The 72,089-nt window shown below is 33.2% G+C and overlaps 1 protein-coding gene and 4 non-coding genes across 5 annotated transcripts; all 5 read left to right on the top strand.

The window, feature by feature from the left end:
• Window positions 1-30,168: 30,168 nt before the first annotated feature.
• On the top strand, window positions 30,169-33,220 carry kek3 (leucine-rich repeat, immunoglobulin-like domain-containing kekkon 3 protein). Its single transcript, XM_089635136.1, has 3 exons — window positions 30,169-31,739; window positions 31,987-32,825; window positions 32,901-33,220. The coding sequence occupies exons 1-3, from the start codon at window positions 30,169-30,171 to the stop codon at window positions 33,104-33,106; spliced, it is 2,616 nt and encodes an 871-aa protein (XP_089491262.1). The 3' UTR covers window positions 33,107-33,220.
• Window positions 33,221-36,714: 3,494 nt separating this feature from the next.
• LOC149420876 (5S ribosomal RNA) lies at window positions 36,715-36,833 on the top strand. Its single transcript, XR_016302655.1, has one exon. It is a non-coding gene; the product is annotated as a 5S ribosomal RNA (ribosomal RNA).
• Window positions 36,834-37,156: 323 nt separating this feature from the next.
• Window positions 37,157-37,275, top strand: LOC149420875 (5S ribosomal RNA). The gene has a single exon (XR_016302647.1). It is a non-coding gene; the product is annotated as a 5S ribosomal RNA (ribosomal RNA).
• A 701-nt stretch (window positions 37,276-37,976) lies between these two features.
• Window positions 37,977-38,095, top strand: LOC149420874 (5S ribosomal RNA). Its single transcript, XR_016302654.1, has one exon. It is a non-coding gene; the product is annotated as a 5S ribosomal RNA (ribosomal RNA).
• Window positions 38,096-38,418: 323 nt separating this feature from the next.
• Window positions 38,419-38,537, top strand: LOC149420873 (5S ribosomal RNA). The gene has a single exon (XR_016302646.1). It is a non-coding gene; the product is annotated as a 5S ribosomal RNA (ribosomal RNA).
• The last annotated feature ends 33,552 nt before the right edge of the window (window positions 38,538-72,089 follow it).

Below are 72,089 nucleotides of genomic sequence, written 5' to 3'. Positions count from 1 at the left end.
ACGTTCAATTTTACAGCAAAACTTTCTGTAACATAATCTTATTGTTTTTGTTACCGTTTACTATCTGCAACCAAAAATTGGAAAAAAAACAATTTTGAAAATAAAGTGACTTTTTTATTACAAAATATTTTTATTTATTTATTTTTCGGAATAACTTTATTGAGTAAAACCTCAAATTGTAATATTTAATTATTGAAGACAATATTAGCGATTTCTAAACGAAAATCTGAAACAGAAAAATCAGAAAAGGATACGGTCACATCTAGGACACGAACCCAGGACCCTTGTCTTTCCGGGACACCTAGATGTGACCGTGTCCTTTTCTGATTTTTCTGTTTCAGATTTTCGTTTAGAAATCGCTAATATTGTCTTCAATAACAAAATATTTGTCATTTAATATGTTTGCCACCTTCGATAAAACTAAAAATCTATTTTACACGGATAAACAAATATTTACAACCTTTGCCTTTATTTTACAAATTTATCTTAATCTATTGATGTAGATACTATAGGGGAAAATGTTAGTGTTAAAATTACTTAAATCAAACATTTTGGAAAATAACATTAAAGAAATATGCGAGCGCATTGACCACAGATTTCTTCCCACCACTCCTACCTGTTTCCAACCCAGAATGTCCTTACATTTATTTCCTTAAATAGAACCCCATACGACATCCCACAGGGCATCTTGTGTGGACCTAATGTATGAATAAGTCGCTAACTTTACGGATATGCTCGTATTTGAATTGTCTTTGATTTTCAGCAGAGAAATTACGGTTTTTCGTTATAAATAGTGGTCAGTGTGATGTAGAAGGCAGGTATAGATAACATATAGTTATTTTTGCTTCAGTTTTCTACCAATCATCTCTGGTATCAAAGTTGTTTTCTTGCCAGAGAAGTGAACAAACGGTGTTTTAATAATGCAATTATTCACTAATGACATTTTTTTAGTTTACCCATTATAAAACATAATGTATATCCGTAGATAATAATCAAAGTAAATTTAAAACATACACCAATGCTGATGTAATTAAAATAAAAGGCGCACCCGGTCATAAAATAACCTATACTGTTAATTAAATCTAAGCCAAGCTCGAAGCGCCTCGCACAATGATGATAGCCTAGCGGGTTGGTTGTTTGGCAGTGGGTAGTTGGTGGCTGGTAGCGACGGTAGATGGGAACGGTCTGAATATTGATTTGAAAGTCACATCCATCTTCGTTCCCACTAACAGTATCAATAACTAAGGCGCCAGCGAAATGACTTTCATGAAAGCTAATCGACCGCGCACAGTAAGCACTTCGAGCTGCCTCCCCACCCGTAGTCTGCCCCGGGAGCCTCAATACTCGTAGATATAATTCCCTCACCTAGAAAATACATTACGTTATTCATGGGACTAACTATGTAAGTAAACGATTTAAATAATATCTTCAACTTTACTAAATGCCATTATACTTGTCTTATATATCTACCAACTTGGAAGAAGTTGGTAAGTCGAGTTTTTTTCAAAATCAAATTAAGTTTGAGGGTAGGTAAGTATTTTTCATTTGCATGTTTTGTACTGAAAATCAAGCCGTTTGGTAGGAAACTGGCGTCATTATTGAGATGTGTAATTTAAGCGTCTCTCTGATTAATATGTGCTTAGGTTAGTCAAAAAACTTCCATTCTAAATAAATAATTTGGTGATTTAAGAAATATTATATTAAAATGGCGTCTCTTTGGAAATTGTTGTTTTTGTGATTGATAATTTTTGCTTTTGTTCAAATTTACGTCAAAAGCGTCTTGCAGTGTATTATCAGTCAAATATTAATTTAGGTCAAAAGCGTCTTCCAATTTATATTTAGTCAAATATTAATTTACGTCAAAAGTGTCTTCCGGTGTGTTCTTAATCAAATATTAATTTACGTGAAAGACGTCTTACAGTGTATTCTTAGTCAAATATTAATTTACGTCAAAAGCATCTTATAGTTTATAGTTCGTAGATTGATAACATATTAAATTACGGTCAAATATCAATACTCGTATACCTACTTACTTTAAAAAACTAAACGTTCTTAATAAATTAATAAATGCTTTATCTCTCTTACATCCCATAAAATGTGTTTTACTAAAACCATTAAAAATAATAATAAAAAGGTTATGGAATCTAATAACTAGACTAGAAAAACTAACAACCACAAATAACGAAAAAAAAATAAAAATAGAAGGATATGGATCACCCTATAAAGAAGAACGGAAGTTTTATCGTAACCTGTTTAAACGTTCAACGTTTTTAATGAAATGTCCCTGAATGGAAATTGCACGAATTTGTCATAATTCTTTATCTATCTACGACCAAATACTAATAGTAATTGTTTTTACACAGCGGTTTCATTTACTTTTATGAATACGTGTCTTTATTACGCTTTGTATTTTATGGCCTTCATTTAAAAACATAATATCCTTTTTTAAGATGGGACAGTACCTGAACACATCGCACTCATGTAAAAATGTACCTAAGTATTTGAACCTTTAAACCTAAAAATCTTCTCACCACATCCCCGCCCATTTGGGTACTAGAGAGGGGTTCTCCATGATTAGGATCCTCGTGATTTAGTTTGGAGGGTTGAAGGTCCTGGCCCAGACCAGAAGGGTGTATTCTACAGGGTATAGGGTCTGCAGGCCGCAAGGGTATATGGCCCAGGGCAGTAAGGGCAGAGAGGGCAAGGATCACGCGCATGTCTACTCCCAGAATTTAAATATTCACATCCTGGCCGAGCAGGTAAAACGTTTAATATATAATGCGTATTAATGCTTCCTGTTGTTCGTAATCGCGTTATATTTATTTTTATCATATCTAAATGTGAGAAGAGCGTAGAGGGATGAAAAATAAACAATTGCGAGCTTTTTTAACACTCTATGTACATTATTTTCAAATTCAAACAGAATGCGACATGATTATAACGCGTATTGCAACAGTTCGATGTGTTGAAAAAAGTTGTGTGTTGTGTAAATTTATTGTTGCACACAATATTTTCTTATTTGGGGGGTAGTTTTGTTCACAACAACACTTTCACAACTTCAATCATAAACGTGTCATATTTATTATAATGACTTAGTTGAAAAAAATGAGTACACCTTTTTTAACCAGGCAATGTTAAATATGTGACTGCATGACCATTTCTTAGAAAAATATTTTCATTCAGAATATATCTGAACACGTGGTCACGCAAACGACCTTGTCGGAATAAATATAATGGACGAGATGAGAAAATATTATTACTTGTAAAACCACTTGTTCCGTCTTCCTCATAACATATTTACTGGTAAAGCACGAATTTCAGTATTAGACAAATTTCATAACAAACTTTGATGGTTTGGCGGCTCATGGATTTTGGGTGTACTCGAGTGCTCATATTACAAAAAATGGCATTATTGATGTTTTTGAGGCTGAAAACGATTTTTTTTCGAAAATTTGATTTTTTGTATGAAGATTTTCAGGAAACTGAAAATCCCTAAAAATCTTCATACAAAAAATCTTCGAAAATAAAATCGTTTTCAGCTACGAAAACATCAATAAGTTCATTTTTTGTAATATTAGTACTCTAGTTCACCCAAAAGTCACGAGCCGCCACTGGTAGTAATATGGTAATAGATATAAAGTTACTATTTCTATTGAGTACAAATTTAAAAACAAAGGATAAAATGAATCTAATTAATTGCATAAAAACTGACATGAAAAAAACTTTCTTTCCAAAATGCCCTCAAACTGCTGGTAAATTAGCACAGAGCAAAAAGCACCGGGAGATAAAATTTAAAAAAATAATCAACATTTAAAGCACGGCGGGTCGTGCGAGCAGGTCAGAGTAAGGGTGGGGGGGACAAGGGAGAAGACACAACTTCAGCGAATGTAATGCTCGTACGATTTAGTTGAAAAACCTTCCCTAAAGATACGGCCTCACGTGCGGTGGACGGTGCACTTTAAACGACGCTAAAATATTAAAATTAAAACGTGCTAATTAAAAAGGTTAAATTTCTCGGAAAAGCTTACGAATTTTTCACTTGATATACACCTGAAATTATTAAGGCGATGCTATACGTAGTAATTCAAAATCATGTGTTTTTGGTTTGAAAATTTGGTCGCCTAGAAATGTTTCAGATGCTTTAATTAAATACTGCGAGTAGAATACATCTTGGCCTTTGAAATATTAGAGTATTTTTTAGATAAGTCTTTTTATAAGCCCAAAAAAAAATAATGTAAAGGCCTATGAAAACTGTTTTAAAGTTCAAAATCTCCTACTTACGAACCCATTTTCGGTTATGATTTTATTGTTTAATGTGGAAAATTAAGTTATTTATAAAATGATCGAAAAAAAAAATTAATATTTATGCCTGAACATCCACAAAATAAAATAAAAGGAACTTTTTGGCCACGTTTTTTTCTTGCATAAATCAAAACAGGCGGATGGTGTTAAGCGGGAATTTAAACCTTATCGCCATCTACGTAAGGGTTGTTATTGATATCGGCTCAATTTAAAATACTACACGACGTAGTGCATCGCCTTAATATAATATTTACGTTTCAGTTATGCAATATTTTCGCAAAACCCCTTTGACCGTAAGACTGATAATCGCGGCGGCCGGCCGATAAGCGTGTGACGTCACGTTTCATAAAATAACCAACAGCGATCGGAGCATTGGAATGGCAGTATGCGTTACTGCCATTCAAATAAGGATACTAACTACAACTCAAATACAGTGAAAAATGGTATGGCTATAAAAAAATGGTTTGGGTTAATTTTTGAAGTTATGAATGTTAGAGGACAACTGAGTGCATTTTTCAAGTGGATATAATATTATTGTATTGTAGTAAGTATTTGTTTCACTTGATCGTGCCATGTCTTCCTCGGGGGACCTCAACTTCTTCAACCCCGGTTATCTACGTCACCGACAACATAGACTATTTTATCTCCCGGCCTGCAGAACTAACTTGCCAATGGTCATGCCTGTGGGGAGAGCAATCTTGCTGTTGAACAGAATCAATTCGGATATCGACATGTTTTGCATCAATGAAGCCTCCTTTAAAAGGCAAGCTCTATTATCACTGGTATAGTTGATATACACACTGTTAATATTAATCTAAGAATTCTTATTATAAAAATATTTTAAAAACGCATTGAAATTAACAATTTTGTAATGTTTTTGAAATAAATAAACAAATTGAATTTAATTGAATTGAATTGAATTGAATTGAAACCACCACTCGCTTCCAAGACATAAAAAAAATACCTTACAACCCTTTCTTTGTTCATCACTTACGTCACTTTTTATCGCATTCCCATATAAAGTACATTATTAAATCCACATTGTTACTGTTCAAAACCAGATTATGGCGACTTTAACATTCTGTCAAATTTTCAGCGATATCGAATGAATGGCATAGGAGCCCGTACGGGACAAACAAAGATACATTCATTTTCATATACATAGTAAATAGGCAAGAAGATAATTGTATGTAAGTAGAATTAATAAATCTTTAAATACAAAATAATAAAACACGATGACGTCAAAACGCCCTGTTTGGTTGACACCACTGAATCGGCGGCAACTGACGTCATACTGAGCAGTCGGCGTAATCGCGATTAGTTTATTATGGTTTTGTGTCGAAATAAAATATTAAAATACTCTGTTAGTTTTGGCGAAATTGAAAATTAATTTGGGCTACTTTGCTCTATAATAATAGTTGTTCAACACAATTTAAGAACTTTTTTTTTTGGAACAACATTGAGTAAATCCTCATATTGTAATATTTATTTTCTGAATATAATTATGAATATGTTGTACTTTTTTATGTTGATACTACTATTTCTATTGTTCTCTTTTATGTATTTTATATTTATATATTTTTTTATCTATGTATATTCTGTATTCATATGTAAAACAATTGTTATTCTTTTGTAAAAGCCGCTATTATCGGCGTTAATATATAAATAAATAAATAATATGTTAATATTGAAGACAATATTAGTGATTTCTAAACGAAAATCTGAAACGGAAAAATCAGAAAAGGAAACGGTCACATCTGGGATCGAACCCAGGACCCTTGTCTTTCCGTGACAGTGCTCTACCAACTGAGCTAATGGGACCCTATTCCCCTCGGTCACTTTTAACTGTATCATACTTCGAATAAGAACTACAAACATTGTCTTCATTTTTTCACCGCTCATTTTTATTGGCAACTATCTTTATGTTTCCGTTTCCTTTTCTGATTTTTCTGTTTCAGATTTTCGTTTAGAAATCACTAATATTGTCTTCAATATTTAAATATTACAATTTGAGGTTGTACTCAATAAAGTTATTCCGAAAAATAAATAAATAATATGTATTAGCGATTCTCAAAAAATATTTGAAACAAAAAATAAGTTAAAGATACGGTTGCAAGTGGGACTCGAACCCAGGACCTTTACTAACTGCGCTGCTCTACCAACTGAGCTAACCCAACCCTATTTCCTTCGGTCTCATTTAACGTTGAGAATCGCCAAAATTATCTTCAATAATTTAAAAAAAAAACTATTACTGATGACGGAAGCAAGATATAATCATGGGTATTGGGCAAACTGACAACAAACCACCGAAATCAATTTATGTTGAATATTGTTATCTATTGTTGGAGTTAGTTACTAAAAAAATACACAATTTTATTAAGTTTGGTTATGGTTTACAACGAAAACAATATAAAATGAAGTACGGTAAGGCTCGGTTTTATCTAACATTTAAAATTATAATCTCAAAAACGCGGATCGGGATATTCAGAACACGTAAAAATTGAATCGAATTCGTCAACTGTTAAATTTTCACGCTTCTGTAGACAAAAAAAATAGTGATGAGATACTGACATTTAACAATTTGTTTAATTAAAATCGGTTAAATTTAAGAATAAAAAATGTCTCGAATTTGATATACAAAGTCCAGTACTGAGTATCTATCAAACGAGATCACACCGACACCCCATAGATTTGGTGCGTTTTGGCGAGCCTTTAAAAATTAAGACTTTTAAATTTTGTTTTTCTTGTATTTAAGAAAGATGGATAATGATGATTTTTAAAGAAACATAAAATGGACGGAGTTCTTTCAGACGTTACGGGTTAATTTACCCAAGTTCACTTTGAAATCTCATAAGTTCATTTTTTTTTTAGATATTTTTTTATTTATTTATTACTTGTAAATTATTTAACCTTATAAATTATAACAATATGCAGACTTATATTTATAATTTTTTCGTTTTTTTATTCTACTTCTCCATAAGTTGAGCTCCAGGAGCTCGTGTTTATGGGAGGAGTATTTACATTAGTTCTAATGATTTTTTAAACAATAATCAAAAACTTTTGATATAAATACAAACATAATATTAACATAGGTACATAAATTAGAAAATTGTGTTTTTAAAGATAATTAAAATAATATATCTTCTTACAGATTAAGTAAGCGTGAGGAAATTAAGAGTACAATATATCAGGTAAACAAATTAGAAAAATAGTTTTTTAAAGACAATTAAATTAATATATAAATATTTTTTTACAAATTGAGTAAGTTTAAGAAAATTAGGGGTACAATATATCAATATCCAATTTTAGGGACTTAATTAAATTTTTGAATTGTTCATAATTCACAGTTTCGGTTACACTAATTTTATTTTTGGACAATAATATATTGTACCATCTTACACCTAAATACGAATAGTGGTGCTGAGCCGTGGTCGTTCTAAGCATAGGCATGGCTATTAAGCCATTAGTTTTAAATCTATTGCTTATGCTATCTGAGGGGTGATTTTTATAAATAAAATATTCTTTATAAATTTGATATAAGGCGATTCTCTTATACAATTCTGTGATAGATGGTACATTAAATTCCCGAAATATCTCTAAAGTAGGGGAGTCATATGGTTTCCTAAGGATGATTTTTATAATTATTCTTTGAATTGTAATTATGGGCTGTAAAGAAGCCTTAAAAGCCCCTCCCCACCCAATAATCCCGTACTGCAATATAGACTATCTCATTATATCAACAATCATCAAACTAATGATTGTTGATATAAACTCTTTAAATATAATACATTTGCTTTTTCAAAAAAATTGGAGATAACCTCATTGACAACAGCGAAAAATTGAAGGTTGGCACCAGGGACTTTACTTCTCAACGTGCGATAAAACATTCTAGTAATCTAGGCAAACCGTTTTTATAAACAACACGTCAACCGGTTTTACTACAACCGTGACTTAATCTGTTTACATGAAGGATATCTATACACCGCTTGCCCTGATCCTAGTAGTACCCAAACTTCGGTCGCACTATTCCAGATGGTAATTTTAACAACAATTTTCAAAAAAATAAAATAATTGTCGTATTTATTCTGTTATCAGAAAAGCTCGTCGTCAGTGCACCGTTGTACATGGTGCCCGGTACTCGGTGCGCCAACAGCAAGAGTAAGTGAGAGATACCTACTCGGCTAATGTGATTAAGTGGCTCAGGCCGGGACATCAGTACGCTGCTTGCATGCCGTCGTTTACTTAGTTTTGTATGGACCAGTAATGAATGTGCAAATTTATATGCATACACGACTGCAACTGCATATTAGGTATCAGCGCGGCTCGTCCTAGCCACTGCCACTGCACTGCACTTTTGCCTGTAGGATTGCAGTAAGCTCTGAGTACAGTGTAGTTATCTCATACATTCAGTTTAGTAAGCGCAGGAGTATGCAGTAGGGAGAATTGTAACGAGATGTTTTTGCATTCAGTAACAAACTGCAGTCCTTTTATTTATAGAGTACGTGCGAGTTTTTTGATCATAGCTTTGTAAGAATAGCAACAAAACGCATAACTCGAATGCTGCGGGCGCAAGTGTTTTTATAAAATTATCATAAAATCAGAAACAGACGTGTTAAAGTGAGACTAAATCTGAATGCCAGATATTATATAACTGTTAAATTATATTCGCTTAAGTCCATAATGTAGTATAAATATTCCATGGCTTCAATCGGGTTGACACGTACAGAGTTAAGTCAAGTAAATTTTCTATAAATTGGTTGATCCAATTTGTTTATACAAAATTATGCACGTCCATTTCTATACTATATATTATGTTTAAGTAATTTTGAATTTTTTTTATTTTCATTGTATAAGACGCCATAGCATGTTTCACCTGAACATATAATAAAAAATAATGTCACCTGTTTTAGCCCTCTGACCCAAATGTATCGACTATATCATAAAATGGAGTGTGCTGAAGTAGACATTTTCATTGATAATGTGATTCGGAAAAAAGATTGCGTGAATTATATCACGTCTTAATTGTGTCTGTTTTTCTCTTTCCTCTCTTTGTACTATTTTTCATTTGAGTGAGCTTTTATGCAAATGTCATTTTGTGTTTTTATTTTTTTTTATCTTTTTTAAGATAAATTTAGAATTGTAGTTTTAAAATAAATGTATCTTATGTCTTAGTAGATTTGGATAATTTTATGTCCCATTATATTTTTGTGTTGACTGAGTTTTTATAACTGGATTGTTCTCACGTAAGTGAGATCATCTGTAAAAACCCAGTATAAATAAATAAGAAATTGTTGCGAATTAAACAAACTCATGTCAGTTTTAAGTTCTGCATATATATATATTTTTATTTTTTTATTAATGTAATAGCTGTTTCGGTGTTCAAAGCCACTTTCTGAAAATTGTTTTATAAAAAACATTTAATGGAGTTGACAATAAATGAATTATACAACACTTTACACAATTTGATCTTTGAGAAATTATTCACATTTGCACTTCGTTGAAGTAGAAGATACTTCAAATATTTTCTTCATGAGCAATTGTGCCAGTTGTGCGAAATCATATTTTGACAAAAACTTTCTACAGCTTTAGTAACATCGATAGGTGACTTTAATGACATCAAAGTGTTTAATTTTAACTTACCGGTCACTCACTTTGAAAACAACAATAAAATCATACATTGCCTATTCAATCTATTCACATTTTTTTTCATGAACGGAAAACATTCTCGTGTTACAATTAACCTGACAATATTTGAAAATCTTCTACTACCGCTACTGTGTGAAATGTTGCTTGTGTCATGATGGAGGACTTAACCAGCCAAGGAATTGAACTCACGACCCAGACGCGATGCCAACTCGGTCACTGACCAGTCAACCCTTTAAACCGTTTCAATTGTAATTTATTTCGTTACAATAACACCTTTTTATTTTAAATTTCGATTTTCCCACCCTGCTGCTGAATGGTACGCCGTGGCCGGTGAATCTCCTGATAAGTATGCGCGCCACGTTCCGCGTCCGTGGCAAAGTGGTTTAGGTGTGTCGGTGCGGTATCGCGGATAAATCATGTCCCAGGCACGGGTTCAGTTCCCAGTCCTCCCAGTTCGCAGGAAGCTTGCTGGTTATTTATTACCGAGGCAGGGCGCAAGTTGTTTCAGCTAAGTTTTCAAATCTGTCATGATGGATGGTTGAGGGATTGTTTCCATCGCAACTTAGTGTGAATGCGAGCCGCATCTTAAATTATATCAGAGGCTCCTTTACCTCCTTATAGCAGCTGAACTAAGAATAAATTCTCATTTCAAACGAAAAGTTCACCCAAACAATTTTTTTGTTTACTAGCTGACGTGAACCCGGCTTTGCTGGGTGCATTTTGAAATTGAAAATAATTATATATTTTAGTAGAAAGCAGTCACTTTGTGGTATGACATATTAATTGAAATAAATCAATAACTTTCTTTATAACCACGATTGATTTATTTTCATTTTTTTAATACTGACTGGTTTCGCTTAACACAAGCATCTTCAGGGTATAAAATAAAACTGATCAAAAATTTTCAAATCAAAGACAAAAGTCAGATGAAAACGAAAACGTCAAAGTCAAAAACGAAAGCCGATATTAGGGATATTTCCGATAAATTCGTAAAAACCCTTAATCACCTGTTCGAGTGAAGTTTTGTCGCTGTAGACATAACTTGGTAACTAATTAAATATCACCTCTCTCTTTCTCTTTATCACTATATAAGATGTTAATTTCCTTCTTTCGCTGTTCTTTATAATATGTTTTGTCTCTTTCTGTATGTATATAATCTCACACATTGTAAAATTGTTTGATCAGTTTAATTTTATACCTTGAAGATGCTTGTGTTAAGCAAAACCAGTCGGTTTAAAAAAAATCGTGATTACAAACAAAAATATTTTTTTATTACAAATAATAATATTGTACCTATTATTAAAAGTATTTGTTTCACTTGATTGTTCCATGTCTTTGTCGGGCGTCCTCGATTTCTTCCGACATTCACTTCCAAGTCAAACATTGTTCTCACACCTATTTTTTCGTTGATCACGTACACCCAATTCGACCACAAACAATTATTTGATTCGTGCATTTTCTTTTAATTCATGTGATATCATGAAATTCATATTTTTACTGATTAAAAAAAACATTATTTGGACTCGAATTCCACTACATATCTCTTTATTGTTCAGAAATAAGTCAAAGTTAAGTCTTCCTCGGACGTTCCCGACTTTTTCTACAATTCACTACTGTATACCACATTGTTAATTTTGACAATCTACACTATTCCAACTATTAATTCGACTGCGTATCTCTTTCCAGTGTAGAGATAATATGTTAAGCATTTCTCGAGTACATATTGAATTATTTGGCGTGTTGGAAATAAGCCGACGTAGTTCAGTGGTCCAGAGCACCTTACCGGACATCATAAAGTGTGGCTTCAATTCCCGTCGGCGGCATTTATTTATTATTATTTATTTATTCTCGAGATTCCCCGACTTATTCTACCATTTAAAAACTATTTTAGTACTGTTGGCACTAATAAGAACAAACTTTGAAATTTTCAGCTAAATCGTATGAATGGTGTAGAAACGAAAAGAAAAAAAACAAAGAAACATTCATTATATATAGATACTAATAGTTGCTAACCGGCGTCGTCTGGGATTCAACTTCTTTTTAAAATTATTTAAACTATTTTGCAAAAGTGGATGGTAGAAGTCGCAAACGCCCGAGGAAGACATGACACGATCAAGCAAATGACAGAAAAGTATGTGTATATAGTTGAAGGTTAGTTGATGGTGTAATGGAGTACCTACCTATCCACGCATAAATAGTTTTGTCGATCTGGGAATGTGCAATTTTCATTAGCTCTCTGTTTTTTTAGTTTTAATAGGAGAAGCAAATAGATTTTCTGATTCATATATTAGATTACACCCGGCTAAAACGTCTGTAGTTGAGCAGATTTATTTATGGTTAGAATTTACGTCACTTTTTCTGATAAAACTAAAAGTCCCAGTGTGTTTTGTGTTCACGATCTGTCAAGATTTGGCGGCGGAGTAATTCAATCTACTCGGTCTCCGAATGTAACAGGAATTACTTCTTTTGCACTGAATTTTATACCGCAATGTCGCGATCAAATCATCCCAACCTTCTAATATATTTATGGAGACTTGGTAGTAAGACAATAAAATATGATGTTGTTGTTGTCACAGTGTTTATTGTTAGTCAGAATAACACATCAGTTGAGTTGCGCAGTTGGGAGATGGCTCTGGATCGATGATGATGATGACACCAGGCGTAGACGGCGATGACTGCGGTAGAATGGTCGAGATGCGGTTCAGTGGGTCGACACCGCTTTGATGGAGATCGGACTCGTGGACTTGTTCAGCACTGGTGAAGGCGAGGAGTCTTCCGGGTACTTCAGCGTGAACGAGGTAGCTGAAGGTGCGATGGACCTGGTCTGCAGATGAGCGGGAGGTACAGACTGGCGACGATGGTCGTGATGAGCTGGTTGCAGGATTTAGGCGCGTGAGGTCAGCGCTGGCCAGGAATGATAGCCTGGGCCAGGGCGTTGAGGTGAAATCCCAAGGAGTCCATGGTTGTAGTCCGTTCAAAGTCGGGTGTAGGTGTTTAGCGATGAGGTGAAGAAAGAGTCGGACTTCTCGAGGGGATGATGTCGCGTCGAACTTGTTGAATGGAACGATGTGGAATGATCATGTACTTAGGTCCTACATCGCGTATATAGCTGTTGATTCCTTTGTTCTTGTCTGCCACGGGTTGGAGGAGCGTCTGGACGTCGAACCCGCAGGATCGGTGACTAAGTTCACTGTATGAACGTTTGCACCCTCATCACCCTGTATGCAAACATTCTCTTATCAGCAATTTACGCATCGTTGTCCCGATATTTCAATTGAAGTTTCGCAAGTCTGATTACTGACTCAGCTTCTTAACTCGTGCAGTTTGGTTATGATATGATGACCCTAGAAGCGGTGACGTAACCTCTACATATTTGCTGGCGGATGAAAATAGTCCAAAATGGACTATGGTCATGTGTTTATAGATATTTATAGAATACTACAATAATACTACCTACCGACCAGTCGCATTTCATTTTACTATAAACTAATTTCAAAATAAAACAATCTTAAAGTTAGAATTAAAGTTAGAATTCAAGTGAATATAATCATTTTTGCGTTTGCGCACTATCTGTGAGCTGCGCTATTCTAAAAAACGGCAAACCGACATTAAATTTGTGTTTTATATCAACACCTTCTGACATACAAAAGAAGGTAACAAACAATCGTAATAAACATAGTGAAAAGTGAATCTAAATAACAAACATTAAAAATAATTACTACTAAACCAGTGAACCCGTTGTGCGCGAACGTGAATTTCATGATTTATTTTTTTAAAAAAAACAGTTGTTATATAAGTGTCAAACAACTAAACCACAATTTAGACCTTTTGTACGACTATTTCGCAAGTCTACCAGTTATATTGGATTAAATCACGCTAATTGTGTATCGGTACTTGGCAGCGTGGTGAGAGGCGCCGACACATTCCGATCTACCTTCCTGGGACGTGAGTTCGAAACCCAGAGTTAACATTTATTTTTTATTTTTTACGTTGTGAAGTTTGATTTACATTTTGTCCAACAGATGGCAATCCAATAAATCATACAAAATAAATCCAATACTAAATCAAATATATACTGTAATTTTAAAAATAAATGTGATATTAAATCTAACAACAAAATAAACTAAATATAATATTCTAATACAAATCCTTCAAAACTGTAATACTAAAATATAATTTTTTTACAACTCAGTTTCTGTGTCGATTGTTCAGTGTAATACATAATAACTCCCTGCAATATGGAGAGCACCACCTGCAGCAAGTGCCCGGAACCCATACTCACGAGGGAATCAATGTTCTGGTGCTCCTCCTGCAAGGAGAGTCTACATTTCGCCTGCGGTGGCGTAAGTGAAGGTCATTACCGAAAACTCTCCCAAGAAAAACGCAATAATACCAAATGCACTGGCTGCAAGACGGAAACGCGCAGTACGGCGCGTTCTACTTCTATTTCCAGTAAGGAGACCCCAGCGGCCAGCACCACTAAAGTAGGTGAAACACAGCTCGACCTAATTACACATGAATTACGTCAAATCAAGACTGAGCTACAGGGATTCAAGAATGTCCAGACGAAATTATAGGAAATGTTCGATGAATTCAAGGACTTCAAGGCCTCGCTAACATTCTTTAATAGCAAAATGGAGGGATTTGAAGAAGACTTTAAAAAATCTCTGATAAAACTACAAAGCATAGACTCCATTCAAAAAAAAAACACAGAACTCGAGGCAAAACTAACTATGCTCGAATTAAAGATCGACGATCAAGATCGGCAACAAAAAAAAATTTTGCCGCCGAAATAAGAGGTATACCGGAGGTTGAAGGTGAGAATTTGGCAAATATTTTATTTAACATAAATCAAGAAATAAAAACAAACACTACGAAAAATGACATTGAGACCAGCTATAGGTCTCCGGGTAAGACAATCCCCCAAAAAACCAGACCTATAATTGTGCGGTTTAAGCACGTTCACGTAAGAGATGTCTTTTTAAACGATGTAAAAAGGTACAATATGAATGCTGTGACTAAGGAAGACAAACTCAACACGACCTCAATAGGACTCTCCGGACCGCGCACGCCGGTATATATATCGGAACACCTGACTTCAACAAATAAACGCCTACTTTACCTAGCGAAGAAGACGGCTATTGATAAAAAATTTGCATTCGTATGGGTAAAAGCGGGACGAGTATATATACGCCAAACCACGGAATCGAGAGCTATACATATCACCTCTGAGAATATCTTACTTGCACTATGACTCACAAATGCAATCATACCCATACTACCTGTATCCCTTTTCAAAATGTTAATCAGAGTGTTCCTATATTTCATGATATTTCTATTCCTTTCAAAAAAATACTACAATATTGCATTGTTCAATCCCCAAATAAGCACGATGTCAGACATTTCAATTAATAATTTAATTATTAACATCGTGGTGCATTTATATTACCCACACATTATCAGGAAATTCTTATATGAAAAATTTACAACTATATCATTGTGTCTCTCTGACCCCGCTACTTTACTTCCTTATTATAAGAAATTACTAGCTAACCCTCAATTCACCACTAATACCAATTGCAATTTTTATTTGTACCATTCGAAGAACATGAAATGGCTAATGTTTTCTCACAATTTATGTATTACAATAATTTATGTATATTATTTTATGTCAATAACTGAGCAACCAAACTTATGTACTCTTTGTTCACACATCAAAAACATAAATTTACCATCCCAAATTAATATTACCGTGTGGGTTTACTTACAGATAACTTACTCTAAAATGATCCAACATTCTTTTGAAATTCCCGATGAATCTATGCTCACATGCAACAATTATGTAGTTGATAATCCTAAAGACATAAATAAATACTGTTGGGAATCGTACAGTCTAAAAATTGTACACCAGAATATACGAAGTATTACCAATATTGATGATCTCGATTTATTATATTGCTGTTGTTATGCGCGTAGTGTGACATTATGGCAACCATATTATATTATTAATTTTACCGGACGGGCAGTGGTATTGAGTTCCAACTTTATTTTTTCTGTTCTATTCTTATGTCTCTTTATCTTACAATTCCTACACGTTCATTACATTAACTTCTCATGCGCTAAAAACCTTATGTTTTATTTATTACCTCCAGATTATTTAAATCTTGTGCTGTGTTTGCTTAAATTATCCATGTTGTTATTTCATTCAACTTCTCTATGTTCAAATACTGTATATTACAATATCTTGTCTTTACCATTCAAGATGATTGCATATTACATAAATGGCTCCAAATAATAATAAAAAACGTAGACTGACTATTGGTTTTCTAAATGCACAATCGCTTGGTACAGGCTTTGATGATCTATGTATCTATATTAGAGAACACGAAATCGATGCATTAGCCTTGAACGAAACTTGGATTGATGCGAGCAGAGGTACAACTGATAGAGCAATTCCGGGTTATAACTTATATCTTTCCCCTCGTCCTAAACGTGGGGGAGGTGTTGGTTTCTATGTACGTCGTGAATTATCAAGCGTTATACTACCACACGAAAACAAGTACTTGGAACAAATGTGGCTTAAAATTAAGGCTCCGAATATCGATATATGTTTAGGCACAGCATACAGAACTTGTAAAAACCTCGTCAATGACGCAATCGATTGTATCAGTGATAATTTATCTGACCACATGTTTCAGTGTGAAACACTTTTTTTACTTGGCGATTTAAATATAAACTTATTAAACAAACAGGAACCGGATGCAAAAAAGTTAATAGATGCATTGCAAGCATTTAATATGTCGCCAACTGTAAACGAACCAACAAGAGTAACAGGTACTTCCTCGACACTTATAGATGTGGTATTCACTAATAAACCTGAAATAGTTACACGTACACAAATTTACCATTATAAAACTATAAGCGACCATGGTTTAGTTATATGCGACTTAAAATTTTCAAAACCAAAATATATACCAAAAACAATAACTTACAGAAACACTAAAGACATAGACATGAATAGGCTAAATGCCGATTTGGCTAACGGGCCATGGCAACACATAAGCGCTTTGAATGATGTTGACAGTATGGTCACACACTTCAATGCGTACGTATTGAATATCTACGATACGCATGCACCAAAACAGACAATAACCATTAAAGACAAACACAAACCTTGGATAACAGATGTCATTAAATATATGATGAAAATTCGAGATCGCGCGTATATCAGGTATTTAAAATCAAAATTAGACTCACACTACACTTATTATAAACAATTACGAAATCTAGTAACCTCTTCCATGAAGAGAGAAAAAAAAGCATTTTTTGAATATAACATCAATAATAATGTACATGACTCAAAAAAACTCTGGAAATCTTTAGAAAATTGCCTTCATGTTAAAGACAAAGTCGGAGATATACCAACACATTTAAATGACCCAGAAGCCATAAATAATCATTTTATTAATCACAGTCAAAATCTAGAACATAGTCCAATTTTAGTCAACCATTATAATACACAAAATCACTCTATAGCAAAATCATTTTCACTTCAAATAGTTGATGAAACTACAATATCAAAACACATTCATACTATCAAATCAAACGCTATCGGTTGCGATAAAATAAGTATCTCAATGATTAAACTCATACTTCCGTATGCACTCAGCACTATAACAACCATTATTAACCAATCATTACGGACAGGTATAGTTCCAGCACTGTGGAAAAATGGTTTAGTCACACCAATTCCGAAAAAGAAACCAATTTCAAGTATTAGTGATCTCAGACCGATTAGCATATTACCAGCATTATCCAAGGTACTCGAAAAAGTTGTGTTTGAGCAAACAGTAGTCTACGCTGAAACATGCGGGATTATACCTCGTCATCAATCGGGGTTTCGTAAAGGCCACAGCACTACAACAGCTCTGCAATGTATTACAGATGATATTCTTGCCTCCACTGATGCAGGCAAAGCCTCGATACTAGTTCTGCTGGACTTCTCTAAGGCATTTGACTTACTGAGCATTCCATTACTTATTGCAAAGTTGCGTTACTTTGGTTTTGACGATGAAGCAATAAAATGGTTTCAAAATTACTTCAAAGATAGAACTCAGCGCACAGTTTGCAAGGATAGTAATGGGACTCTAAAATATTCATCTGACATTATAATAACAAGAGGGGTACCCCAGGGATCGATACTAGGGCCATTGCTTTTTGCTATATATACCGCTGACATGATGCAATCTATTGAACACTGTGGTTCGCACATGTATGCTGATGACACACAACTATATTTATCGTTTGACGTAAGTAAAACTCATGTGGCAGTGGATATGGTAAATGGTGACCTACGTAGAGTTTGCAGTTGGGCAAAGGAGCACGCGTTACTTCTCAATCCTCAAAAAACTGTTGCTTTATTAATGGGAACTAAGCACAAAATATCATGCGTAAAAAATGGAGGACATGTTGTAAAAATACACGAAACCACCGTTCCCTTTGTTGATGCTGCGCGCAACCTTGGAATAATGGTGGACGGTAGATTGAGGTATGATGAACATGTTAAAAACAGGTCACAGTGGTGCTACTCGAGGCTTCATCTATTGTACAATATAAGAGATAACATATCAGTGAAACTACGCAAGATTATTACTGATAGTCTTGTTCTCTCAATATTGGACTATGGAGACTCAGTTTACGGTCCATCTTTATTGAAAAAAACCCAAAAACAAGTACAACGAGTCCAAAATGCATGTGTCCGATATTGCTATAATGTCCCGAGACGCGAGCATATCTCGCCTTACCTCTATCGGCATCGAATACTGAATATGTCGAACAGAAGGAAGTTACATCAAATGTGTCAACTGTTCAACTTGATGAATTCAAAGGTTCCTTCCTATCTGTTTGACAGACTGCAGTGGTCCCGTGACTCACATGCACATAGTACACGCCAAAGAGACCATTTACTTGTTCTCCCCAAACATAAAACTGCTGTTTTTGAGGGTAGTTTTAGCTACTCATCGTCAAAACTTTGGAATAAAATACCACTGCCTATTCGAACAACAACATCGTTGCAGTGCTTTAAGAAGCTCTGCAGCGAATGGTTGCTGACAGCACAGTCAACCGCACAACATCATAATTGATCGAATTTAAAATGAAAGGGACACCTACTTGTGATTATTATTTTTTTTTATTTTTATCTATGTATTTTATGTAAATTTAATCCTGAATTTATATTTTATTTTATTTTAAAGAAATTTGTATTTATCGATTTATAACACATTATATTAAAGGCACTGCTGAAAACCAGCTACATTCCCGGAGAAATCCGGAATGTACAGCTGAGCAGTTGCCCTTTTGACAATATAATCATCTAAATGTATGTGTACAAACTATATGCAAACATGTAAAAAAATTATTGTCAAATAAACGTTTTTATTATTATTATTATTATTATTATTATTATTATATAAAACCTAACCTAACCTAACCTAATCGGAAGTGAGAGAGAAAAAAGCCTTGCTGGATCTTAGGCTAGTTAATCGTGAGAGCTTAATAAAAATTCATAATTTTTTATCTGGTTGGTATAGACAAAAATGGTCATCAATGCCAACTTGATATTCAATTTCAAATAAATGTTTCGCTGTTTTTTTAACGTATCCCAAAATGAAACACTATTTTTTAAAACAAATAAAAGAATCAGATTTTAACACTGCCAAAGGACATATTATGCTATAAAAGAAAGTTTTAAAATTTTGTTTAATCATGGCTTTTTTTGTTGAAAACTTTGTTTGCCATTTTAAATATAAATTTTTAGACATGTATTACAAAATGTTATTGTCACTTCACTTTTTCGTTTTATACAAAATATTTTTATAATTTTAGTTCGTTTTCCTGCTAAAATTGGGACTGCAGGCCTTTAATGAATGAATTGACAGAGTTCCTAACAAAGTGTCAATCAAAAGAGAATATTTTATGAGGACGTCGGAACACGTGTTTATACAAATATTGATATTGATAAACTGATATATATAATATGTGTATAATAAATTGTTGCAAAAATGCAATATTCATTTTTCTCCGTCCAAACAATTGAACCAACAGCGTATTTACTCAAAATTCTTATCTTCGAAAAGAATAATAGACTTATCGCTTCAATACAACTGCGATGGATTGAAAGGCAAACCAAAATGTTGTATTTACACAAAAGCTAAACCCCGGAATGCTGTTATTGTCTCTACGACCATTTGAATAGAGTTCAAATTGGCATGATTGGCGTGTTTTGAATTTGAAATCTCTATCCTCGGTGAATTTAGTACAAAACAGGAGTTCAGATGCACGTCGCGATGCGCAGTCCGGTCGCATAACGATATTGCAGAAATTAGGTGTTGCAGAATGTATCAGTGGTGGTCGGTAACTTTTTGTAGAAGGGATGCTGGACAATATGTATAGTTATACCCACCTAACTACCTACTATCAAATATGCAAATCTATAATCTGGAAATTTAGACGTTGCAGTATTGCGGGTAATATTGTAGTGAGAAGTGAAACACAACAATTTGCAAAGAATTTATTGGAATAGTGAATCAACTTGTAAATTACGTAAATATACCTTTATTCTTTTAATTACATTATTTAATTATACGACAAATATTGTGCATGACGTAAGTATAAAGCATACTAAAATAATTATTTGAAGGTTTTCAAAATGTTTTCTCAGGTCTCTCAGCGATGTTTTTACTTTAATAATAATAATAATAATAACATGGCATTTATATAGCGCAGTTTAATGTAATTTCACTTCTGCGCTTAACTATAACAAACTTAAAAACGGTACTGTAGTATTAGTTTTCATTTTATTTATTTATTTATTTATTTACACATATACGGCACAACACGTGCCATTAACATAATTGACATACTTATAATAGTACAACAACATGAAGAATAACAGTATAAATGTTAGTAAAATTTAAGAAAATAGGTAAAAAGTAAGGTAATAAGTAGTGTATAAAAACTATAATGTATAAAAGTAAATTGTAAAGTGAATAGTTTAAAATATAAAGTATTAAAGTACAAACCATAATTTATTAGGAAAAAGTAAAAATAAAAATAAAAATTTAAAGATTGAAATAAAACAATAAAATGTACCAATAAGATACCTATCTCAAGGTACCGACAATGATTTAAATATAAAAAGTAATAAATTTAAAATAATAATAAATTTTAATTTTAATAAATATAAATTTAAAATATTTTCTTAAAATTATTCCAACTTATCAATACAGATCTAAAAATACATATAAAACACTAAATATACTGTTTATACAAAGTGATGATAAAACATAGAATAACAATAACAGCAGGACAGGACAAAACACGAATATTAAAACATAATATAAAACAGGAGGCAGTTTCTGCTTAGAAATAAGAATCTTCTGTTTTAAATACATTCATTTCTGTCAATTTTTTGTTTGATTTGGAAAAAGTATTATGTAGTTTAGCTTCATGATATATTCATATTTCGTTGTGAAAAGGTATTCATGATTCAAACTGGGAATAAGCAGCATAATATTCTTTTGGCTTATTGCCTTAGTTTAGTATTTATGTTTTGCAGTGCAGTATTTAGATTTCTTCAGTTTAAATAGTTATTAACATATTGCAAGGAAAGTAAAAATGTATGGATATAAATGCTTCTGCAAATTTACCAAATGTGAAATTAGATGGATAATTCCAGATAATTCTAGTGTTTTGCATTCGGTCTGGATGTTAAAGAGGCTTTTTATTGCTTTAGTTTAGTATTTATGTTTTGCAGTGCAGTATTAAGATTTTTTTCAGTTTAAATAGTTATTAACATATTGCAAGGAAAGTAAAAAATTATGGATATAAATGCTTCTGCAAATCTACCGAATGTGAAATTAGATGGATAATTCCAGATAATTCTAGTGTTTTGCATTCGGTCTGGATGTTAAAGAGGCTTTTCGTTTAAACAAATGGCCCGTTCAATCGAACTCCCTCTCCCGCTGCCTGAATATACTCGTGCCACTGTAAAGGGATGTGGCCACTTGAACGAAATCGATGAAAATTTATATTCATCGTAACTCGGACCAGAGTGGTCCGGCAGTGGGGACCGGCACAACGACAGGGACAAGGAATATATCGTACCAGGAAAGGCTAATCCCAGAGGAGTGCCTTTGTGTCTCACATATAGAATATATGTGTTTTGTGTAGGAACTGCATACGTGGGTGTAGGTACTGCACGCGTGTGTACGTGTGTGGTTTGTACCGCCCACATGCTTTATTGTGTATCTCAACAAAGAGGCTATCGCTTTGGTGACCAAAGGATTTTCGTAAAGCCTGAGGATGCTATTTCATAAATAAAAACATGTTCTATAAAATGAAATAAATTAAAACAAATTTAAATAAAGCATTTTAGATCGACTTTAGAACTAAAGATAGGATATTAATTCCTTTCACCTTTATTGTGAGTAACACCTATCATATCATGACTGATTATTTTTTTAATAAATATGAAAATTAAATAATTATTATGGATTTATTGTTTCAAAATAATATTTAAATAATATTTCTTATGGCCGGAATTGGATGATATTAATCAGGACAACGTTTACTTTCAATAAAACGGCGCTACGTGCAACACAAGCAACGAAACCATTGATATTTTACGATTGAATCTCAAAATAACACCTCTTATTGGAAAACCCTGTATTACTGGTGCTAATTATTTATGCAAAGGGTAGACTATATGTACAAGAGTAGAAATAAAATTAAAAAAACCGTTATAATAATGATCTTATTTAATAAAATAATAAGAAAATTGTCAGAAAATTTGAAAGCATCAAAAATTGTATAAAATCATTCAAAAATATTCAATTAAACATCAACAAGTTCCTGATAATCAATCGTGCTCTCTCCATTCACCTCTATTGCACAGTCTAAATTATTCATTCTGTTTTTAATCTGACGTAAATACTTAATAATTTTTATTTCTTCAATGTAATATAATATGAAATACTTTTTATTAAAAAAAAATGTACTTGAAAACAAAACAAATGTTTTTGTTTGGTCGAGGGGTAAGGTTATCGATTAGCAATCCAGAGGTTGCGGGTTAAAATTTTGACGTGTGCAAGAAAAGTTTATTCGATTGATTTGTGTTATTTCACAATTTAATCAATTAAAATAATATTCACCGATAAAAATAATATAAAAAAAAAAATTATATAAGTTAATTTCAATAAATTTGGTAAATATTATAATATTTTATATGAAATGAATTTGCTACGGATTCCACACAAACACCGGTAACATATTCCATGCACGAAGATGACAAGTGAAACGTCCCGAAGCCAAAAGTTTTTCCTGGGAAAGTTAGGTCCCGGCAGAGAGATTTTTCTTAACCTAGTGGAACCTCTGGCCATTATCGTTCCGGCCACCAGAGCCAAAAGTGTCCTCCGGGGGCGTGTTGGTAGGGAGGGAGGGGAAGGGGGGGTCTAAAGGCCACAACTTTGATTCACTTGGCAGTTCTCCAATCAATCCGGATGGCCAGACAAACACCAGTACAACGTACTTACTATTCATGTGTACGGGTAGGTACCTACCCCTCGGGTTTAACTCGACCGAAGAAACATCCATGAATATGCAATACAAATATTAATAAAAAAACAAAAAAAGGGCAAAATTTAAACCAAATTTCCTTTTCGAAATGCTAAGACACCATTATTTTTCAACAAAATATAAATTTTTAAGTATCTTAATTGATGTTTTTATTCATAAGCTTTTAAAAAACCAGCTGACTTTTAATTTAATAATCTTTGAAACCAGTATGGAAATCATTGATTCTATTGGTAAGACATAAAACAGTAGGTCTAGCACGGACGATCGATAAAGACCTAATATGTCAATACGATTTGACGAAATACGGTCTAAATATTTGCGAGCACGGTCAGAATACGATTCCAACAGTCGGTTGATAAAAGCCCCTACTTTCAGCGCGGCTTCCAAGTTGGAGGATATGCTGCCAATATTATTATTATTTAATGAACATCCAGCATTCTCTTGATGCTCTCATATCAGATTTCACAATAATTTAATAATAATTGAGTTGTTCTGTGAATAGTTAATCCATTGTTGAATATGAAAATCTTTTCTTCTCTCCAAATAAGATTCCAATCGAGCTTTAAATTGGTTTATTTTAGTAAAATCAATGACAAAAATCAGATAAAGACATTGAAGAATTCACCTGCATTCTAACTATTTCTCACATCAACCTTAACAATTAATGTAATTAATAATTAATTAAGCCATCTGTTTCTAAATAACTAAACAACCACATGTCTTTCTGTAAATTAAAGATTAATTTCTTTAAATCAAAGAAATATATACATGCATCTATGTCTTATGTGTGTGTGTGGGTGTGTGGGTGTGTGTGTGTGTGTGTGTGTGCGTGAGTGTGTGTGCGTGTGTCTGTGTGTGCGTGTGTCTGTGTGGCTGTGTGTGTGTGTGTATATGTTTGTAAATTTTAAAAAAAAGAAGAAAAAATAAAAACTTCTCTAAAAAAAAAAACCAATCACATTGATCTCTATAGATACATTTAACAAGTTTAAAAAAAATATATTTTAAACACCACTGTTTTATCCTTACACTATAATACCCACGCTCAGGCTTCGCCTTTGTGGGATTTTTTTGTTACTCTTTCATTCTATATTACTATGTATTAGGGTGTATCGATTTTTAACTTTTTTTTTGTTTTCAAATTCCAAGTTGAGAAAAAGTTGCTACTAGGTACCACAACTTACCACAAAAAGTTTTGGATTTTTAAAAAAATGTTTAGGTCTCCCGCACAAGGCCTAAAGTTTTAATTTTTTTCAAAAAATATCCAATTTTTTAAAAATAAAATCGTAACTTTTGTGTTTATTCCAAGTTAAAAAACAGTAATATTAGAGCATAAAAATAAGTAAGAAACGATTTTTTTTTATAAAAAATGGATTTTATGTCTCCCGCACAAGCCCTAAAGTTTGTTAATTTTGATGAAATTTTGTAATTTTGTGTATATATATGAACCATGTTTTTTTTTAAGTTTAAACCACCGGAATTAATTTAAATTTTCTTACAGAAGGCATAAAATGAGTTCAGAACACAAAAATTACGATTTTATTTTTTTTAATTTAAATTTTTTTAAATATTTTTTGAAAAAAATTAAAACTTTAAGCCTTGTGCGGGAGACCTAAACATTTTTTTAAAAATCCAAAACTTTTTGTGGTAAGTTGTGGTACCTAGTAGCTACTTTTTCTAAACTTGGAATTTGAAAACAAAAAAAAAGTTAAAAATCGATACACCCTACTATGTATGTACCTGAATTGTATATGTATCAAAAATGTTGTTAATAAAAAAAAAAATAAAAAAATGTTGTGGAAGTTTGTTCGAAGTATCCACCTCTCTATTTGCAAGGAAGCGTTTCCTAGGTTGGATGCACAAGGTGTTTTAGTAAGTTTTGAGTTATAAATATATACGATTTTTTTGATAATTTCGTTTTTTTTTTTTGATAATGCCTTCAGAGGGCGAAACAGCTGTCACGCGTAATAATAATTACACAGCAGAACTTGTTTAAAAATAAACTGTTTTTATAAACCCAATAACAATATTATTGAATATATAAAAAATAAAAATAAAATGGAGTTCTACAAATTAAACTTAATAACAATAAATAATTAGATAATTTCGTTCGTTGTGCAAAATAACTGGCTTTTAATGAATGGGAGTGTACTAACTAAGTTATTTGAACTGAAACAAATCGTATACACGATCTATAGACTTAATTAATTTATCTCATTGCCGCTTCAAGAAACATAGAAATAAGTTGTTAGTTATTGCTAATGACCTCATGAACGAGTTTACTCCCGTTTAAGCGTTAAAAATACATGCGGACTGCAAATGAATATTAAAGTTAATATTTCAATTCAACATTTTCAATTAATTAATACTTGTACGTAACCGTCACCTTGACGTTTGACGCTTCTGACGAAACTGCCAATAACGTATTATTAAAATCAATAATGATTAACATGAAACACCAATACAAATTGAAAAAATCAACCGATAAAAAATAAACAATAATTTTTATAAGCAATAATTATTAGCCTGAAACACTCATCCATATTGAAAAATCTCCTGATAAAAGATACATGACGCCAACGGGACTTGAACCCGTGTCCTTTCGATTTCCGGTCGACAGCTCTGACCACTGAGCTATGGCAGCTTATCTCTTATTTGCGAAATAATTCAATATATACTAGTGTTTCATTCAACAATTACTGCTTGTTACATTTTTTCACCTGAAAACAACCAACTTTATTTTATACGAGAAAAACATTGTAAGTGCTAACTCTCTCACTAGATGGCGTCGAGACAAATTGTCTACATTTTTTGTTGAAGATACTTGAACTTGTCAAATATTAATTATTATTTTTTTGGTAAACTAATGTTTAAGACAAGAAATTCAATGCATAGCATAAAGGGTAACAATTATTTTTAAGTTCAAGTTCAAGTCCCGTTGGCGTCATGTATCTTTTATCAAGAGATTTTTCAATGTGGATGAGTGTTTCAGGCTAATAATTATTGCTTATAAAAATAATTGTTACCCTTTGTGCTATGCATAAAAAATCTTGTCTTAAGCATTAGTTTACCAAAAAATCATAATCGATAAAAAAATAGATGCCGCCAACGAGAATTGAACCGCAGCCTTCAGATTGTCGGTCAGCTGCTCTGCCATTATACGTCAACTTATTTTATGCCTGCCAACTAATTCAATACGTCCTAGTATTGACCATTCAATAATAATTGCTTATTAGATTTTACATGAGTGTTTCAGGAAAATAATTATTGCTCATAACAATTTGTTATCCTTTGTTTGTGCTATTGTTGTGCCATGCATTAAAAACTTTTTCTTTTAAACATTAGTTGATCAATAAAAATAATAACTTGTTATATTTGATAATTTTGGGGAAACCATGAAGGGCACCACACTTGGCTCCATTTTGTTTTTCTTTGAAAATGAATTATCCATTTCCCAAAAATTAAATAATAACAGGAAACAATAATTGTTACATAAAATGTTCATATTTTGCTATATTTTTTAAGTAGAGAATTTTCACCCTTCTCAACTAATGAGCAATCGATAAAATTTTATGAGAAACCTACTTTTTCGTTTCATCGTAAGAAAGCTTCATTAAAATTTGGAATAAAGAAGTGTGAAGATCCTTTTATGATTCAAGTTTCTCAAGCTGTGTTCTTGATGTGGTCGTTAATTTTCACAACAACTGTTCCTGAGGGTGCAGTTTTTTGGCGAAAAGTAAAACAAATCCTCTTCCATCCTTTGCTAGGAACCTACTACATATTTTTCAGGGCCTACAAAAGTGCGCGCACACTTCACTCAGCGAATACTTTTAACGTAAAATTATTTAAGCAGGTCTTCGTAATTAAATATAAAAAAGTACTGATAAAATAAATTTAAATTTTGATAAAACACTAAATAATATATGAAATGAGGTAATTAGTACATATTATTTTTTCATATTTCTATAAACCACAGCGGATTTCCAGAATCAATTACAAGTTTGAAAAACATAAAATTGCTTTTAATTTAAACGACCAAACTAGTATTTTTTTGGTACTAATTTACAGATGTGTATTCCGTTTTAGGCAAGGAGAAGTAAGCAGGAATGAGTAACTTTTATTTCATCCTTAAAAACATAATATAACTCAACAAAAACTGGAGCTCGAGTGTGAATATTAGAAACGAATTAAACAACACGTACTAGTGTTTTATAGCAAAAACAAATTATTACGCTGTGAGTTGAATAATATGTCTAATTTGACCTATATAAAAGTTGTAGCTCGGTGGAAGCGAATTTCTCCAGCAAATTGCAACGTCACTGCAAAATGCACAGGCCACTACTGTATTACCATGTCCTAAATTAAATTACACGTCTGTCACAGCAGCTGTGTATTTCTATAAAATGACAAGTATCGTGTACGGTTTCATAACTCTTGCACTGTGTCTTGCTTGTTAAAGTCGTGTTTAAAGTTCAATAAAAAAAACAAATTAGAGTATTTGTATTATTAGTAATAATAATATGTGTAAATGTGGACAGTAGCTACGTTTTGAATTAATCAGTTTGTACGGGAAAAATAATTTTACCGAATACGGCATGAACATTGACTTGTATGTCTATGGGTATAAAGTTTTTTTTAAATGCATATTATAATTTGGACAGATAAAAAATCAGAGTGATCCAAAGCGAAGCAGAAATGGATAGATAATAAAACTTAAGAACATTATGTGTAAATAACAAAGCAAAATATTAGATAAGTAATACAATATGGGAATGATAAAAATATGTTAATGAAATAATTAAAAACACCTTGTTTTTACCATGATAATCTTTATTTTTTTTTTTTTAAATCAACATGTTTCGAGAGCGATGTTCGCTTCATCAGGACATTAATTGTACAATGATGGCAGGGAAACATATTAATTATTAAAATAAATAAAAAAAAAACTAAAAAGTAAAAGAATAGTCTTACCACAATTTATCAATTCATATCCCGAGAATATTTAGATAATATGTCAGAATATACGGATGATACGAGTATGGTGGCATTAGGGGCTTTAGTTGGAGGTTATAAAGTTGGTCCGCCAGAAAGGACGTGCATTTCATTAGACAGGAAGAGAGATGTGTGGGCAGCTCGCCAAGCGTCTCACTCTCTTTTTTAGCCACCGTCCCTTCCAGCCAATCTTTTTAGGGAGGTTTTGTACCCTATTTTACCAGTAGAATCCAACCATCCCTAATGAAACACTTTGCTGGTGCTATTTCTCATCCAGGCGAGCCGCTTCAGTCAAGTGGAATTCATTAGATTCATACGCGGGAATTAGAGCAATAGCTGAGGAGGAAATAAATCGAAGCATTTAATCATCTGCATCCCACGCATCGCAGCATCCATCACAATTTAATTGATTCATGGATACTATTTTTGAAATACTAATTCTTAAATCTAATGTAGTTTAACTGCTTTAGCCGAAATCCTGAACCGTTTTGAAACTTTGTACTGAATTATATGTTTATATCAAACTCCTCAAAGGAGACCCCGAGGGAAATTATTTCCTTGTTATCTTAAGGAATGCTGTGTGGGGGGTCTTTTGAAGGACAGTACGAAGTGTACCTAAATATCGAGGTAGTAGGAGGTGTGAAACACCGAAGCCGGCAAATAATTTCACAACCGAGCTATTGAACAAAGAACGATCTACGACTTAAAAGCGACCCGTTCTCACGTAACAAAGCGATTGCTGATTTCTGTAGTGAATCATTATATAAATCACAGTTTACTGAAAATATTAATAATTGTACAAAAAATTGCTTCAACAAAATTAGCATTTAAAATAGGCCATAGAAATTGAAAGTAAAAATAGGCCATCGAATCGTGTAAACATGATTGTTGCGCGTTTTGCATGTTCTCGACTGTGCACCGGTGCCGAAGTGATCAACGATGCTAGTTCCTTGAAGCATCTTCCATTAAAATTTCGGCAGAACAATGACAACATTCCCACCTCACGCTTGCTTCAAAGATCGCAATCCGTTTACTAAGACAAGCGAATCTATCCACCCGTTTTTGCTCGGAATCAAGGATTTTCTTCATAGGTTTTTTAGGGCTCGAGACCATAATATTATAATGTTTGCTAAAACCAAAATATACAGATTTCAGTCAAATTCCAAGGTTCTATATTTGCGAAAGCATTTAGTTATGTTATTAAATATTATGTTCATTATAGCTCTATGATAGCAGTCTCGTATTGAACGTTTATGTTCAATTATTTTATTTATGTAAATCCTAATAATGATGTTATTTTTAAAATTTTGTGAAATTGAAATTTAGAGTCATACTTCTGATGAATAATGGTTATTTTCAAGACTTTTTGTTCTTATCGATTTAAAAAATTGTAATATTTTTTATAATTAAGTGTTTATTGAAATTTCATATTTCTTTTGAGGGATTCAAGGAATTGGGCTGCATTACAATATAACACAAGTAACTTTCTTACTAATCGTGCAATATTTCCATTGTTTCAGATGAATCTTTCGATTCCTTGTACCCTGCACAGTACCCAGCTATAGTTAGGCCTTGCCACGGTGCCGCGGTGACGGGATGAGCGCGCACGCGCTGGTGCTAGCCGCGCTGTGCGTGCTCGCCCTCCACACGCAGGCGCAGTGCCCTCGTCTCTGCGACTGCAAGTGGAAGGGGGGCAAGGAGTCTGTGCTATGCCCTGGAGCCAACCTCACCCGCCTTCCCTCGCGCCTAGATGCCGGCACGCAGCTGCTGGACCTCACAGACAACCCTCTCGCCACAATCCCAAGGGACGCCTTCCTCGCAGCTGGACTACTCAACCTGCAGAAGATCTACGTCGTCAAATGCCGTCTCAAGACTATTGACCGCTTCGCATTCAGAAAACTTATCAATCTAGTCGAACTAGATCTTAGTTACAATCTACTCAGTGCTGTTCCGTCGCACATATTTGACTCAGTTCCAGAATTGAGAGAACTCAAACTGAGTGGAAATCCCATTCAGAGAGTTCTTAATGAGGCATTTGTGTACGTCCCGCAACTGGTAAGATTGGAACTCTCAGATTGCCGACTCGGAACGGTTGAGCCACGAGCTTTTAGTGGATTAGAGCAAACGCTCGAATGGCTCAAGCTGGATCGCAACAGGCTATCAGATGTGAAATCATCGACTCTCACGTCTTTAACAAGTCTTCATGGATTAGAACTCGCGAATAATCCTTGGAATTGCACTTGTGGACTAAGGCCTCTCAGAGATTGGATGTTGAAGCAAAACGTTCCTTTCGGATTACCACCAGCTTGTAGATTTCCTCCTCGGCTAGCTGGTCGATCGTGGGAACGGATGGAACTTGATGAGTTTGCCTGTGCTCCAGAAATTGAACCTGCAGAAACTGAGTCCACGGCTGAAGAAGGGGATAATGTGACCTTAACCTGCCGCATTGGTGGTGAGCCGACGCCTCGAGTTCTATGGCTACTGAGAAATAGAATCCTCGCAAACACTACATCTGGTAGCGGTCGGCGGACCTATTTAGTGAGAGCACGAGGAAGTATAGCAAGTTTGACTCTTGTAGCGGCAGACTCGCAAGATGCTGGTTTCTATACATGTGCGGCAGAAAATGTCGCTGGAAAAGCAGAAGCCGTAGTCAAGCTGGCAGTCGCTAAGCGTGTTGGGGGGAGCGCTAGTGGGAGCTTTGCTCTTGCCGCAGGAGCAACGGCAGCATTACTAATATTGACTATTTGTTTACTATTCCTTGGTATCAAAGCGGCCCGTAAAAAAACTCGCCCTCGTCAAGCAGTTTGCGCGCGTCATAGAGCAGATAGTTATGAGAAGATCGAAATGAATCACAAGGTGAATCACGTTTCCATCGCCAACACTATTGAAAATGACAATTCTAGTCACAGAAATGAAGCAGTGACGGTAATGATGGGGGCTATGAGGAAACGCGGTGACTACAGGAATGTACCGAGTCAGGACACTGAGGATGAGGCAGAGACGTACGATGAAGATATGGAAACTCCGACCCCGAGTTCAGAGGCTCGAGGAGGGGCGGGGGCCTGGAGGGGCCTGCCTCAGCCTACATGGCCTGCGCCCAGAGAGCTAGCCAAACAAGAAGAAACAGATTTACATATTCCCCGATTATCTGAGTATAGAGAACCAAGGTAATTAACAAACCTCCATGTTTATTTTTCTTCAGTTTTCTTGAACACTAATTTAAAGTATCTAAGGTTGAATCATTATCTTTATCTGCTGTTTTAATTCTAAAATTGTGTATATAAAGCCCAGTTGTACAAAAATCCACTAGAGCGATATCGCAACTAACATCTCATTTTCAAATGATAACAAGTGAAAAACCTTCGAAGCATTTTGTTGAATTCATTTTTAATCGGTAAATTTAATTATTTTCAGAATCGCACTCACACCGGAATCCATATCGTCTTGCAGCCAAGTCTATAACACCTACACCAGCACTGAGTCTCAGAACAAAGTCAACAACAACTCCAGCGAGGTATTGCCCCAAACTCATCACGTGAGAAGGCAACTGTTACCTTCATCCACTTCCCGCGGCTACAACCCCCCCACCAACCCGCTGGTGACCAACAATCACACTGATGACCAGAACAATTTAACGTCGGAAGTTGATAAGAATTACCCAGATCTGCTTGAAATTAATTCCAACTCTAACCCCAATGAACCTACCAATCAAACCTTACCCGGTTATAGTAATGAAGAGAGAAGGGATAATTACTTTTATACATTACCCAGAAAGGGTGGCGTAAATATGAGAAGCCATAATAACAGGCATCACAGAGATTCTGAATCAAGTCAAAGTCCGTTACTTCCAGAAAGTCGGTACGGTAGTAGTGGAGGAGAATCAAGTTTAGGAAGCAATTCCAATAGAAGGTTGTCGATAGAATCTTATTCCCACTACGCCCTCTCGAATGGTAACCCTAAACCAGGACAGCGATCAAACAGTTTCTTGAATCTGGCATCCTCATCAGTCATCCGTGGAGCACCGAGTTTACCAGGATCTCCAGCCAGCGCTACTCCGCTTCTTGAAATACGCGGCCTGCCGAGGTCTGAGCTGGCCAGAGCCCCCATCGCAGTTCCCAACCCCTCAATGCCTTTGACCTACGACTACCACGCTGCCCAACTGGAACGTTTCTTAGAAGAATATAGAAGTTTACAGGAACAATTGTGTAAAATGAAGGAAACTTGTGAGAATATGAGTGGAAGTAGAGACAGAGGTGGGACCAGTGCGCGTTTTACGGATCCCATGATGTTTAGCAATAACTGTGCCGTAACCCCTTCTAGTTCCGAAGATAATAACCCCAGGTCAATTTTGAAGAACAAACCCTCCGTGGCCGTGACAGCCAGCTCTGGTTCCGTGACGGGATCTGTTTCACTGTCTAACGCCGCATCCCCCCTGGCCATCAGCCCGGGAGACCCTAGCGGCAACATGTCAGCTTGGACCACTAATTCTATGATGAAGAGATTAGGCAGCAACGGAGAGTTTTTCCGTAGCTGAAAATTGTATTATTCTAATCGTATCCTCTGTGTACTATAAAAATATAGATTCTTGTTCACGGATAGTAGTCAAATCATCATTGTCTTTTGTGTGAAATGTCTTGAAGCATTTTTACTGCCTTAAAGTTAAATTAATTGATATCCTTGTGAAATAAAATTGGTTTTAGAAACTCATTTCTACCATCAAAATTATATGTAAACTTGTAGTGTTTTAAACTCTTTATCATAACATTAATTTCTACAGATTCTTAAATGAAACAAATCTGATTTAAAGTATTAACATTGTAGCCGGTATTCGTGAACTTTTGCATATCACAAATTACTCATTTATTTTATTGTAATAACATGTTTGAAAAAAATTATTAGAGAACCTTACTGTGTACTAGAATATATTTTTTTGATTGATCTTTTCTTCAACTATTGTAAAGTATTTGTGTTTGTAAATATGATGGTGTATGTAGTCACAACTAGAAAGTTAATTCTTGATCAAATCATGAAATAAAATAATGAAAAACGTGTATAAATATTCTGTACATATAAATATATTATAATGTTTTATATCAAGTAGCCGTTATGTAAATGTGATTCTAAAAATAAGTCCTTTTATGTTTTCATTATCTGATGATATGAATGAAATTTCGACTGTTTTTATTTAAAAAAAACATGATATAGTGTATAAAGGGATTTTAAGCAATGAAAAATTATTGTAAAACAATTTGATTAAAAAACCGTATTATGAAAATAAAGAAATGTTTCAGAAATTACGATTGTGTTCTAACTCAATTGTTATTAAATTTAATTGTTTTCCTGTTTCATGTGATGTGGACAAATTCTTGTTTGCGAGATGACTGCAGTTCTTCAAGGCGCCACTTCATAGAATAATTTATATCACGCTAGATATGAAAATAAAAAACAATAAACAAAAGATTTTTACTGTAGCAGGAGGCACTTACAGTACATAGGTGGGAGTTAATAGGTACAATTTTACGCTGGTATTTTCATATGAAAATTATAAGTTTCACAAATAAAATAATAAGTAAAACAGCACAAAAATAGAAAAAGGGAGGTTAAGTAGATCAAACAAGAAAAAACAAAAAGGAAACAGACACGTAAGCACAAAGCCAAGGTATTAATATACAAAAAGGTACTTACCCACTAATACATTTGTAAAAATAGATTATGCTCGATTACAAATACAAGGTATAGAAAAAGAGAGAAAAAAAGACCCAGGACACAATTAAACAACACGACAAGAATTATTTATTTTTGTTTTTATATGTATTTAAAAATATTCACTATTAAAGCATCACTTTGAATTTTCTTTACATTCTGGCTGTTTTTATATATACGAGTATATCTGGAAGAGAGTTATAGAGTGTGTAGGCAATAAAGTTATGAGATTTTATCCCATATTTTGTAGTGTTTGTTAAATGGTTTGACTGAGGATTGTACCTTCCTCCCCAGGGACTGACTAAAATGAGTGAACCGCGGTTAAGTCAAATCCTAATTGGATGATACCGAGATTTATTTCGTACATTAACTGCTGGAAGTTTGTATATTGTCATCCGCTAGTTTCAGTTCTGTCGAATGTCAGGAAGTAGGTTAATTTCTACTTCCACACCTCATTTCCTTAATTCATTATATCTTTTGTTTATTCATTAATTCAAAAAAAAACAAATTCGAAATTCAAATAGTTGTACTTAAAACATTAAAACAAACAAATTTTCAGTCATTATAAAATTAGAAATTCGGCAATACAAAAATAGTGTGTAAATAAATGAGCGTTTCGGTAGCATTCTAGATTAAGATTATTTTTTAATTTTTTAATGTTTCACTCTTCTATTGCCACTAATTTTCTAATAAAAGTATATCAATAGTAAAGAAGTATAAAATAGCAAATGTTAAATCATGTCAAGTGCAGTGCTTTTTATATTGCATCTTCTCCAATAATAAACTTTCTAAGAAAACTGTTTTTATGACATACATGATAGGTATTATAGGGAAAAATGTTTTTTCTTTATTTATTTATTAACGGACTATTTCCAATTAAAACACAATGCATATTACATAAAGTTAATAAAAGGTGAAATGAGAAAAAAGCGATTTTAAAAAAATGAAGCCATGATAAAAATAGGGCACAAAAAACAATAATTATGATTTCATGTCAAGATAAGAACAAAGTTTTGATGGAGTTGACGACTTCTGCAAACATTCTTCTTTTGGTTCTTTTGGAGAATTTGAACAATTCATCTAATTTTAACGTTAATTTCCGAGTTCTGTGAAATTCCTATTTATGTTCTATTATTATATCATTATAGGTTAGTTGTTTGACAAAACTGAAATAATAACAGAACTTGAAATTTTTTTCACAGAACTTAAAAATGAACATTGAAATTTGAAGAATTGTTCAAATTGTCCGAAACAACCCGTCCTAAGACTTACACCAAAAAAGTCTGGCCATTTTGGATATTGGTCAATGGTATCCATAATTTGTTAAGTGTTGATGGAGAATCAAATCATTGTTTCTGAACACACGGGAAGGGATATTGAAAGGGGTGAGTTATAAAGTAGGTGAGTCAATCATACCATTAATAATTTTGTAAAAGCAGATGAGATCAAAGTCTTTCCTGCTTTATCTGTGCATAATTATACGCTTTGTATAATGAAGTAAGCAAGTAAGTATTGAGAAGTCATATTTAAGCGCCCTTGAAGCATAGATCTACACTTAGAGAATTATTACTAATATCTCGTTGAAACTTGTTCAACTATTAGAACGCGATAAACGGTGCGCGTTGACCGGAATCGGTAGTTGTCGTTGGACGTCAATGAATCAAGAGGTTATTATTCATAATTTCCTACCTCGGATGAAAATAAAAAAGTGCTTTCTCAATTATTTTTTTTTACGTCAATTCCGCAATTGACGATCTACGGTCTACGATCCATAATTAGGTTACTTTGTAAAGCTGAAGGGGTGGTGGAGAGGAAGATTGGGTACCTAATCATTTATATCTGATCACTTAAAATGACACGAGAGATAATAATTGTAATAAAAAAAAAAATGGGTGTGTCAAGCCTACGCAAGACAGAAGTGAAACTTCTAATATTCTTCTCTCTCTCTCTTTTCATTTCATTCTCTCTTTTTTTCTGTCTATTGACATATTTATAAGTAGCATGTGATAAAAAAAATTAAAAGTTATAAAAAAAGAAAAAAAAAATTAGTTAAAGCGGGGATCGAACCTCGGTTCTTCACGACCACAGTCGTGCGCTCTGCCTCTAGACCGCGAAGCTGAGTTCGGAGAGTGACCTAAACTAGGTATATAATATTAGCTAGGCTCCTATAGCGAAATGATCCCGTTTTTTCGTCACGGTCATGAGTCGGTTTTACTCCGGTCCTCGAAATTGCATGACGCGCGTAAAGAAGTTTCACTTCAAAAAATTCCTGCAAAGTTATGGATGTAATTACGATCTTTTTCAAGCGCGTATGTAATGATTATTTTTATCAACGTCGCATACACCTTGCTAATGTTTTCAGTATTATTAGGGCTTTTTTATACTAATTTTCATATATTTATTGGCAGGTAGAGTAGAAATTAATATTGTTTAGCGTTTGCCAACGACCATACCATGTTGAACACACCGGTTCTCGTCCGATCACCGAAGTTAAGCAACATTGGGCGCGGTCAGTACTTGGATGGGTGACCGCTTGGGAACACCGCGTGCCGTTGGCCCATTTTTTATGGTAATTTCATGTTTTTTTTTATTTTTTTATCTTTACTATCATTAATAATATCATAAAATTCTTTAACTTTTCAAGTATGCTACAGGCCTAAAATATTACTTAGTGGATTGATATTATGGTCAACCATTGAAAAAAAAAATTCCTTCAAAATTATGGATGTAATTACGATCTTTTTCAAGCGCGTATGTAATGATTATTTTTATCAACGTCGCACACACCTTGCTAATGTTTTCAGTATTATTAGGGCTTTTTTATACTAATTTTCATATATTTATTGGCAGGTAGAATAGAAATTAATATTGTTTAGCGTTTGCCAACGACCATACCATGTTGAACACATCGGTTCTCGTCCGATCACCAAAGTTAAGCAACATTGGGCGCGGTCAGTACTTGGATGGGTGACCGCTTGGGAACACCGCGTGCCGTTGGCCCATTTTTTATGGTAATTTTATGTTTTTTTTATTTTTTTATCGTTAACATCATAAACAATCTTATATCATTCTTTAACTTTTCAAGTATGCTACAGGCCTAAAATATTACTTAGTGGATTGATATTATGGTCAACCATTGAAAAAAAAAAAATGGGTGTGTCAAGCCTACGCAAGACAGAAGTGAAACTTCTAATATTCTTCTCTCTCTCTCTTTTCATTTCATTCTCTCTTTTTTTCTGTCTATTGACATATTTATAAGTAGCATGTGATAAAAAAAATTAAAAGTTATAAAAAAAGAAAAAAAAAATTAGTTAAAGCGGGGATCGAACCTCGGTTCTTCACGACCACAGTCGTGCGCTCTGCCTCTAGACCGCGAAGCTGAGTTCGGAGAGTGACCTAAACTAGGTATATAATATTAGCTAGGCTCCTATAGCGAAATGATCCCGTTTTTTCGTCACGGTCATGAGTCGGTTTTACTCCGGTCCTCGAAATTGCATGACGCGCGTAAAGAAGTTTCACTTCAAAAAATTCCTGCAAAGTTATGGATGTAATTACGATCTTTTTCAAGCGCGTATGTAATGATTATTTTTATCAACGTCGCATACACCTTGCTAATGTTTTCAGTATTATTAGGGCTTTTTTATACTAATTTTCATATATTTATTGGCAGGTAGAGTAGAAATTAATATTGTTTAGCGTTTGCCAACGACCATACCATGTTGAACACACCGGTTCTCGTCCGATCACCGAAGTTAAGCAACATTGGGCGCGGTCAGTACTTGGATGGGTGACCGCTTGGGAACACCGCGTGCCGTTGGCCCATTTTTTATGGTAATTTCATGTTTTTTTTTATTTTTTTATCTTTACTATCATTAATAATATCATAAAATTCTTTAACTTTTCAAGTATGCTACAGGCCTAAAATATTACTTAGTGGATTGATATTATGGTCAACCATTGAAAAAAAAAATTCCTTCAAAATTATGGATGTAATTACGATCTTTTTCAAGCGCGTATGTAATGATTATTTTTATCAACGTCGCACACACCTTGCTAATGTTTTCAGTATTATTAGGGCTTTTTTATACTAATTTTCATATATTTATTGGCAGGTAGAATAGAAATTAATATTGTTTAGCGTTTGCCAACGACCATACCATGTTGAACACATCGGTTCTCGTCCGATCACCAAAGTTAAGCAACATTGGGCGCGGTCAGTACTTGGATGGGTGACCGCTTGGGAACACCGCGTGCCGTTGGCCCATTTTTTATGGTAATTTTATGTTTTTTTTATTTTTTTATCGTTAACATCATAAACAATCTTATATCATTCTTTAACTTTTCAAGTATGCTACAGGCCTAAAATATTACTTAGTGGATTGATATTATGGTCAACCATTGAAAAAAAAAAGGCGTTAAAAACAAAAAACATTAAAAGATTCTGCCGATAGATGTCACCCCCGTAATCAATATAATTAAATAGATTAAAAAATATATATTTATATTCTGCCGATAGATGTCACCCCCATAAACTATATAATTTAAAATTAAAAAATATTCTGCCGATAGATGTCACCCCAGTACAAAATATAATTTAAATGACGAAAAAAATAATATGAAAAATAAATAATGTTTAAAATTACAATGGATTAAAAATTTAAAAATTTCAAAGAACAATGACTACAAACAATGAGTTATAAAATTAACATTCAACCAAAAAAAAAATTTAATATGCGATGGCCGAGAATCGAACTCGGATCAACTGCTTGGAATGCAACTACGCTGACCATTACACCACCAACGCCAGTTGTCGAGATTACCTAAAAAACATTTATATCTTACTTCAAAACTTTCACTAGATCAAATGAACTTTAATCGGTCCCGCATTTTCGTTTCGGTCATGAGTTGGTTTTACTCCGGTTCTCGAAATTGCATGACGCGGCTAAAGAAGTTTCACTTCAAAAAAGGCGTTAAAAACAAAAAACATTAAAAGATTCTGCCGATAGATGTCACCCCCGTAATCAATATAATTAAATAGATTAAAAAATATATATTTATATTCTGCCGATAGATGTCACCCCCATAAACTATATAATTTAAAATTAAAAAATATTCTGCCGATAGATGTCACCCCAGTACAAAATATAATTTAAATGACGAAAAAAATAATATGAAAAATAAATAATGTTTAAAATTACAATGGATTAAAAATTTAAAAATTTCAAAGAACAATGACTACAAACAATGAGTTATAAAATTAACATTCAACCAAAAAAAAAATTTAATATGCGATGGCCGAGAATCGAACTCGGATCAACTGCTTGGAATGCAACTACGCTGACCATTACACCACCAACGCCAGTTGTCGAGATTACCTAAAAAACATTTATATCTTACTTCAAAACTTTCACTAGATCAAATGAACTTTAATCGGTCCCGCATTTTCGTTTCGGTCATGAGTTGGTTTTACTCCGGTTCTCGAAATTGCATGACGCGGCTAAAGAAGTTTCACTTCAAAATAATAATAAGTTTTATTCTTAGTATTTATTTATTTAAATGTTTAGTCCCGTTGAACGGCTAAATGGCAGTTCGTCAACCGATTATTTTATATTAAGTGAATAATTGTAACAAAGTTAAGCACATAGATACATTGAGTAGATAATAATAACAAAAACTGAAATTCATTTTAAAATCACGAAGATATTTGTCGAGGGCTTTGTTATAATACTCTCATTTGGAATGCTACTCATTAAATTAAAGAAAGCAGAATCCAAACTTATTCTTATCTCCTGGATGAATCATTTGAAGTGCCCCAAAGAAGTAGTTGGCTGGAAGTGCGCTTCAGAAAACTCGGCTGGCCTGTGCACACAAATTGTAGCAATAATAAACATTTGCCGAGGTTCCGACCACTGACCGTCTTCCGACTGCCATTGTTCTGCCACAGCCAGCTGTTGTTCACGGTTCGAGAAAACGAAAATCACAATACCGCCCAGAAATGCAACAATTCAGAATGGAAGAGATCATTGGTCCAGAAACTTTTTTTAATGTGAATACCGCACAAGAGTCCCAACTTCTCAAAAACCGTCTGGAGCCAGTGAGACTACGGCATCTCCAATTGAGATATGTAGTGAGATTGAAGGTAGTAGGAAGAGGAAGGAGATGGAAAAAAATGTACGGAAGTACCTGGCTATTCAGATTTGGTTACCAAACACAGCTAGGGCCGTTTTAAGCAACGTTTCATTTCTGAATGGTGGTCTTACACAGGGCGATACTGAGAGTATTTTCCACTCTTGAACGTATCGCCAATATACGAGTAGGGTAAGTTTTTAGATTTTCACGGCTAAAAGCATTTTTTTTGTTTGTTTTTGGGGTGTTATGCCGTGCCGTGACACCCCAAAAACAAACAACAAAAATATACGAGTACTTTATATTATTTTTAATTAATAAACTGTAAAATAACACAAATTCATCAAAAAAAATTACAAGCGCTCGCAGAGGTGTGAACCTGCGACCTCCAGACTACTAGTCGAGAGCCTTACCCCTCGACCACAAAAGCCGTTGATATTATTTATACAACAATAAATTTTACCCTTGGAATTTTGTAGTATCTTTTAATCAAATGTTTCTAGTTTTCACATGGATGTTCTAGATCTAGATCAAGGATGCCCAACCTTTTTAACAGTTGGGCGAAATTGACGATTTTGAATCACTGGCGGGCCACTGAATACCTGACTGTTCCTATTTCCATGGGGGGGGGGGGTTTTAGAGAATTTCTATAAAACATAATTCCCCACAAAAAAAATTCAAAATGAGTGCTCCCCACAAAATATTTGAAATACATGGGGGGGGGGTTGTTACGGAACTTCGCTGAGAAAAGATAGCGCGCACCCAAAAACATCATATGTGATTCCCCACAACAATTTTTCGAATTAATTCCATGGGGGGGGGGGTGTGGCTACAAGATTCCATTTCGGACCTAAAAAATATTATTTCAAAAACCGGTGTATTTTTGTTTAAAAAGTAAATTCAATAGGTTAGTTTTTTCGTCGCTGATTCTCGTTCTGAGTAGCCTAAATAGCAATAAATCGCCTTCGTTGGCAACACTGGTGACCGCGCGCAAGCTGCATTGTTTGTTTTACCGCGGGCCCGCGACACTTTTTCAAATTGGCGGATTGGCTGGTTTTTTGAAAATGGTTCACGCGGGCCACTTATAATTCGTTCGCGGGCCACACTGTGGCCCGCGGGCCTGGGGTTGGGCAGCCTTGATCTAGATCATCCAAAGATATTAGAAGAACGAGATATGCTTTGTTGGCCGCCGGACCGTAGGCGGAGTACTACCTAATTAGGGTACTTTGAATACTATCGGGACGTGTACGCACAGAAATCTGTTCTATGTATTAGTGCGGATACCTTAGCGTAAGCGAAGGTGTGCAGTAGTATTGGTGAACAAAACCGGCGACACTGGGCAAAACAATTTCACACAGTATGAACTGCTGATAGCACATCTCGTTCTTCTAATATCTTTGAGATCATCTTTTCAAATCATTGAGAGAGGGATGGTGAATTTATATATTCGTTTTGTTTATTCTGCTTCTTATCGTCTGGAGCCAGTTAGACTTTGGCATCCCCAATTGAGGTGTGTTGTGGGGCTGAAAGGAGGCTGGGTAGGAGAAGAGGAAGTTGGGGAAGTAAATTGGTAAATTTAAAATTTATATGGAAGATTGGAGTGGACTTCAGACATAAAAGAGATGAGATATTGAATGGAGGGGATGCAATTTAAGATAAGGCTTAATTGAAGAGAGGATATTTGTTTAGAGAAGGACAACCAAAAAATATGCCATCTAAAGTTCCCACTTCTATACCACGGAATGAAAAATCTGAAGAGTCAAGCACGTGAATTTTAAAAAGGTGAGAAGGAACGAAAAATGTCCAATCCTCATTCAAATAAGTGATGTTTTTTTTATTTTTTAGGAGAAATGGGAGAGTTGTTGAAACCACGGTTTTGATGGGGTAGTCCTTTGTATTGAGGCATAGCAGGCTCCCTTGGATTCATTAGCAATATTATGGTTTTCTATTGAGACCTTTCAAACCCTTTAACGAGAAAAAATAAAAGATAAAGTATTTAAAAACAGTACAAATTCACTCCCTCCATGAATTTTGCATTTATATATTACTTTCTGAAGTCCCTGGGGTTGCCTACAGAGTTTTTTGAACTCAGATATACATAGTAAATTTTCTTTTGTTTTATGTGCAGAATTTCAAAATTATGTATATACATATATATATTTTTTTATTTTATTTTTAGAAATAAAGACAAACATTCCCGGGTTACGAATAACCTGACAATATTTGAAAATCTCCTACTACCACCACAGTAAGTTGAAAATATTGCTTGTGCTGTGATGGAGGACTTAGCCAGCCGAGGAATTGAACACACTACGCCTGAGTGGGACCCAAGCGCGATGTCAACTCGGCCACCGACCGGTCAAATATATATATGTGTGTTATATATATGTGTGTTATTAATAAGAAAAAAATATCTATATATTATATAGGTAGATAGATAACTGGTTTACTTTTTATAGTTCCGCGCCGCTTGCTGATACCTCAAAAGGGCTTTATGTTTGAAAATTTAGCCAAACATTTGACTTTGAGTTTGAACGTGGGTATTAGGAACAATTGGACAGTGGTCGTAGAGATTGGCAAAACGTTGAAGAAATTTGCCACGAAATTCATTTCGATTTCTCCTCGAAATCGGAACCGATATCGTACAATAAAAGATAAGACAACGTAAAGGAAACTCATAAAGGTTTAGGGCGATGTTTGAAATGCAAGCAAAATACATTTACGCCAAGAAGAAGAAGAAATGGATGCAATATTCGAAGAATTGGTGGTTCCACTCGCTCGTTTTTCACGGTATTCAGAATTACACATTTTGTAGGTACCAAACATTTTTACTGTTCTTATTCAAATTTACTTCATAAATTAAAATCTTTGAATAACTGGATTATTTTCCTGTAGTATTTTACATATTTCTGCCTTTGTGGTTGAGTAGTTACAATCCTGGGTAAATCCCGATGTGCGCAAGTAAATTGTATTTGATTAATTTGTAATATTTAATTATTGAAGACAATATATCAGAGATTCCTAAAGGAAAGTTTGAAATAGAAAAATCTGAAAAAGATACGGTCACATCTAGGAGCTGAACGCAAGGACCCTTGCCTTGACGGGGCACAGCTCTACCAACTGAGTTAATGGGGCTCTATCTCCTTCGGTCATATTTAACTGTATCATACTTCATATAAGAACTACCAACATTGTCTTCATCTTCTCACCGCATGTGTTTATTGGGTCTTATTTTTATGTATAATTTCGTACCCGGGAAGGCAAGGGTCCTGGGTTCATGTCCTGGATATGACCGTATCTTTTTCTGATGTTTCAAATTTTCGATTAGGAATCGCTAATATTGTCTTCACGGCCAGATCCGGGCAGATGTGTGACTGATTATGGACACTTCAATGCTGTCTGAAACGTTGGTTAAGGAAGAAGGTAGCGCAATATGGCATAATACCCAAAAATAATTACTATGATATGTATGTGTTCGATAAGTTTCAGAAATTATTTTTTATTTTATTTATTTATTAATTTTTAAAAAACATGACATATTACATATTACAGTGATCTTTGGCTGTCCAACTAGGAGATTAACCTGTTTTAGGACAGTCAGAAATAGGCAGATTTATTAAATGCGATTCTTTTTTTGTCTAGTTTATTGACTTTAACTTAATTATTGCACTTTATAAATAATTTGAAAAGTTTTCTTGGTTGATATAAAAAGTTGAAAACGATATATTTTAAATAATATAAACGTAGAGAATAGACTAAAAGAATATTCAAATATGATAATTCAAAAATAGCAATATAGTAAAAAATTATTGACATGTGAGTTTATCAAATTGAAATTTTACTTTTTATTTAGATGAAATTAATAAGCGAGAGAATCAAAAATAGATAAAAGAAAGAAAGGAGATTAAAAGAAAATAGAGAAGAAAAATAAGCAAAAAAAAATACAAATAGGGAATCAAAAAATATGCAAAAAGAAAAAAGTATATGTATATGCATATGCATGTAAACTTTTCAACCATTCCGTGAAATCTTACTTTTGATTTGGTGAAATTAATGTGCCAGGGAATCAAAAATATATTTAAAAAAATAGAAATTGAAAGGAAGAGTAGAAATAGATAGAAGATTAAAAAATAAATTAATGTAAAAAAAAACATGTCTGCTTTTTCTCCATTCCATGAAATTTTGTTTTGATTTTGTTGAATTAATGCTCTAGAGAATCGATATATATATATATATATATATATCGATTATATATATATATATATATATAAATAAAAATTTAAAAGAGAGTTGAGAAACTAAAACAAAGAAAAATAAAATAAAAAGATGTAAAGAAAGGTTATAAGCAGATTTTGAATTTACAATGGTTTAGAATGTTAAATACTTTCAGTATCGCCCTGATGGAAGGCCACGGACATGGTTTTAACCGTGTTTGGTGACCAGAGTACAATAGCCAGTATCTTCCTCCTCACATTTCTTTCCCCTCTTCACATATTTTCCCTTCCCCGTATTCCAATTGAAGACGCCACAGTCTCATTGGCTCCAGACGGTTGGGATCAGTTAGATGTAATTTTTATGTTACCTCATATTTTGGTGGACTTTGCTTTCCTGCAGCACTCCCCATGTGACTCATTAATGAAGAAATTTAGACTAGAATAATTAAGGTTGCAAAGTTTCAACTAGCTTGCTACTGATACTATCAATTTGCGCTGGGTCGAGTGAACTTGATGACCTTACGAGATAAAAGTGTTTGCTTGCTATTACAAATGCCAACACGTGATAAAATATCTTTGTGAAATTAACATTTTCGAGAAATAAACAATCTCCCGACATAAACAATTTATCTATTTACATTGTTTGTCTAGTTTCCAACCAAATCTGCTGTCAAATCTTCTCAAACTCGAGACAAAATTAGCAAAGCACTCCCTGAAATCTGTTTAGAACAAACGATATCTCGAGAACTTCCTCGGCTACAACTTTCTTTGGATAGATTGGGAACGTGAGCTAACTTAATTGTCATGGCAACCAAGTTCCAAGTGTCCACACTCATTCTAGCCGAGAGATCTTGGCTTCTAAAGCACTCGGTATAACAACTTCAGAGGCAATTAAAATAACAACGGTTTGTAACAAAAAGGTAGAGCTTTTATTGTCATTGCGCTTTTGGCGTAAAAGCTTTAATTGAACGATAACAGAGTTCCGTAAATATTTCAAACTTTTGTTATTTTATGTCAAAACATGTTGAATATCTTTAAGTGGATAATTGAATTGAAATATAAGAATAATGTTCAATCATCATCGTTAGTGTTTTCATTCTAGCACCTCATCCTGGCTATGGTATGGGAGTCATTTTAATCATTGCATCGAAAAGGACAAACATTATAGGGAAAATATGCACACATCTGCATATTTTCCCTTTTGTCAGTATTGTTGTAGAAAATAGAAGTCATGGTAAACTAAACGTTAACGTTCTTATTTTACATTAATATAAAAAAATAATCCCGTAAAAACCGAAGGTTTTTTAATATAATACATCTATTGAACTTTCCGTCACGGTTCTGCGCATGGAACGGCACGACTAAGTTGCTCCAACATTTCATCCAATTTTAGAAAAATGCATGCGTTTCCGTGAATGCCACCAATAGTTGATAAAATGCATTGTAATTTTTTTAAAGCCACACTTAAAAAACAAAGTTTTTTTTAATAAATAATTTTTTTTTGTTGTTTTTGGTTTGAGAATTGAACCTTCCTACCCAGGAATTTGAAACGACAACTCTGTCATTCGTTTCCGATCGAGTAGGACCGACATTTATTTCGTATTTTAACTGCTATGATGTCATCCTGTTTCGAGGAAATGCGTATATAGCCAGGTGTGTATACGTGATTTGCATCAATATACATATTGATGATGTTGGTAGAATACATTGTCGTCGACAACGAGTCTCTCTGCCGAGTTTCAGCTCGATCGGATGTCGAGAAGTGGGTTAATCTCCACTTCTAAGATTTGCTATCATTCATTGCCAAAAAAAGTGAAATTCGGATGGTTAATAACGATTTTTTAAAAGATGACTACCACATTTCTGCTGATTTTGTGTTTCAATTTCAATTTTGGACTTAAAAGTGTGCAGAAATTTCAAAAATGGGTTTCAAAATCTAGTCTTACCACTTAACGTATTGTTAAATGTGAGCCAAAAAAATGAAACCTTTAGATAATCGTGAATTCAGGTAAAATAAAAATGAAAAATAATTTATTTTTAATAATGTAAATTAATTGTAAGTAGAAAAATTAAAGTAGTTAACCTCACATCAAAGTCAATTTGTCATATAGCACTCTTTTTTGGGTGAATTGCCTAATACAAAAAAAAGTCAATTTGTGTCCTTCTATAACATATATACGAATAACATTTTCTCGTGAATATCCCGCGCCAGCATGATACTCGGATCGTAAAAATACATTTCTGATAAAATTCTTTCTGTATATCTTAAATTGTTTTCTTTATTGAAAGGAAAATCTCGGCGGCAAGCTTTGCTATCACGGAAGAGGCTATAGATCCAATCGCCCGACCACCGAAACAATGAAAAATGTAACATTTAGTATGGAGGAGCACGCAACTCAGTCAATAACCACCGAACCTTTGTATTCGCATGTTCCGCGTCGATCATGGACTTGCTCTGCAGAAAGAAAGCTTAATCCTGACGAGGGGCGAATCGGCAATAAAAACAATTCATTCATTAAAAAATCACCTTTACTATATACACCGCGTTCCATCCTCATTCATGATAATCTAATATACTTCGCGTTCCATGCTCATTCATGATAATCTAATATACACCGTGTTCCATGCTCATTCATGATAATCTAATATACACCGTGTTCCATGCTCATTCAAGATAATCTAAGGACGGGTTATAGAACTTGAGTGGGACTTTCACAGAACCAGAAAATGAACGTTGAAATTTAAAGAATTGTTCAAATTCTCCGAAACAACCCGTCCTAAGAAAAATAATCGTGAAGAAGTTTTATAACAAAAACGTTCTAATAACTATATATATCTATATATATATTGTATTTCGTATAAATAATTTATTTATGATTTTGACTATATGGTGCAATTTGACGAAATTCCCAATAAAGACTCCATTGAAATGCTTCGAGTAAATATACCAGGCCTGCTCAAGTACTGGAACTCTGTAGAAGCCCGAGTAAATCTGGCTTCCAACAAACTTGGCGTCTTGTATAGGTCTAGCAGATTATTTAATAGTAACTAGCTGCTAACCCTGTACAAATCTCAAGCATGCCCAACAATTGAATTTTAGAGCCATCTCACTGCTGCTTCTACTTGTAAAGGAAGGCGGTCCGTCTGTTTGAAAATCCATAGTAAACAGACCGATTGCCATCGCTTATGCACAGATGCAATAGGGCATGATGAAGCCTGATATAAAGACCTAGCATCATTGATCCCCGGTGCACCGGTGTACACGCATGAAATTCGAAATACACGAGTGGAGCACACGTTCACAGTTGATGTTGGCTCTTCAAGACCCGTATAAATAAATCTCTTAATACTGCCCCTACCTTAACCTGCCTCACAACGCTGCCCAACTGGGTGGCAACATAGCTCCCCTGCCGTTACACTATACAGACAGGGGTGCTCTTGTGAGGTGTCACATAATAAATTAAGAATAAAAAAATAAACAAAAAACTTCAAAGGTTTTAACTGTACTTTTTGTTGAGAGTTGACCAATTGTGTGTGTGAATTCTGGTCTCCAGCAACAAAATATTTTATAAAATATCCAAGAAAAACAAAAAAAAGAGCAGGAATACAATGTATTGTTATTAAAAATGTTGTGGTCCCGAGCTAATATTCACCAAAATTTGTACGTGTTTTTGTTGGGGCAGACAAGCCTTAACACACACATATTATTAAGGACTAGTTTGTAACGCAGCTTAAATTCAACCATAATGAAACTGGAGAATGCAGAGACAAGTTTTCATTAGCATTTTCTTAATAAACGGCGCACCAAATACTCTCTTCTGATTATGCATAACCAGATAATAATACCACTAATTGCATCGAATGAACAGCTCGAGATAAAATAGCATACAGAAAAATTTTATCCAACTTACACAAAAAAAATTTTCATTAATTCTAAAAGTAAAATAGTATATTATGTCTCAAAGAAACGGCCTTTAGCCAAAATGTGGGTAGATCGAGACAGATATATTATAGTAGTATAAAAGCTCACATATTAGATTCATTTCTCTCTCACATATCAGCTCTCAACTAGCTAGCGCATGTCCGTAATCTCTGTTAAGAAATGAACTAAAGCAATTTAAACTCATTGAATCATTATAATAATAACTTAAAGCATTTATATAACAGAGACGAATCCATTATGACCGTTGTATATCAACATTTTTATTAACTTTTGCTGAATATAAATATCAACCTCTTATTAACAATTATTCCACTCCGTGATCCAAGTCAGATGAGATGTTTTCATTGTACAAAGACAGTATAAGAAACTGATAATTTGGTAAATATTTGAAGCGGGCCAGTCCTCCCCTGTTCGTGGCCACTTTCTCAGGGGTTTTCGGTTTTATTTGTTGGACCTTATCCGCCAATCGGTTCAATAACAATTTTGTATATTCCGTTTCTTTAAATGGCGCCGTCACAGTAAATCATAGCAAGAGTGGGCTGGGCTCATCTGAGCATGCCTACTATATTGATTGTGACCTTTTGGGGAAAATTGTTTTTCTAATTACACAACCTATTGCAGGTACCAATGTTAGTATTTTAATTTACAACTGGGCAGTTACTAACTTCTTAATATGTACAAATTATTAACAAAACATTTCGTTTCAACATAATTATTACAAGAAACAACTATTTATGCCAGGGGAGATAAAAAACATATTTCAGCAGTTAAAATCTACGTGATATTCTCCGAGGCTTCATCTTTTCATTTTGCCGTATGACGGTAGACAATCAATGTGAATACAATTAATTATTAATAGATATCATAAAATTTTTAAAAATAACCCAAACTTAGAACCTAATCAATTTATTAGGTTCTTAATTCGGGTTATTTAAATGATTTGTGAGTATTTAGATTGAAAACCTACAAATTCTAAAAAAAATGTATTCATTCTTAAAGTGCATGTTTTCCATCTCCCCCGACGTAAATAATTGTGTCTTGTACTAATAAGGTTGAAATGACGTGTTATTTCCATAATTTGGGGATAATTAGCTGGGGTATGAAAATGGGGTTATTTAAGCTAAGTATGGGTTTTAACTGGCCATGGAAAAATGTTCGATACAGTTTAAGAGCAATTTTCAGAAAGCGTTTACGTTTCAGAATCAAAATCGTTCGAAACACTTAAGACGACACAATACCCCTAGTTAAAGTCAGAATCTTAACGACGCAAGTGAAGAAGACGTATAAAAACTATGCAACGCGCGGCCTTCCTGTACTGAACTAACTTACAGTCGAATTTGCCCTGGCAGGCCTAGAAAATTGACTTTACCGCAGTATTTATTTTGATTCATTCAGATAAAACTTTAATTAAAATCTCAGATCTTTCTAAAGGAATACTTCGGGAAGTTAATAATTCACCATCTAGAAAAATAAAACGTTTAAAAATTATACAAAATTTCAAACCTAATAACGAAAAAAATAAAAATTAATGGTAGGGTGCTGTTTTTTTATTAATCTTAAATACAAAAAACTTACATCCGTGAAAAAAATGGTATTGTATTTATGAATCCGTGAGAATCAATTAATTTGTGAGCCTTATGAAAACCCCCTTACAGGGTCTTGTGTTGCCTTAAATAAAAACGTATTAGCGATCGCTCACAACTATGAATAGACTGACCGGTTGGTTTATATTGAATGGCCATTATTCGTTTGCAAATAATACAAAGTTCTTTACATCATTATTGGACTGCAAACATTTAACAGCGCATCGTTATTGGATAGTAATCATTTCGTTATTGAATTTGCTCCACAATTTGCTGCGCACTATTTCTATTACTAGGCATACGCCACAAAAACTAGTGAAAATGAAGTGATACCGCGATAAATAGAATCTGATCAATGATGAGTACTATTAAATTAAAACATTCCAACCACCAAAATAAATTAAAACCATTCTAATCAGCATTATGGTATGGTTCTACAAAATAACGCAATAAACGCAAATAACAATTTATAATTGTGGGAATTGAATTCATAATAAATAATTATTATTACAATATTAATTCCTCGTCTTCAAAGCTTTCATAAATTTTTTAATTCTTTTTTTCCGATTTTATGTCCGGGGTAAATCTTCCCCATAGGAAAAACTAAACCCTTCCACACACTTTTCCACAAATGATCATCTAGTCAATCAACATCATGCAAGTGCATTATATAAGCAAAATAAATACAAAACAATACAAGAACAACACGTCAACCCACCAGAGATCCAATGGGAAAATAATTCACTGACTCCAGATATTTTTATATCAGAGGGTTCGGCTCGGTAGACCTCCTAACAGGGCCAATAAATCCTACTAATCCCTATACATAAATATTTAAAAAATCTTTCGTTATCCTACATGTATTCAAAATGACCGACTTTTGCATCTTAATATATAAATTTTTTGATAGATCTAATACGCCTAAATTTTTAATGAGAGAGCTAGGTATAATGGCAGTAGCCGAAATAACAAATGGAATTAATAATTATCATTATTTAGACTCATTGAGTCCTCTTTGGTTTTGCTTAGCATTGAATCCTCTATCTAAATTTTTTATTTATTTATTTATATACATATACGCCTAAAAAGGCTTTTACATAAAAGTGATACATGATGCAGTGTACATAGGAGAACATCTGTATTATACAGGAGATACTGACAGTAAATATATGTAATCCATTGTAAAGAAGGAATTGTGCTTACAAGTATAGTGAGAAAATATTAAGAAATAATTTAAAAAAAAAGAAAACTAAATAAAAAACAAAACTAAAGATGAAGCAATATTAGTAAAACGTAAGAGAAACATAAAGTACAAATTACAACAACAATATGTATAAGAAAAAACCTTAAAACTAATTTACCAACGCTACTCTAATTTAAAGGATTCGACAAAGTGTTGGTATAGATTATGCTTAGTTCTATAAATGTAGTCAATCAATAAATAAATAGCACCCCCATACTCGTTGCCCAGATCATGCATCCTATTGGTCAGTGAGTGTGTCTGATATTTGGTCGTGTATGTATTGCAGAAGAATGTTATATTTTGTCTTGTATTCCTAGTCGGCACATGGAATTTAATAGTAGCAAAGATGGCAGGACTATCAATTAAGTTTTAAATGACTCTGTGTAACACAACCAGGTCTGAAATAATAATCCTGTCAGACAGTGTTAATAAATGCAATCGATTCATCAAACTGACATAATTAATGTAATCAATAGGAATTCTGAGCATAAAATTTAAGTACTTAAGAAATTTGTGCTGAACTCTTTCTATATTATTGCAGTGAACTTTATATAAAGAGGACCAAATAGGTGAATTATACTCCAATTGACTTCTGACTAATGAAATATAGAAGGTTCTCATACAATCAATGGACTTAAAATCAGTTAAAGTTCTACAAAGGAAGCCAAACATCTTTAAAGCCTTATTAGTTATATAGTTGATGTGTGCAATGAATGACAAGTTTTCATCGAATATTACACCCAAGTCACGAATTTGTGAGGTAATTTTTGTAATTTTTGGTATTAATTTAATATTATTTAATGTATATTCATAAAAGATATTATAACTAGTTTTGGAAAATCGTATAACTTGACATTTCTGAATGTTCAAAAATAAAGCATTTTGTTAACACCATTGCTGAAGTTGTTCTAAGTTAGTCTGTAAAATTTGACAATCGTATACATTTCGTATTCTTTTATATATATTATCTAGTCGTCAGCAAATAGCAAAACTTCAACATCATTAAATTGGTCAACAATGTCACTGATGAATAATTAGAAAAATATTGGGCCGAGGTGGGACCCTTGAGGAACCCCACTTGTGGCCTCGAATATATAAGATTGCACATTAATTAATAATTAATAATTAATCTGTACAAAAAGCACCCTATGGATAAGATAACTAACAATCCAACTCAATAATTTACCTTTGATGCCCAACAATCGAAGTTTATATACAAGTGTATGTGATGTCGAACCTTATCAAAAGCTTTACTAAAGCCAATATACATACTGTTGTTTGAGGGCCAGAGATTCAGATATGTAATTTTCATAAATCATTTAATTACTTAAGGTAGAGCAATCTGTGATGAAGCCGTGTTGGTTAGGAACAATAATGTTGTTGATAGGTTTTACAATGATATCTAGGACTAATTTCTCAAATTTTCGGTAAAGCAGACATTATACAAATTGGTCTTTAGTTTTATACATCGCTTTTATCGCCTTTTTATTAATAGGGGTTAAATAACTCTTCTTTCCACTGAGCTGGAAAAGAACCAGAACTTAAAGAATTGTTAAAGAGTTTATAAAGAGGATATATCAGAATACTAACACAGGTTTTGAAAAATATTGGAGGATTATCATCCGGTCCAGCAGATTTATTGCTATCTAATTCATTTATGACTTTTTCTATAGTTGCTTATTTGATGAAACATTGGCTTAGATTTAATAACTCTTCCACTGAAATATCTGGAATCGTATTGACAGGAATATCTGTGTCGTAAACACTTTTAAATGAATCAGCAAAGAGATTATCTATACCCTCGATTCTGTCGGCACATTTATCTTTTAATTATATGTTATTGGGAAATCCACAATAATTTTTTTGTTGACTTTTGGAAAAACTCCATAATTTTTTTAACATTTTGGTGTACCTCTTTTCCTATTAGGCTTACATAATTCCTATGGGATTTTATTGATAATTCTTTACACTGCTTTCATAATTTAGTAAAAGTTACGTTATCATTAGAATTTCTGGTATGTTTATATATTTTGTGGATATGTTTTTTATAATAATTATCTTTTTTTAATTCCCTTGTAAACCATTTGGGTTACTTAGTTGATGTGAAGTTGACCCTAGGAACAAAGCGCTCTATCGAGGTATTTAAAATTAAGTAAAATAGTTCTAATGGATTATTTAAATTATTTTCGTCGCCTAAAAATGACCAATCTACCGAGGTAAGGTACTCAATAATATTCTGGTATTCGACTTTGGAGAAATTATACGATGTGGTAATTTGGTTTGGAGATCTTCCAGACATATTTGTTATGATAATATCTAATGGTGGATGGTGTTTATCTAGAGGCAATAATAATTCGTCAGATTTCTCAACGACTATTTTTGAATCACTTGAAAACACTAAATCTAACATTCGATTATTAGAATTAAACACATTGTTTGATTGAGTTAGTCCTAGGAATAATATAGACATATCGCGAATTTCACTGGATTTAGCGCACTGTAACTCAATTTCGTTTGTGGCAGATCCGATGTCATCTTGGCTGGTCCAGTTCGGCAGATTATAATCACCAGTAATTAAGAATTCTGCTCTCGGATATGTAAATTTCAGCATTTCTATGTCCTCATTGTGGTTTTTATATATTTGCAAATCCGATTCAGATGGGATGTAGACAACACCGATAATAATTTCAATATAAGGTATGTTGAGCATTACAAAAATGTGTTCAACACTTGCGTGCTTGACCGGTAGTCTACAGGATGAAATATTTTTAGACACACATAACATCACGTCTCCTCCGTTAGACTTTTTGCTCGAATTAGGACTTCGATCAAGGCGATAGATAGTACGAGTATATTGATTTCGCCCTAATTCTGACGAGCAGATATCCGCATTAAACCATGTTTCAGTTAATAATAAAAATTATAAAACTTCATATGAGAAGGTGGATGAATTCCTTCTAAGTTGGTGCAATTTTGTACGGATTCCTCGAACATTTTGATAATATTCATTGATTCTTAAGAGTGTGTTATGTTTGTTTATCAGTTTTTTACGTGGCTTTTGATAATTTTAGGAATCGCATTAAAATTTTTAATTCGCAAATCAATTTCACCCTTTTCTTTTCTCTCCTCCATTTCCTTCCAGAGGTCAGTTAAATGTTCTATTTGTTGAATGATCCTATCCGGTTTCATTTTTATTCCATAAGGCAAAGTATTTTTAATAAAATAAAATACTTTTTTTGTTTTAAAACCACGATATTTATTAATTTAAGAACCGACCGGTTTCGCTTTACTTAAGCATCATCAGGGTACAAATTAATACTAAACAAGAAGTACATAATGTGTGTATATATATAACAAAATATAGAGGGAGACAACATGATACAAATATAAGCAACACAAAGACGGTCATAAAATACATTAACATAAGTGCACAAGTAATGGAAAAACCGCTAGATAATTATGTAGACTAATGGGTTATATCAATAAATCGGGAGAAACAAAGCATCAACTGGCATGGTGGTAAGGAGGTAAGGAGAACTGGGATTTTTTTATGGGTTTATTGGAAACAGACCTAATATTGGACTACTTGATATGTCTAGCTATGGGGAGCCCTACCAGTCCTCTGATTGCTGATATATTCATGGATAACTTAGAAAATAAAATTTTATCTAGTACCTCACATCTTATTAAAAATGTCTTGTACTGGAAAAGATACGTTGATGATGTTTTGTGTATATGGACAGGGACTAAGCGTCAACTGAATTCCTTCCTCAAACTTATAAACTCTTTTCATAATAAGATTAAATTCACATTAGAAATAGGCATAAATTCAACCTTAAATTTTTTATACCTTACCTTATCGATCGTTAATAGCAGAATTAATTTTAACATTTTTCGTAAACCCTCCTATACTGACGTTGTCATACACAGCACCTCCAATCACCCTATTTCACATAAGCACTCCGCATTCCATTCAATGGTCCATCGTTTAGTCACAATTCCAATGTCCGATAGTAATTTTGATAGTGAACTAAAACTAATTAAAAACATAGCAGTAAATAATGGCTATTAATCAAATTTTATAGATTTAATCTTAAATAAAAAGCTAAAACAAATAGCCATTAATCGCTTCCTCTTTGCTAGTCCTTGTCCTCAAATCAATGATAATAATATTAATTATCAATGGCGGCGAATTTTATTTATTAATCACTTTTCTACCTTAAGTGTAAAAAACCTTCCTTCTGAAGTCAAACCGGCCTTTTATACAAATAACAATATAGGTAAATTTCTAATTAATTCTAAAGATAAGGACGATAAATTAAGTCATTCGGGGATTTATAAATTAAATTGCAATAATTGTTCGGCTTTCTATATCGGTAAGACATCACGTAATGTTAATATTAGGATAAAGGAGCATCTTCGTTGCCTCGATAATAACGGGTTTTCCGAATTCGCAAATCATTTGATCGATAAAGATCATACATTCTGTCACAGCACCGGTGCTAACATTTTACATAAAAACGGGCATGGTAACAGACTTAACAACTTAGAGGCACTAGAAATTAAAAAAGCTGTAAAAACCAAAAGTCAGATACTTAATAATCAATTAGACATATCAAGTAGTCCAATATTAGGTCTGTTTCCAATAAACCCATAAAAAAATCCCAGTTTTCCTTACCTCCTTACCACCATGCCAGTTGATGCTTTGTTTCTCCCGATTTATTGATATAACCCATTAGTCTACATAATTATCTAGCGGTTTTTCCATTACTTGTGCACTTATGTTAATGTATTTTATGACCGTCTTTGTGTTGCTTATATTTGTATCATGTTGTCTCCCTCTATATTTTGTTATATATATACACACATTATGTACTTCTTGTTTAGTATTAATTTGTACCCTGATGATGCTTAAGTAAAGCGAAACCGGTCGGTTCTTAAATTAATAAATATCGTGGTTTTAAAACAAAAAAGTATTTTATTTTATTAAATATGTCAAACCACAAAGTGATTGCTTTCTACAATAATACAAAGTATTTTTGTTAAAAATAATAAGTTTTGCCAGCATAGGGTCTTCAAATTCGGCTTTAATGGGCCTAATTTTGTTTAAAATTTTACTACCAAGCCTGTAAATTTTTACTTCTTCCGGTTCTAACTCGGTATTTATTTCACTAAAGATAGTTAAAACATTTTTTTTATCTTCCAAGATATTCTCCATATTTTAATTGAGAGCAAGTTTGGAATAAAAATTAAGGGTTATACAATTGAGAATAGTACAATTTCGCATGTATTATTTATGGATGATATAAAATTATTTTCGAATTCTTAACAAAATTTAGAGAAAATGATCAAGGTAGTTAAAAACTTTTCCGATGATATCAAAATGACTTATGATTTAGATAAATGTAGAACGATCCATAAAGAGAAAGGCAAAATTGTAAATAAGACTAATTATAGACCACTAGCAGTTAAAAACCCGCTCCGCGGGTTTTTTTCTGCTAGGCCCTGCGGGCGGCTCTTTGTTGGGCTCCGCCCTTTTTGAGTGATATTAACAACAGTTACATTTAATAGATAGATATTAGGATATTCACAGAGAGAGGGTGAGTACATATATATTGTTAAAACACGGAACAGGAAGGAGTTAATTAATAATAACATGCTAAATTTACGCATAATAAGAATGACAGTTGTTTGAATAAATGAAATTTTACGTATTTGTGATGGATTATTTCAAATTAAACGCTATTATTGACTACATGTCTACAACTGATATTAACTGTTATCTTAGGTACCTAATATAATTAGCTCATAGGAGACTTGCAGTGCTTAAATATGTGTTACAACCGTCAATGTCTATAAGTTGAATCAATATCGTTTAGTTTATCACAATTAAAGATAGTTATAACAAAGTTGACTTAAATAATAGATTTTTTTTTTACTTATTTATTTTTTTATTTTTTATTATATAAGTACATTTTTGTTTATTTGTTACAATATATGATCAAATATTTCAAGACCTCTCTTCCATAGAAGCATTAGCTTGTGGCTGGAAGAGGAGTGTACATTGTTTTATTACAATAAGTAAGTAATTAAAAATAAAATGATTTTAAACTTATTTGAAGTGAGTTAAACTTATTTGAAGTGAGTTATTCTAAACATTTTTATTTTTTGTAAGTTTGTCTTTAAAATATTTTTTCACAGTGTTTATTATTTGGATGTTATCATTAATGTTTCTAATTTCTTTAGGTAGTCGATTGAAAAAAATTCTTGCCCGGTAAGTGTAATAATTTTGTGCAAAGGAAGTGTTTAATTTTGGGCATGGAAAAATATATTTAAGTCGAGTACGGTTTTCAGTTAGAAATTGATACTTGTCTTTTTCTTTTATGATTTGAATTAATGCATTTTTAGTATAAAGATCTTTAAATGAAGGCACTTGAAATTCTTCGAATAATCGATCCATTGGGTAATCGAAAGGTTTTCGTAATATTATTTTAATTATTAACCTTTGTACCACTTCTATTGGAGTAAGGTTAGTTTTGTATGTGGATCCCGAACTAATGATACCATACTGTAGCGTTGATTGGACCAAGGCATAATATATTAAATATAGTTTTTTTAAAGACAAAAAATTTCTGATTCTTAAAAATACATATATCAGTTTTCTGATTTTTTTTACAATTTGACATATTTGTTCCTTCCAATTCAAATTTTTATCGATAATTACTCCTAGATATTTGATTGTGTTTGTGTTTTTTTAGTATTGTGCAGTTTTGGAGACAGTAATTTTTATTATGTATTTTGGAATTGTCATGAATGATAATGTTAAAATTTTTAGGGATTTCTTTTGTGTGTATTGCAAATGGAATTACATATGTTTTATCGCTATTTAGTGATAACAAATTAATGTCGAAGAAATTCTTAAGAGTATTTATGTTTTCAGTGTCTTTAAGTATTACGTTTTCCCAAGTTTTTTCGCTTATTATTAGAACTGTGTCGTCGGCATACGAAGTAATTTGGCCATGTAGTGGTTGAAAGAAAATATCGTTAACATATATGGTGAAAAGAATTGGTCCAAGCACTGTACCTTGCGGGATTCCAAAATCAGAATGTTCTTTATCGCCATTAACATTATTTATTTTTACAACTTGATTTTTTAGGTAGTTTGAAATTCATTTAATCGCGTTGGCTTTTATGCCTATATTATTCAGTTTTTTTAGTAGAATCTTACGCGATATGCTATCAAAAGCTTTCCCAAGATCAATAAATATACCTGCACATTTTTTACCTTTATCTAAAGATTCGTAAATATATGAAGTTAAGTTAGCAATAGCATCTTGTGTGCTGAGAGATTTTATAAATCCAAACTGGTTTTTGTGTAGTATTTTATTATTATCTAGGAAATTGACTAAATGTTTTTTTTATATTTTTTTAAAGATTTTTCCTATATTTGAAATTAAAGAGATTGGTCGATAATTTGTTACTTGATGTGGATCTCCAGATTTGTAAATAGGTGAGATTATTGTATTTTTGTAGTTCGTTGGAAATATTCCTTTTGTTAAACTTAAGTTTATTAAATGAGTGATTGGTTTTATTAAATAAGGTTTCATAGATTTTAACATATGTGCCGTAATAGAATCAAAACCGGGAGACGAACCTACTTTCATATTATCTATTATTTTTATGATTTCACATTCTGTTGTCGTTTCAAACGTTGAGAGTATATTACGTTTCTGTAAGTTTTCATTATTATGATTTTCCGGGATAAAAGATTTTTGGATATTTTTCGCAAGATTTTTTCCGACATTAGCAAAAAATATTACATATTGATTAATTGTACCCGTGTTTATGAATAAAAGGAGGGTAATTGTGCGATGAGATTAGCAGTCGGTTTAATTAAAAGGTGTTAATTTTACTCCAACTGGTGGTAATTCTTTACCTACAACTGCAACTGTATCTAATAAAGTTTAAAGTTAGATTATATATACAACATCATCAGGAGAGTAAAAATCTATATATAAAGGTAGATTATTACAATATAGCGCCCCTGAGGTGATATCTCACAAAAGCGGCGCTATGCAAATTGTCCAATAAATAAATAACTATAATATTTACATTTTATTGTGTATACACCAAAGTCAAAAATTAAATATAGATTGCAATTGGGAAAGAAGAAGTGGAAGGAGAGGGGAGGGGTAAGAGTAGGCTGGGTTTATAATAATTAGGAATTACTATATTGTTAGACGGGAAAGACCAGTTAATTGGGACAATATTTAAAAGAGAGTGTATAAAAAAATTCTTGTTAGTTATATCTTCTTTTATATTAACATGTTTCCTCATTTCTAAAATTTCAAAATTATTTATAGTGAAGTATTTTAAGACCTGAAAAAAACAAATAGCATATAACCATAAAATAATATATTCATAAGACAAATAGCATTTAATAACGGTTATTCTAATAAATTGATAGTTGAAATAATAAATAAAAAACTAAACATATTCTCTTCAAACGGTCTTTCTAAAGATAGAAATAAACAATGGCGTAGAATTCTGTTTGTGGATAACGATACTTCTAAAATTATATATAAAAACAATCCTGGTACTATTCAACTGGCGTTTTACACTAATAACAATGAAGAAATATATTCTTTATAATAAAGATAGCAAAATTCAAACAAAAAAATCAGGAGTTTAAAAACCCAATAGGGATGATTGTAATTTCTTTAACAAAGGTAGAACTAATAGAAACTTTGAAGTCAGAACTAAAGAATATCGCAGGGCTCTAAATAGAAATAGTGAATCTGAGTTTGCAAATCATCTTTTGAATAATGATCACACTTTCGATAAAAATTCAGGTCTTAAAATACTTCACTCAGGATATAAAGCATCGCAAATAAATAATTTTGGAATTTTAGAAATTAGAAAACATGTCAATATAAAATCAGATATAATTAATAAACAAAAAAAATATAAATAGTAATGAAAAATGCCATTACAAAGTGATAAGCTTCCAGAAGAAATCTTCTTATTAAACGCTTGTTAATCGTAAGTAGTCAAATATTGTGAGTTGCATATTTAAATATTCGCGCCATTCATTTGGTTCGTTTTTATACCGCCAGAGGTGCGCTCTGTCGGCCATCTATAGCCGTGCGTATCGGCCATTGAAGGAACGCGTGATTTTTTTATAAACGTCAAACATAATCACGTAACTGTGGATAATTTTTACTGTAATGTTATGAATCCAATGGATTGTTAACTTTCTAAAACATATTTTCTTTGGTATTATCCAAAAATTATATGAGCAGTAACGATGCTTTTGAAGAAATCTGGTGATCCTATTTTAGTATGAAATCGTGTCTTAATTTTCAAGTTAGCGGAATTTAACCGAAACAGACAATTTAAATTTGACCAATTAGAGGGCCTACATCGTCCAGACGCAAGGGTATTAATACTATCAGATACTAGTATTAAAAATGATATCTGGATTAAATTTAAAACTAGAATCAGAAAAATTAAAAAAATGTAATCTATCTGCTAAAAATTTTGTAAAAGCAATAAATAATTGGGCAAAACCTTTATTAACGTACTCATGTGGCCTAATTCAATGGTTAAATACAGATTTAGATAACTTAGAAAGATTAGTTAGAACTACGCTAACAAAGTTTAATTGCCACCAAGAACGAATTAATTTACCTAAAAATTTAGGAGGTAGAGGTATAGTCAAAATAACTTCTTTAAAACATAATCAGGTAGAAATGCTAAGAACTTTTTTTCATAGGAAAGCTAATAGCTCAGAAATGCACAAAATACAAAGCAAGCCCACCGAAAAAATGAATATGCAACATTTTGCGGGGGCTTATATACTCTCATGTAGCGTAGGTAAAATGCCCCACCCCTTTTTGGTCGACAACCACATGTCGGGTGAGAGTCGACCAAATAGGATATAAGCAGCGATATAATTACAATAAATCAGTTCATCTTTACAAACAAACAAGTGTTTTACTATTTTCTACAAGTGACTTCTGACCTTCAAACCGCCTAGTCTTTGCTCCAAATCTTGTGGTGTTTACCTCCTCAAGATCAGCCGGCCCTGTTAGGCAACCGACAAACGCCAGAAGCGAGCAGAGACAACAGCACACCCAGTGCCCAACATTCACCGAGAACCGGGTGCAGGAGGCAGACTGCAATAACATTCTTCAACTTTAACAACTATCGGCCGTAAAAGAGCATTGTTATCGGCCGAAAACATGGTTTTTAAGGACTCACGTCCAGTAAACGAACGATTAATCATAATAGACCCGATATAGTTTTACATGACAAAATTTAAATAAAAATAACTTATATCATTGATATCGCTATTCCAAATTCCTGTAATATTTAAAAATCTGTTTCTGAAAAAATAAGAAAATACACAGATTTAGGAAATGAGATTAATAGAATTCGTTATTCTCAGACTATAAAATGCGGTTTTTATGCTATAAAATATTACCATTTTTTGTTATTACGGCTACTGGCATTATACCTTGCTATCTCATTCAAAATTTAGGCGTATTAGATCTGTCAAAAAATTTAGACATAAAAATGCAAAAATCAGTCATTTAAAAACGTATAGGATTACGAAAGATTTTTTAAATATTTATATTGAGGGACCAGTACGATTTATAGGTCCAATTAGAAGCTCTATCGAGCCGAACCCTCGGTTATGAAAATATCTGGAGTCGGTGAATTATTTTCCCATTTGATCTCTGGTGATTTACTATGCTTATATAATGCACTTGCATAATGTGGATTGACTAGATGATCATTTGTGGAAAAGTGTGTGGAAGGGTTTAGTTTTCCCGGTAGGGAAGATTTAACCCGGACATAAAGTCTAAAAATAAAAATATATAATATATTATTTCCTTTCTAAACCATAAAAGACGGAGTTAATAGTAGCTTCAATATTTGTATGTATGAGTATAAACACCAGTATTTGATGATAGCGCAAAATAATTTTTTTTACTTTCTTTGGGTTGAGTAAATAACTGTGTCTTGCTTGAAAGGTAGGAATTTGGATATTTACGAGCTGTTCCACGGACAACATATGTACGTGTTGCCACACATGACCTTTATAAAAACCTACTTCCGATTTTGCAGGTATTAAAATAATTTTATTTGAATAATTGGATATTACTGTATCTGCTCTTAGACTGGAAATTGTGCCGCGCTTACCTTTAGTCCACTGGTCATATTCGCGTTTCTCTGAAATTTCATGACATTACAGCATTTAATATACGACATAAATAAACTCTAATCCCTGGGGAGGAAGGTTCAATCCTCAGTCAAACCGATTTTTTGATACCAATCAAACATGAGATTATGAAGTAGAAACGATCGAAAACGGTTGGCTGTTAAATAAGAGCAAAATACCTTCGCTCTTATTTAAAATTATTTACTTCGAATTATCTTCGCGAATTTCTAAGAAAAAAAATTTATGTTGGCATATTTATACCCGAAAAGATGTTTTATTGGAGAAGATTATATCGAGATCAACTTTATCTCTAGTGGAAAAAATTGTGTATAGCGAACCTTTTGAGAATTAAATTACCAACCCTAAGTTATTATCCAAAGATAAACAACAATCCTTTATAAATACAATTAGAGCCAAGTAAAAGATAATTTTGTTATCAAATAATTATTATTTATTCATCAATCTCTCAACAAAATTAATGGAAGTTTGTTTGTTGTATGAAAGTTGAAACAATAATCATTAAAAGGAGTAACTGTGGCCGGTAATTCATTCAATATTTAAATGCAGGATACTTAGAAATAGATTTGAGCTTATTTTTATTGTTGTGTTAACTTTCATGATATGCATTCCGCATATCTGACAAAAAATAACAATACTTTGAAATAATCATTACGGCCAGTCATTAACTCTATGATAAGTAGATCCAATGTGATTTAATTATACTTTGAGCGAACTTGCCTTCAGTCCGGGACAGCTGAATGATGACATATGACCTATGCAGGCCACCCTTCGAAAGACATATCTTGACTGCTACTACTTACATTATTTTAAATAATAAATGGGGTACTGTTGGTGTATTTCATCCTGTCCGTTAACATCTGATAAAATCCAATTTAATTAAAAAGCATTTACGGAAGATATATAAAAGGAATTTTTATTTTCTAGTAGGAGGTAGATGATCATAAATTTAAGCCGTTAAAGAATTGAGTACGGTGTGTTGGGGTGAATGTGGATTTGGCAAGTTCCAACAGAGGGGTAGATTATTAGCAGAGCTAGTAGAAGTTGACTTAACTTTAATATATTCATATTAGTTCCCGGCAAAACTTTCCAAATGTTTCCGATCAATAATTTATCACTTAAAAACGTCACCAAGTAACTTTGTGCTAACTGCATCTGCAATGCAAATTTCTATAATAAATCATGCGGGAGGCAAAGTTTCACGTTATAAATTTTAAACTTCCTCACTTAAGGATAAACATCGTTGTAAAATACGAGATTAAAACCTTTCTTCGAATAAATTTATGGAATGACACACGTGTAAAAGTCCATTTCTTAGAAGTCAACATATTAAATTATTATAAGTCCACATTATCCGTTTTAAAACTAAAACCGCATAATACTATATGCAAAAAGAGTGTATATAAATGGGGTGGCATGTCATTTGGTCGAGCATTATGTATGGGATTGGTAGGTATGCATTCGCAGACTTGGTGGGTAGGAAATCTCCATATCAAATCCTACAATTGTCCTACCTACCCAATGTACCCATTCCAAAATGTCACCATGACCGGTATGTTGCAAAATGTCAATAAAGTAACAGTATTCTCATTTGAAGCTCAGTGTAAAATAATACCTCAGACAGAGAATTTGTTGCATAACATGACTACAACCACGGAATAAAATTTTATCATTCATATTTCGAGTGAAACATTCACAATCTGGCAGATTTTATGACCAAAACTAAGACAGTGAGTTCCTTTTTTCCTATACTCCTATCTGGGCTTATCTTATGTTCCAGAAGGCCAGGTTTAACACGTTGAGTAATACTGTTTAGCAAGTTTAGCGGATGTATTAAAATAAACTGTCCAATAACACAATAATTGCATTGAACATAGTTCTGGGAATGGTCCTGAAGGCGTTTTGCGTAGGAGTTATTCCAGCAGCACCTTCTAACACAAACGAATACAGTGGAGTTGCAGTTTTGTAACACCATCATTGATTGCCTATGGTTTGCTCTTAAGAGGTTTGGGTAAGAGGAACTCGAAAAATATGGAGAGTGTGATTATGAAACCGTGTGATAATTTTTATTGTTGGAAACACCTACCCAAGGGATATTTTTGTACTGAATAATTATTAAAGTCTTAATTAGTAGTACGTATTTACGAAAAATCGCATTTTTTCGAAATAACATTTTCCGCAAATATAATGGTAGTTCATCTGTGCAGTTGCGCAGATTACCACGATTACATCATCATGTTCCATCACAATTCTGTTGTAACTCTGAACAAAACTGCCTTCGCCAGCTGCTAAACTTGAGATGAAGTCTACCCATTATTTGGTCTGTAGCCCCAAGTGTATATCTAACAAAATTAACATTTAATGAAGTAATTTTATAAACTTTAACAATGCTCGAATGGAACAATCAGCGTGCCGTGTTGTTAATTACCGCAATTAACGTAGATTGTAAGGTAAATTTTGAAACAAATAATGTTTTGTTTTATCGTAAGTGGTTTCTCCAACTGCCGGCGAAAAGTCAAAAAATACATCTCCCACAATAGATTTGTGAAGTGCAAATATTTGTTTTCGACATTGACACTTAGTAGGTCTTTGTTCCACAGTTCCACTTTAATTATCAAATTATGAGAAATAGAAATAAATTTCATTGCTTTTTCTTATTGTTTTTTATGCAAAAATGATCAAATTATTATAAACAATTACTATTTTCCTGAAACACCCGTACAAATTGAAAATATCTTCTGAGAAAAAATAAATGCTGCTGATAGGAATTTAACCCGCAGCCTTCTGTTATCTGGTCAGCTGCGCTAAACACTACGCTACGTTGACCTGTTTTGAAACTTTTAACATTTTTTTGATATGTATAAGTATTTCAGGCTAATAATAATTGCTTATAATAATTAGAAATAAATCTGTTCGTAGGTTGCCGTTGGCTATATTTCATAACCATTTCTTCATCTTCTCTCCTCTGTGCATCCTCTTTCTTTTTTCTCATTTTTACGGTACATGTATATATTATTGGGGTATGTTGTGAGAATAAAATAAAAAGGTGGATAAGCGAAGGAGATGAGGAATAAGAAATTTAGTTGTTAAACTATTTATATGTAATTTCTTCCAAAACCAGACGAAAGTGTCAACATATATATCATGTTCGTTTAATTTAGTATCGTCGTCATAATGCTGTATATCTCTTTACGAGGCCCTGAAAAAAAATTTTTCCCTAAAAACCTATGTCATCTGTGGGTACGTCGTATGGAAGATCTGTTTAAGGAAGGAAAGAAGATGAAGTTCTGGAAATGAAAATTGTATGAGGGTTGGGTATATATCTGGGGAACAGTGTGACTAGGAGTGACAGATGTATGAATCCAATCCTCCCTCTGCGGTGCAAGGCGATATTTCGAGAGAGTTCGGCCAAAGAGTTCAAAGGATCTTCCTCATACCTCTCCTGATCCAGCGCGCGGCGCGGTTGGTGGGCTAACGCATCCGCCACCTAGACCTTGACAAACCTCACCGTGAATCCGGACATCCTTGCAAGGTCGCCACTTTGGGTGACCTATTACAGAGGTGTTGGTAATAATAATAGTAATAAGTTGCTTAGCAACGCTAGTTAAGTAATATGCTTTGCATTTGCTCTCTGATTATTTTTTGTAATATCATATAGAAAAGAATTAGCTTTGATCCCAAAACATATAAATATTTAAAGAAGAGTTTATCAGGTAACGCAATAAATAAGCTGCCAGTAAGCCATAGGATATTTAGGTAAATAAATAGGATTTAAAAAAAAAAATTATTTGAGGACCCCAGTAACAAAGGTAAACAACAATATTTGACATTCATTTAAAAAAAAAATTAAAGGTATATTTTTATTTTAACGTTTTTCTGGAACATAATATATCATACATTTGTAATGTTGAAAGGTAGTTGAATTGGAAATTATAGATTTGTTATGTCGAAAAGTAGTTTGATTAGAATATTTAATTTGGTCATATTGAAAATTATTTGTTGATTTGGTTACTGGAATGTAGCAGTAACGATACAATCATCTCCTAGTTGTTTTGCAAAATGACAACAATGTCATTTGCAACCAACCTAGATGAACAGGGGATTATTATGTCACCTGTACAGATGAACATGGATAGTCTAAGACCCCAAAAAACAAAATCAGGCATTCCTAGACAGCGTATGAAATGGACGAACGATGTCAATATCTTCACTTAAGAAATCATTCAACTATAACTAATAATACATGTTAACAAATAGATAAAGTTTAGGTTTCTCATAACCTGCTTCACTAGGCTAACCTGTGTCGAGGCAGTCATTTTAAAAGCTAATATCTTAATTTAAGAATTTGCAACTGTAACTAAGAATATATGTTAACAAATAGATAAAGTTTAGGTTTATCATAACCTGCTTCACTATGCTGGCCTGCGTTGACACAGTCATTTTAAAAGTTAATTTAAACGCATATGAGTATACCTCCACTATATTTTTGTTTGATAAATAATTTCGAATTTGGGAAATGTCACCAGTAAAGGCACTATTTTTACTTTAGATCCAAATTATAATGTTCTTTTTGAAATTTGTTTGAGTATGACATTTTTTTGTTCTCTGGGAGAGTATTGTACAATTTTGTTGCAATGCACCTAAAATTATGCAATAAATGGCTCCAGAAGCGGCGGTACACATATCTGCCTCCCAAGTTGAAATTCTATTTACAGACATTGCCTAAACTGTACACTTTTGTTCATTACTTTAAATTTTTACTAAAAATAAATATAATGAAATAAAACAATTAATTTGTTTAAAACAACGATTTTTTATTAATTTAATGACTCACCGGTTTCAAACTCAAACATCATCAACTCTAATACTCTAGTATTTATTTGGTAAAACAGTATGAATTTTTACTCTAATGATGTTTAAATTTAACGAAACCGGTCAGTAAATAAATTAATAATAAAAATCTTGCTTTTAAACCAAATAATTGTTTTATTTTATTAAATATGTCAAACTACTTACTCAAACTGTTTTCTACAATAATAAAAAAATAAATTTAATGAAGACCATTATGATAATGTATGTTGAATGACTTGCAGAAAACAATGGTACATTGTTGTGCGGGACCTTTGTTCATGTCTCAGTACTTGCTGTATAATCAAATCGTGGGTGATTTGCAGTTAAACAGGACGTCAGTACTCTACTCCACCCCCTACCACCCAACCCCCCAATCGAAGCAAAACAGTTCCAGGATGAAATCGCCGATCGGAACACCCACTATCCTCGGTCATCGGTGATCACTGTACGTGATGTCTGTGTAACAACTATTGACAGATGATATTATTATATTGCGATGCAGATGTTCGAGCAAAGGAAGTGTCATGTTGCGTAACCGATACTGACTTTGGAGTGTTTTCATGTGGTGATAATGTACAACTGTAATGTTAAATAATTCAGGATTTTTTTTTAAACTTATTTTGAAGGTTATACCCATTAAGGTAATTTATCATTGAAGAAAGAGTGGAGAAGCAGTCGATTTAAATTTTAAAATTTAATTTAATATTAATGTGAATTAATTTTTAAAATACATATATGAATTGATTAATTTTTAATATATATAATGGACAAAAGAGACATCTCTGGTCATTTTTGGATGGATTTTGCTCTACAGGTGAATGGTAACGGATAACCGACACATTTTGCATTGATCAGTTGGATTCATCCGGTTTGAATCATTTGTCAAAAGAGGTCTATTTAAGACAAAAATGATTGAAATATTTTTTTGTCACAATAATGTGCAGTACCTACTTATTAATACAATGTGCTGATTCACGATCATTAATAATTCTACTCTCTTGACAGCTGGTGACACATTATAATCTCCTAGTGCGAACTCAAATATATTTTGTGCTGATTGAAGATCAAGGAGCAAAACTCAATTACAAGTGCTATTTTCTGGTGAGTCTTTCTGTTCATATGTATTTTGGTGGCTGGGTTATAAGTTGTCTTCTCCTGCAGAGTGAATTCATTGATCAATCAATTTTTTTCATAGGGATTTAAAATATTCCCTGATGGTCTGTGCTATTTACACGCCAGATTATCACCAAAAAGATAATACTAATAAATCTAAACAAAACATTAAACAGAAAAAGACACAGAAAAGTAAAAAAACATGTTTATAAATGCATTTACTCAGCGGTGTTAGACTAGCTATTAAATATATAAAATAAAATCACTTATCATTACTTTCTACATAAATATCGAAATATAGTGGACCAACATTAAAAAATACAGACCATCGATTACGGGTACAAAGAAATTTATCGGCATGGATTTTCTTCTTTAAAAAGTATGTTAAATTCAAGCATCTTAAAACTTTTTCTTTTTTAAAACAAAACTATAAAACGGACAAACAAATAGAGCAAATGAATGTATATAAATAAACAGATGATTATACAACATAAACATAACATAACAATATATAATAGGCCAATCATATCCACCAAATTGTAAACAAAGGCATGAAAACACCAGGCTTCGTATTAAGAACAACTAAAAACTTTAACTCCATACAAGCCATTAAACTGTTATACATATCTCTATTTAGAAGCATAATTGATTACAACTCAGTAGTTTGGTCTCCCTCTTACAAAATTCACATTAATAACATTGAGCGAATACAAAAATAATTTCTACGTTTTATAAATTTTAAATTAAATATCCCACTAGAAGACTAACAATATCATTTATTATTAAATACTAAAAATATTTCTTAAAAAACACACATTGGAAGACAGGCGTAAAATAAACGACTTAACTTTTTTATTCAAGATTCAAAATGCAATGCAACGGTTTCACACTATGAGAAAACAATACTTAGGTGATGTCGATATATTTAATATTAATTTTGCAAATTTTGTGGATTACGTAAAAGACTTATTTCAACACTATTCCTAAATGGAAGTTATATTTTTGTAAACCAGTCAAATCGCTGTATTTTTAAAATTTATGTTCTTGTTATTTTTAATTTTGCTTCTTGCATATATTATTTTTTAATTTAATTTAATTTTTATTATTTCTTTCTTATGTTTCAAAACTGTCATTAAAATTGTACCACCTACTTTAAAAGCCCTCTGGGCGTTAAATAAATAAATAAATAACGTCATAAAAATTAACATAACATAACCTACTATAACACAAATTGGGAGGCGGGTTTGGGTGCCACTGCCCCGGGAACAATTTATTGGATAACCAACACCTCTGCTATAGGTCACTACAAGTGGTTCGCTACGTTTAATGATTTAGCAGGGGTTCTTGGGTTTATCGGGGGAGATGTGTTCAGGATGCGCCTGCCCACCAGCTGCGTGGCGTGCCAGATCGGTAGTGGCTGGTTTTGAGACTCTTGACCTCTCCAACTGGTCTCTCGACCCATCGTTTCGAGCCGCAGCGGGGGGGAAATACTTATAGTTCACCCCTGAACACACTGATCCCTAGATTCCTACCCACCCCTTCCTTCCCATAACTTCTTCAGAATCCCCAAAGATGACATAGTCTCTGAGGGAAATTATTTTCCTCAGTACCTCCTGTGTGGGGTTAATTTAAAAAAATATACTAAACAAAAACAGTACAGAGTTGGTAATTACAAAATTATAAAAATTGGAATATGTGTACAATAATAGTGAGTTTTCGTTATTAAGTAATAAGAGCCCCAACTGCTCCAAACCGTCTGGAGCTAGTGAGTCTATGACATGCACTATTGAGGTATGTTGTGAGACTGAAGGTAGCGGAGATGAGAGAATAGCTGGCTATTAAGATCTGGTCACCAAACACGGCTAAAGCTATTTCAAGCAAGGTTTCAATTCTGAATGGTAGTCTTACACCAGGGCGATACTGAGAGTATTTTCCACTCTGGAACGTGCCGAAAATATACCATATATTATTTTTTATGAATAAATTGTAGTAAAATAAAAGAAATTAATCAAATAAAATTTTCTTGCGCACGCTGGGATTTGAACCCGCGATCTTCGGCTTGCTAGTCAAGAGGCTCACCCCTCGACCACCGAGGCCGTCAAACACAACAAATGAGTGCAGAAAAATATACACATGATTATAGAATAGTGTCTCAACATTAACAGTAGGAGTTGGGATTAGTGATTAGTTTACATTTTTAGGAGACGGTTTGCCATAGTTCTAGCATAGCACTCAGGTCATGCGCCAAATGTGCACGGAGAAAAATAAAGTACCTACGTATTTCTTAATACTGTTAAAAATGTGACTGTCATCAAATCAAATATTAGTAATTTAGAATATATCTGAACCCATGTTGACTCAGGTGGCATTCTCCTAATAAATATAATGGACGAGATGAGAAAATATAATAATTTATAAGAACACGTGTTCCGGTTTCCTCATAATACATTTGGTTGTCTTATTGTACCAGTTTCCTAAATGAGTGCACTATCCATATTGAGAAGTTTCCTGGTTCATCTACGATCTAGTCCGTTGATGAGTACCTTTGATTTTCTTATTACGGATGCCCTCTCATAATGCTCCCCGGGTTATAAGTTGAACCTTTAAAAATCACTCCACAGTTGTCACTTGGGAAATTTAAAAAAAAATTAATTAAAACCACCCTCGTGCATTTTGCGTAAAATAGCCCTTAGGGCTGGTAGGGCAGGGGTATGTGTTAGGTTGGTTTATGGAATGTTTGCAAGCTTTATTGTAGTCATAAGCCCTCATGTGATATCCCTCAATAGAAAATACTGCCAGCTTATGGATGAATAAAATATTACACACGTTGGTTCGGAAGGTATTCATCTGTTATTAGATTCAGTTCACACTCATATCAGACAGAGTGCACACTATTTGAGGCATTGGTAGTATACTTAAATAAATAGATAGATGGTACTTAACTAGAAAACAAAGTGAAGAGGAAACTATGTGTGGCATTGGTAGTATAGTTAAATAAATAAATAGATGATACCTAACTAGTGAACATTGAAATATTAATATTATATACAAAAATATTATTATAACATAAACCTTATGTAAGAATCGTGGCTCCCTTATCAGGCACAAATCCTCTTTTCTGATAAAGTATACAAAACCAATGATGATCTAAAATATTGTAAAATATTTATGTTTATATATTCCTTATATTACAAAAAAAGGAAACTATCTAAGGCATTGGAAGTAAAGTTAAAAACCTATGCAGTACGGTAAGAGCTTTTACTTTTCCAAGTCGTAGCGGGTTTAAATGCAATTTAATGATGAGTTATTGCTGCTTTTTACCCCATAAAACTTAAATCGATACCATTACGTGTACTACATTTTTATTTTTATTTTTTTTTTTATTTTATTAAATATCAAAAATAATATACAAAAATCAAAAAGTCCCAATAAACTACTTTAAAGTAGTTTGTCATTGGGTGCTTTTAACTTAAACAGATTATATCAAATGTATACA

This window comes from Hesperophylax consimilis, chromosome 9, assembly GCF_061612785.1.
Source record: "Hesperophylax consimilis isolate HC1 chromosome 9, BYU_Hcon_1.0, whole genome shotgun sequence".
Taxonomy (NCBI): domain Eukaryota; kingdom Metazoa; phylum Arthropoda; class Insecta; order Trichoptera; family Limnephilidae; genus Hesperophylax; species Hesperophylax consimilis.
The sequence above is the reverse complement of the archived record's forward strand: the minus strand, read 5'-3'. Positions and strand labels throughout refer to the sequence as shown.

What these genes read in the sequence shown, in the direction of transcription:
- kek3 (XM_089635136.1), top strand. Translation starts at nt 30,169, where the DNA reads ATGAGCGCGCACGCGCTGGTGCTAGCCGCGCTGTGCGTGCTCGCCCTC. An exon ending in TCTGAGTATAGAGAACCAAG is followed by an intron (nt 31,740 to 31,986) that starts GTAATTAACAAA and finishes AATTATTTTCAG; the next exon opens with AATCGCACTCACACCGGAAT. An exon ending in GAGTGGAAGTAGAGACAGAG is followed by an intron (nt 32,826 to 32,900) that starts GTGGGACCAGTG and finishes CTAGTTCCGAAG; the next exon opens with ATAATAACCCCAGGTCAATT.